At 42.9% G+C, this 65,085-nt stretch overlaps 1 protein-coding gene and 1 long non-coding RNA gene across 5 annotated transcripts; one reads left to right on the plus strand and one right to left on the minus strand.

Moving 5' to 3' along the window:
* The first annotated feature begins 20,795 nt into the window (after positions 1–20,795).
* Positions 20,796–29,320, plus strand: LOC126037784 (uncharacterized). The gene is made up of 3 exons (XR_007505812.1): positions 20,796–20,856; positions 25,442–25,725; positions 28,297–29,320. It is a non-coding gene; the product is annotated as an uncharacterized LOC126037784 (long non-coding RNA).
* Positions 22,704–59,389, minus strand: SNX10 (sorting nexin 10). 4 transcript variants are annotated; one of them, XM_049798545.1, is made up of 8 exons: positions 59,028–59,163; positions 58,233–58,594; positions 42,306–42,361; positions 36,566–36,652; positions 34,440–34,540; positions 33,749–33,847; positions 25,384–25,599; positions 22,704–24,938 (listed from the first exon to the last, which is right to left on the minus strand). In XM_049798545.1, the coding sequence occupies exons 3-8, from the start codon at positions 42,327–42,329 to the stop codon at positions 24,860–24,862; spliced, it is 606 nt and encodes a 201-aa protein (XP_049654502.1). In that variant the 5' UTR covers positions 42,330–42,361; positions 58,233–58,594; positions 59,028–59,163; the 3' UTR covers positions 22,704–24,859. The 4 variants fall into 4 exon arrangements, with proteins under 4 accessions (XP_049654502.1, XP_049654499.1, XP_049654501.1 ...); XM_049798542.1 differs by lacking the exons at positions 58,233–58,594; positions 59,028–59,163 and adding an exon at positions 59,319–59,389; XM_049798544.1 differs by lacking the exons at positions 58,233–58,594; positions 59,028–59,163 and adding an exon at positions 59,326–59,360.
* Positions 59,390–65,085: the final 5,696 nt, after the last annotated feature.

The following is a 65,085-nucleotide window of genomic DNA, read 5'->3' on the forward strand; positions in this document are numbered from 1 at the left end:
TCATCTTAAGTAAAAACCTAAGGAGCATAAAGCACGTGTGTCAGGTCCTCAGCATTGACTGTTTTACCCTGCACATCCACTCCGCTCAGGTAGACATAGCACAGATAACTATCCACAGCTAAAAAAAAAAAATTAAAAATTCAAATGCCTGGGGAAAACAGAGAAATTTAGAACTGTGTCTTCCTGCTACCCACACTCTTCATCTTTCTCAACAGAAAAAGGTACCATTTGTTGTGTTTTACCTCAGCCCCACTGAACTTAACAATAGCGATTCCTTGGATTTCAGTCAGTTTGGGAGAGATTTTTAGTACATTTCTGTGTACACTAGGGACTGGCAAAAATGCTTCAGAGCAAGACATTCAAGAGGCTCATTCTTGTTACCTTATCAAAACAATTATACAATTACTTTTTAAGTAGTAGATACTGTGAGCAGTGTAGGAGTTCCTGTCCCTTTATGTCTTCAAAACAAGGCTAGGTGCCTTTCTGGAGGGTATGTTTTAACCAACTATGACTTAGACTTTAGGATATTTCCCTTCCTTTTACCAGTGGTGAAAGACAGCAAAGCTTTGCTGTGGTTTTTTTTTTTTTTTTTTTGGTATTTCAGTTTCATGATGCATATGTTTATGAGGGAAGGAGTGAAGAGGAAGGTTGGCTAAAAATGGCGATTGGCTAAAAGTGGAGCTAAGATTTGTGGAAGGAAAGTTCTTGAGCAGAAAGTCTTTAAAATTATCAAGATGGGTGAATTCACAGTATATATGCATACAGAGCATGCTATGTTTGCACTAGTAGTAAAGAAATGCACAGTTTGTCTCACCTAGAATCAGGTTCAGTGATTTCTCCCTAAATGCAATAAGGACATCACCCCAGTATTTGGGATCCCTGAAGACCAGCCTAATCATCAATAGCCAGCTGAGATGGGCTGCTTAAATACTTGTGTGGAGGTAGATTGTGAAGCAGCCAAAGATATGTGTTGTGAAGAGCATTTCCAAGGAAGTATTCCTATTTTGGAAGACTACCCATTTCTTCTGTATTCTTCTGTATTCCCAGTGCTTCTTTAGGTAGTGTCCCCTTTACTTCTGCCTTCTGCAAACTGTGTTGAGTGCCAGCCTGCAGCCCAAAACAGGTCACACAATACCCCAGTTTCCTGCTGTGGCTCTACTTTGCTGTCCAAGCAGGAGCTAATGGGGTTGTGACTACCTTAGCACTAAATACCATCTCTCAGTTGACTTTCTGTGGCAGAGAAAGAAGTTGGTTGAACAACTGCTTACAATTTTTTACATTTTTTATTTCTTGAAAAGAATCATTAAAGTGCTGAGTATTTGCCCCAACTTCTGTTTCTCAAAATCTGCACACTTCTCATCAAAATTCCCTCTCCTCTTCTTGGAGAGGCAGCTTCTAGGAATGGGGAGAATGGAGTAGCTCACTCTTGAAAATCAGCTAGTAAAAACCTGGGTAGGGGAAACTCTTACCTCACTCCCTAAGAAATATGGCAATTGATCAGACATTCCTGATCCTTTTGAACACGATTGGAGTAGTAGTATGTGTGCTATAAATAAAGTGATATCTTCCAATAAAATGGCAAATTTCATGAATTTTGTCATTCTAGGAATATAAACAGAAAAGGCTATTTTGGATTTAAGTTCTCAAACATCAGTGATGATCTCTGGACCTTTCTCAGTTTTCTTTGGGTCTCTGTAGCACATATTTTACTTCTGAAGATAAAATGAGGTCAGACTTCACTTTCTATGAAGGTAAAATTATGCAGAAGATGGAAATACTCTGAATATTCTTAATATGCACCTTTTCTCTTGACTGTCAGGAGTCAAGGAATTTAAACATTTCAGAAAATAGTATATTATAATGGAGATTTTTATAATGAACATCAGTGGACCTGAGAAGCCAATATATTGCAACTTTAAGCAGCCTTTCACCAGAGGATCCAGTTGTCAATATAGAATATATTTGTTTAAATTGTAATCACAAAGACTTTCTCTCCCTTTCAATTAAATGTATTCAGAGTATTATGAATTTCTTCTGAGAGAGCTCTGTGGAGGTTGATGGGACTCCAATTTTAATTGTATATTTAAAATTTTATATTTTCTTTTTCAATCATCTCCTGGAACCTTCAATATCATCTTTATTTATTAAAAAAAAATCAAGCTGTCTAACATATTTTCCAACTCTAAAGACAAATGTACCTACAAATGATAAAAATTATCTGGCCCGCTCTAAGTGCATTAACAGGGACAAGTGCACTGCACTTAGCAATTGCTGTTCCAGTGAAACTTTCCATAGGTCCTCCTCTTACAGGAAAAGCAGAGAAAGAAGTGTGAATGACCACAGTCTGAAAAAAGATGGGTTTGCACATATACAGCTAAGTTCCATTGATAGTAGTTGTCTTAGACTCAATTTTAGAAATTTACTGTAGAGCCTAGCATCTTCTAGTGACTTCAGGCAGAGCTGTGGCCAGGCCCACTGAAACATTAAATAGCTTAATCCAAAAGTTATGAGTTTAGATGGATGGATATCCAGTGAATGTTTGTTTGAAGATCCTTCAAGTCTTACTAGAAAGGACAAACATCAGTTGTGCTTAGTTCTCCTTCCCCTCCATAAAACACCCTCATGACATTCTGTGTAAATGGCGCATCAACCTGGTTACTCTAATCCTAGATGCATCTGTCGATGTTTATAATTCTGCCCTGCGTCAACTTCATGCCATTTAATCTTGTACTGTACCCCCCCCCCCCCCCCAATTCTGTCCTACTATAGAAATCAGTTTAACTCTTACCAAAACTCATAGGAAAAGGCAGAGAGATTACATAAACCAGAAATAATGCTCCACTGGGACATAAAAAGTGTCTTTCTTACAATTCGCTAAAGCTACTCCTCCTGCATACTGAAATTGTGCCCATGTTTCTTTCTACAGGAACAGCACACACTGTATCTGTGGCAGCTGCCCTTTTCCAGACTTGCTCCTCTTCCATTTTCTCCTTACGCTCCCATCACATGCAGTGTTTGTCCTGGCCTTTTTCTATCAATCATATGTGTCATTCCTACTTCTGGTGAAGAAAAAGATTCCAAGATTTAAAATGCAAAGCCAACTCAGAAATCTCCTTTGAAATATCTGCTTTAGCAGTTTCAGAAGTGAAATTCCCAACACGAAGTGTGGCTTAGACATCAGACTCATTTCACCTGCATGGCCAGGGGTTCTGCTGTTTAGATGGGACCAGGTAGAACCAGCCACATGGAGTAGATAGATAACTGTGGCCCTGAGACAACCTTTTTTCTATCTTCAGCCTATTGCGTTTTTTCTTTGACTCTGCCTCTCCTGGAGTTGCATGTGCAACCTGATTTTTTGTCATCTTAACTTTTCCTCTTTCCTAGCAATTCTAAAGCTTGAGTAGCTGAAGGTGAGAGTGGTGACCCGGGATGCCGCAAACAACAAATTTCTGAAGGATAAACACTCCCTAACACTCTTTTCTTACCTGCCTCTGAAAGCGTTCCAGTCTTCTTTTCTTGAATCGTCTTCACGGATATGGCACAAGGACTACACAGTCTTATCTTCAACCTGTTAAACCGTTCCTGTTGGTTTGAGACCTATTAGAAAAGACTGTGTTTTGGTCCCAGCTGCACTGTGGTCACAGGTTTACCAAATCATTTAAACTCATTACATCCCAGTTTCCCCATCTGTTCACAGAGAGGTTTACAACTGCTGGAGAGGCATTTTTTGAGATGCAAGTCACAGAATAAATAGGCATTATTATGGTTTGGGTCTTCATTTTCCCTTCCCATCCTTCCCTGTACTAGAGAGAGCTTTGCTCTTTTGCGTAGGAAGTCAGTCTAGAATGACTCTTCCTCAGTGTGAGCCTTGGTACCCCCGATGACAGTGACAAAATTTTATTGTGAGAGGCCTGCTCTATATGAAGAAAGATATATGTATATAAAATGTATAAAAGCGCACTTGTCCACAGCTTTTTATATGAACCTGTATATGCATGTACATACACAAACAGAAGCCACCCAGACTACAGAACTGCACTGGTGAAGATATTCCTCAATTGGTATGAAAGATGAGAACATTGTCCATGTTCCTGTAGCACCCAAAAAGGTCAATATGACTTAAGTGGGACAATTTTGGCTCTTCTATTAGGAACCACAACAACCCTGGTCTCAGTGGATCTGCACAAGACACTGTCATTATCCCCGGATCATTGACACGATAGACCAAAACAGCTCCAGTCTATCGTGTCAATGTGCACTTAGGGAGTCCTTAATCCATGGATCATTGGCATACGATGCTGTAAAATCTCTGTAGGAGATGTTATGGTGTAGCGAGTCAATGCACACTTAGGGACTCCTCCATTTGTGAATCATTTACAGTGCATCATGCCAATTTATACTCAGGGAGCCTTTAATCTGCAGGTCGGTGCATTTAGAGTAGCCTTGTATACTGGAAATACTTGTAGACTAACTGTTGTAATGTAAACATAAAGTTCACTTTCTTAAATAAATTTCAGTTTGCTCAAAAAGGAGCTCCTGAAGGCATATGACTTCCAGTGGCGCAATGATGTATCATGCCATGAAAATTCGTAGCTTGCTGGGGTTCTAGGGAATCTTTCAAAATCTCATTGTAAGAACAAAGGCCAAAAAAAGCTGCTGCTGAAACCTGTGTGGTTTTGACCCTCCTGTAAGTTTTTAAAAAATGCTTGAACCAGTCTTTTTAACATGCTGCTTACAAAATAAATTAATCCCATGGGCCTTCTGTGCTAAAGGATCATTGATCATTTTCATAAGAGCACAGAAAGTATCCTTTCTGCAAATAATGAATGAGTTGCTAGTCCAAAAATGAGACTATTGAGGCAGCTAAATGTTTACCAGGGTGATGAAGTTTTTTTAAGTGGCCTTCAGCTTCCCAATGCACGTTTGACAACCTGCAGATGCCTAGCTACCTAGTGACATCTGCCCATCAAGCCTGAAAGCTATCATTTGCTCCTGCAGGGTTGTAACCACAAGTGGGTCCAGTTACTGAAAGCAGAGAAAAGACAGCCCTCCTTTTAAGTATCCATCCCCCAAGTCTTCATCCTGGTATAAATCACTGTCATTCCATTGACTTCAGTGGGTTTATGCCAATTAACACCAGCTGACAGCCTAGCCCCGTATTTAGTAGAAGCTAGTTTCCAAGGCTAACGGGGTTGATTCAGACCTTTTGCTTACCGGGCAGCTTTGCCACAGGGAATTTTTATTATTTTTTCCCCCAAAATTGACTTAAAAATTACCAAAGGCCAGTTCTGAATGCCTTGTTATTTATGATCCTGTGGTTTCTTCTGTGAGGACAATGTACGTCTGTGATGCCCTTTGCTAGCACCCCCTCAACACTGGCAAACATGAGGGCTGAGCACCACTCGGCCGCTGCCTCCCTCCCAGCCGCACGGACAATTTGCATCACGCTCTGCTGTTCCGCAGCAAAAGGGCACGGTAGGCATGCAAAACACGAACGCGCAATTTTCATCTCCACCTTACTCAGAAAATCTACCTAAATTTGAAGCCTTTCTCTTCCATCTGACTGCAACAAAATGCCCCAGACATTCAACCTGGGATTAACGTGGTGCTTTGGGGGAGCCCTCCTTGCAAATTTGGCAGGACCGCTGCTGCAGCCTCACTGCCGGCAGGGCCGTGGCGTGACCGTCCGGGGCACTCGCCACTCATTAGCAGTCAGCCCGCGACACCCCGTATGCGCAGGCGGCGCGGGTGCGCGTGGGGCAGCCCAGGAGCGCGGGCAGCAGCGCACAGGCAGCCGCAGCTGCCTGGTCCCTGACTTGGAAACAAAAGCGCTTGACAGGGGCAAGAGTGCAAGCACAGTCGGAGCCGGGAAGCCAGCGAAGCAGTAATCCAGGGAGTCAGTAGATCAGCTGTGGGGATGGGGAGAGAGCGGGGGGCGGAGGACGGCGAGGAGGGGGGAGAGCTGGCAGGTCTATTTGAATATCAGGCTCTGCCACACTCGGGGCGCCGCTGACAACTTCATTACCTCCACATATAAAAATGACTGCAGGGTAATGCAAATGGCTTTTGCGTTGTACACTCGCCTGCGTTCTGCGTGCCGGCTGCAGGCCAAGGAGACCTGGCGATGGAGCCTGGAGGCAGACGAGCTTTTGTCCAATTTAATAGGATATCTCTTCAAGGCATAATCCTCCCCTCGCACTCCCCATGCATTACGGAGTCCGGTGACCTGGCTCTTCAGGCACGGGGAAGGAAGGGGGGCTGTCTCCGGCTTGACCTCATCTGTCAATCACAGGAGAAAGAAAGCTGGGGGGAGAAGGAGGGAGGGATGCCTATCTATCTATAAGAAATTTCTAATGAATGTTAAGCAAATTTCCTACAGCCTGACACGGTGATCTAATTAATATTATAGAAATGTCGACGGAATATCATTCCGCAGATAGGATTTATCACCTTGAACTGCTGCATAACTGATGGTGAAGGAATGGGCACCCCCGTCCCCCCTGATGCTGATTAAATTAGACATAAGCATCAATATGTTACTTATTGGAGACTAGAATTTCATGCTATTACTCTTCAGTTAATCAGAGAACTGTATCTTTTTTTAAAAGATATCAGACTCCCAGTTCTGCTTGTCTGATAAAACAGATGAAGGGTTTGACTATACGACACTCGCTGTGTGGGGGAAAAATTCAAAAGGAAATCCTACCTAAAGCAGGCTGAAAGGTCCTGCAACGACCTTGGGAAAGCTCATCCTGAACATACCCGACCCAAAATTCAGGGTGGCATTGATTCAGATGGAAGGAGCAGCAACATAATATTATTGCCCTTTTATTGAGCATAAAAAGACCGGTGAGAAGGAGGTCTGCCATTCATTTGCCCAAGATGCTTGGAGACAAGTCTCTTCCTGCTTTACAAGATGCACCCAGGTCTTATTCCCTGGAGCAAGGGCACCTGAGAGTGCCTAAGAGCCGCTTGGGCTGTAGCACAAGGCTGCTGCCTCTTGCCCGAACCAGCTACGACCCGCTGGGCTCTGGCATACCAAAACCTAGAAGTATAAAGTAAACCTTAAGCTCTTCTTGTGAGGAGTTTCATTCTAATTATTCATTATTAGGGGACTCTCATGTGTGTGTAGTGAATTCCTCTTTCCACGGTAGTACGTAATGCCTCGAGCTGTTTTTTTTCCTCTAGACTTCCCTTTGTTCAGCCTTTATCGTCCTCCCTCAAAGGATGTGTGCAGAAAACAGTTCCTCTTGGAGAAGCTTTGTTTGATGCTGAATGATCAGGGCACCTCAGCACAGGAACACCAATAATGATACCAGTGGTTGAAATAACTGACTTTTCCTTTATGTGTTTAATGCCTAGCAGGAACGATAGAAAAAAAAAAAAGGGGGGGGGGGGGGAGGGGCACCGTGCTAGCTCTCACTATATTTTGCAAAGACGTGGCTATGAAAGAAGGTAGAGCTGTTCAAGAACATGTAACTAGGTAAAATGGGATGAGTCTAAGCATAGGAAAATTGTGACAGAATATCAGGAAACATTTCCTCACAGTGAGGCCTTCAATTGTGTAATGGTCACCCCAGGGAAGTGATAGAAGTCTTGGCACTTGAGTAATTTAAAATTAGAGTGGGTAAAGCACAGGGGAATATCTTGTTGGGAGCAATCCTGTATTGATAGTTGAATAGGCAGAGTCACCTAATTGGTCTTTTCAGGCAGAAGTGGGAGTCTGTGATGACTGATCTGTCCCTTAGGCATTAGGTTGCAGAATGACCATTTTGCATCACTAAATGCCTGTTCCCGATTTTCTGGTTGGGCAGTTTAATGCATTTCTAAGCTTGACTAGCAGAGATGAATATTGTTGCATCCTATATGGGGCATAAAAATGTTAAGCTCGAAAGAAGCTCTTACGGCAGATAAGAGGATTTGTGATTCTGATCCAAAATGCTGTGATTAAAATCTAACAGTGTGATGCAAAATTTAATGAATGGCTTTCAGCATCCTTTTGCTCAGGGTTTGATTTCACAATCCGTTTAATTTTGCACTGCTACCAACTGCAGCAACCCTCCCACCTCACAACGCCGGCAACCTCTGCTTTCCCATCTTCTCCCTTGTGCCAGCACTAGCGACTGTGGGGCTGCACGGTCAGCTAGATTTCTAAAAATGAAAAGTTACCCTGCGACACCCCCCAAAGACTAGCGCTCAGCCAAATCAGCTCTCAAAGCAGCTGCCTGCTGCGCTGCATGGATGCTGAGGCCAGCAGAAGCGAGGGATACAGATACACAGCTTCAGGTTAGGGGCTTTCAGTGACAGCCCACACTTAGGTCAGCTTCTGCTGATCGGCAAATCCAGTCCTCCTTATTTTAACGCTTTGAAAAAATAAGGCACAGCCAGCATAAGCACCTTACTGTGGTCACGTGGTTGGTCTCCAAGAGCTTTAGCTACCTTAGGGTCATGGCGTGATGACCTTCCCTCTAAGCACCCCTCTGGAAGTCAGATCCAGCACAGATGCGTAGCATGGCATTCAGCTCATCTCATTTAGCAGCCAGCCTAAAAGTTAAGCTTCCAGCCTGAGCTTTCTGCAGCCCAAGAAGAGGGCAGGTTTCTCCAGAGGGTGATTCACCTCCTGTATCTTAGGCTTAGCCTCAAGCACCAGTCTCAGGCTGGGATAAATCTCAATGACTGTGGAGGGAGCCCAGATGACTAATTCAGACTAGATATCTAATTTTCGACTGCTGAAGTGAGCTGGGGTGAATGCCTATCCTTGGATATAGCGAATTAGCCCATTAAGTGCTTGTGCTAATGATAAGCTTCAAAATGATATTGAAATATTGTTTTAAATATACATTTAGCAATCAAATCTTCTTTCAGAGAGGGAGCTCTGAAAAATACCTTTTGGGATCGAGAAATGTTCTTTGTGGTCCCACAATAACAGTTGTGTGTCTCAAACAGGTGTTTCATCTCTCTCACACATTTTTCTCAGACCCCAAGAGGCATAAACTCGCAGATTAATTTTGTTTTGTTTTTTATTAACTAGAACCATTTTTTCCTTAATCTGCAAAAAGCAGAAACAACTTGATGCCAAGCTAAGGCGGATGGGTGGGAAGAGTCACATGGGCCATAGCCCTGCTGTTAAAGCCAATTAGTTTGGCTCGTATACTCCTGGGTCCAGGAACAGCCAGAGAGCTCCTCGCTCAGGTCACCCACCCTTGGTGATGCAGTAAGGTTTGCGATTGTGCAGACCAAAACACCCACGGCCCAAGAAATACTCAGATGCACCACTCCACTCAAAATAGGTGGTATCATGATTTTTACACCTGTCTACAAACTTGGACCTCTAAGTGTTGAGCTTTTCTGCTACATATATGTTATAGGAAGACACATGTTGTGTGAAGACTGTGGCTATGTGACCTACTCTGTTGCAGGAGATGGCACACAACACAAGCAAATGCACACTGTGTCACCCACTGTTTTGTACTGGCTGTGTCCTACACCCCCCCCCCCCCCCCGACAAATGTACAGTCACATTTGCTCTTGTGTATAAGCATTCATTCACCACCTTCAGTCCCAAAATACCAGGAGATAAATACAGTGCAGTTCTTCCCTTTTAAATCTACAGGAACTCCTGGGTCCTAAGGAAAGCAAGACTGGGGTATAACATTGACTTTAAACTACACAAATCTGAAGAAACCCTCTGCTTTGATAGCTGTCTGTTTGCAGCATGATGATAAAGTGCACCTTCCCAGCACAACTTAAAGACTGCTTTTATTACAGATTTAAAGCAGAGATGAGGAAAATGTATAGCAATTTACTAACATTCTTAAATGATGAAATACAGTAAGAGAGGAATGATAACTTTCCTTTTCAGCAACTGCTCTAACCTACACTAATGAGTAGACTGTTAGGGATTTTCTTCACTTAGCATTTCTCATTATTAATAAATTTTGCACTGACAACTATAAAGTGAACACTTTGGATTTATGCACCTAACCTAATTACATATGCTGCATGTACGCATTTCATTATTTACTTGACAGATTCATTCCTTGATACCATAAATAATTAAAGAAGGATCAAATATTAACAATCAGATACATGTTAATTCTCCTCAAATCTGAGGAAACAAACAGATTTTATTTTCTGTTCAATAAAAATGGAATAAAATGCTTTCATTAGAAGCACTTAAAAATTAGGTAAAGTTCTTGAGTGTCATTTTTATTTTGCATAGAGTGAAAACTAAAATGTCCAGTTGCTCTCTAGTCCCTTTACAGGAATGAATATAGCAATTTTAATAAGTGTAAAAGGTTAGTAATTCCTTTTTGACAGTTTCTAAATTAAACATTTTGGTTTAGTGTTTGTCAGGCAATCTCAGAGGGAGGTGACTTCAAACGTAAAGTCTGATCCTGTCCCCGTGAATGTCAACAACAAATTCGTACTCACTTCAGGTAGGACAGCATCCATCCCATTATTTCCTATGCATTAGCAGTTAATTTTTTTCCAACTCAAAAACCCAAACTCGCCCCCTCCCACCAGTGCAATCAGCTGAGCAGGGGCCTGATTCTGCTCACTGGTGAGTGCTGGCAGTACCAGTAGCCAAGACACAACACCTCCGGGGTTCAGCCCTGCTGTGAATAAAAGGTGAAATTCTGCTCCTGCCCCTTTCTGCCCCTGTGTTACATCCTCTCTGCAAGCATCCTGCTCTGGCTTTGGTAGGGTTTTTTTGTAGAGGGTGTTGCGCAGCAGGAACCAAGCAATGCAACCCTCTCTGGCCCAGGTCCATGTGGCCCCTCCGCTGGTAGTGGCCGGGGGGTGTGGGGGGGAAGCTGCCCGCCAGCACCGGGAGTCGCTCGGAGCCTCCGGAGTTAGGTCTCTCCTCAGAAGAGCTACTGCTTAAGCTTTGAGTTATAATTAAATCTTCAGGTGAATTATTTGTGACGGAAAGCTGCTCCCAGTCACAAACCCGTACGAACTGTCTTGCCTGCTGTGCAATTTAAATTGATGTTTAAATATTTTTATACACATTATTCAATATCTCCATTTGATCAAAAATATTCTCCAATTTGAACAAATTTACTTTTGGATATCACATCCCACAATTTTATCATTTTAAAGGTGTTAAAAATTCATAGATTGCCACATTATTCATCATGCAAGATTAATGCCAGCCTGACAGGTTTTGCAAAGATCTGGGGTTTTTTTTCTAAGTGCATATACCATATCTGTATGAGATGTACCTTGGTTGTTGAATATTGATTATTCACATCTCCTTTCTTATTTCTGATGCTAAAGAGAGAATATTAGGATGTGATTGTCAGGGTTAGTGTCTCTCTGACCTACACATGTACTATTAATAATTTATGAGTTGATTTGAAGCAGATCTCTGTGAAATGAGCTGGCAGTAAGCAGGGCTGTCTAAGATGACAAAGATTCAGAACAGGCCAACTCATGTACATCAACTTCTTGGTTTCAATCTGAAAACAAAATGAAACAAAAACTCAGTATGCCTTACGTGGTAGTTAGGGATTTATTATTTGAATACACGAAGCGATATCGCTGCTCCACATTAAAAGTTACGTCTGGATGATGCAATTGATATATTACTCAAACTTTCTCAAGTGTTATGCTTACTCAACTATATAAACATATAGTTGATGCATGAATGAGTAATAAAAGGTATGGCAATCTGTTGGTCAACCCTGCAGTCACCTGACGAGCGTCCGCTTACAAATACAGAGCCAGCTCACAGACTCCTAATTCCATTTGGGAGTTGCCTCCCTGAACCCGAAGAAGATAAAAATAACAAAGGTCAAGGTCTGCAAAGGCAGCTGCTGGATTGGCTTGAGGTTGCCTAACATCTAATGGGAGCTCCTCAACAGTTAGCATTATGCGTGATTTTGCTTTAAAAGCCTTCTTCCCTTGCACTTTACCTCTTTATTTAGAAAGAAGCTCTCTTTATGTCCACAGACTTATTGACGATGCCCAGATTGCATTTAAGGGGCATCCTCAGGACCAGACGTGGAAAAGGCGGTCTGCCTGCCGATCGCTGATGCCAGGCACGCCCTGACAAGGTGCCTCCGGCAGGTCTGCTCCCTGCCGGAGCCACACGTGGAGAAGAAGGGTCTCCCCTGGCAAGGGGCGGTGGAAGCACAGAGTGCCCTGCCAGAGCAGGGCAGGGGTGGCCACCCTCCGGGACCACCCGGCGCAGGCTTAGGTGCAATGGCAGTGAGACACAGCTAAGAAAACATGATGGGGCTGCCCACTGCTTTCAAAGGGCACTCCGAGTAATTTCATAGTAACACTGACTCTCCGCCAGCTCGCCCAGGAGAAACACATCTAGTAAACTGTGGGCCTCATCGTCTAGCATTGGAATTCTCTGTATGTACCTTCTTTTCTTGGCTGCTGGGCTAAACGTTTTGTTGCTCACTGACAAGGTGCATTTCTGGTTCCCTTGTCAGATGCACTGGTGTGATCCTGAGCCCTTAACCTGGATGGAAATACGGCACATAAGGAGTGTTTTTTAAATGTGATGCAATACAAAAACAAATGGGGAAAGTAAAAAGTCTAGCTGACTTTACCAGGAAGGACACTGTTCCTTAAACCGCAAACAGCTAACAGTTAGGCACAGGGAAACTAGTTAATACGTTGTTACAAATCTGAAATAAAGATGTTCAACCAAGGAAATTACGCTGAGCAGCACAAGCTAGAGCAGCAGAGAGCAGCGTGTCAGTGTCACAGGGGTGTTACGGTGACACAGAGACAATGAAACGGGACGACACCAGCTCTGCTCACTGGGAAGGTTTTCTCCATCTGTCTCCTGGGAGTTTTGCTGTGCATACTTTGTAGGGAACCTTTCCACCAAAAGTGGCAGCAAGTCCTTTGGAAATCTTATTAATATTCTTCCTCAGTGCTATAAAGTATGCTGTAGACAGTAGATGACAGTTGCCTTACTGTGAGCAAGGGAAGGGCAGGGGGCTAGCACCAGCACTGACATACTCCAGTAAAACTGCATTGCTGGCATCTCGGAACAAGAAATGAATCAGGAGGGAGAATCGACTTGTAATCCCAAGCCCAGCCAGCAGCCGAAGCAGTTATTTATTATTTGCGGTGTGGAGCACCGAACGCATGCTTCCCAGACAAATCAGAGGGCAAGGTCCTTGCCCTGAAGAACATACAATTTATGCAGCTGACCCTGTGAGATGCTGCAGGCCCTCCCGGGAAGAGTGGAGCAATTTCATCCCAGGATCATTTTGGCGCATCTTGGGAGGTCTCGCCTGTCTTGCTAACACAGATGGTTCTTCTGACCCAGGGGATGACTCCTGTAAGTGAAGATGGTTTGGCTGTTAAACTGTGACTCACAAAAAGTAAAATCCTTTATCTGTCTGTAGAGTTTCTGCATGTGCACAGTATTAATACCTGTCTAATCGAGAGGGGAGCTTTGAACTCCTCGGATCTACTGGGGAGTTGCAAAGCATCATGCGTTCAAGTGGCAGAATTCAGCAGACGTCTCTCAGCGGGCCCCAAAGCCCCGTTTCCTGGGGTGAAAGCTGGGCAGGGCAAAACCACATCAAAGTGATGCAAACAGGGGATGAGCAAGAGCAGGTGACCCTCACGCTAGTGACATCCCTGACGCTACCCACAGCCAAAGCAGTCCCCCTCAGCTGTGGCAGGAGAGCTTACGCCAGAGGCTCCTCCTTCTCCTCCCTGTTATGGTAGACAGAGAAATGGAGAACTGCTAGAGGATCAGCATTTCACATTATAAAGCCAAATCTTTGAGGTCTTCTTCCTGAGTTATTCCCACATGGGAATTAAGGCACGGCCTTCAAAGATGTTTCAGGTAGTGGTGCTGAGGGTGATGGTCATGAATGAGTGCAAGCACATCACCACCGCTACCACAAGCTGACTCCCCAAATAATTTTTCACTAACTTTGTCATTCAGGTCTGTACCTCCTTGTGTTTCATACAGGAAAATCCCAGGTCCTCCGTTCCCAGACCAGCAAAATGCTTTGTGGACTCCCAAGCCCTGAAGTAGCCCAGAACACTCTGCTCCTTACAGGATGCAACACATCAGCGCACATCCAGCTCATCAATCTAACGCATCAATGAGTTTGCCATCTTCAGAAGGAAATGTAGGCCTCGTCTTTTTACAATGGCTCCAACATCATCCAGGAACCAGGAGGGACAAACTAAACCAAGGAATTTCCTAATGACTCTCTTCTGTGGGAAAGAGGAAAGATAACATTGTACTTCTGGCTTTTGGAAAGGACAAGAGCTCTCTTATTTACAAGCACTGGCCTGCACTGATAATTGCATTGTAGGAAGCCGTTGTGATTAGCAAGAAACAGGGTGGGAGGGAAGAGCCAGTAAAGCTCCAGGCACAGCACAATGCTCTGTCCTTGGCACAGTCGTAATCTCCTGCTCAGAAGGCGTCGTCACTTTGTACAAACAATGCAGAATCAAGGATAAGCTCGCAGACCCTTCTGGTGAAGTGTCTCAGTCACCGCCCCGAGAAGAAGACCTGGTCAGAAAGCAAAATATGAACCTTAAAAGTTTCTGCTTGGGATGGGTTGTTGCAATCTAGAAAATTGTATTTACCTGTAATACTTGTATTTGAAGTCAATTTTTAAGACTTGTTTTTACCGTAGAAGGCCAGGTCACACATCCCATCAGCAAAATAAATCCATGTGGTGTGAGGAGGTCTGCTGGAATCAGCTGAACAGGCAACACAACTTTGGTACGTGAAGTTTAAAGTCCAGGTTTGCAGTGCTCATTCACATACATTGTCTTTACTCATGCTAGCAGTCCCAAATTATTTTAGTAAGTACTGTCATGGATGGATGAGTAAAGACAGAAAGATCTGGCCAAAATCAATCTTTCCTATAATTCTTAGGCAACATCAGCCCTGTTTCCTTCAGTCCAGTTCCAACGATAATACCATCTGATATCAACAAGAGTGCAGGACTTCTGCAAGTGTCCCTCAGAGAAAATCCTGACAGTGCTGCTTATTTAACCAATCTAAACAAGGTACCCTAATCGTCTCTCTCTTCTCATCTCCTGTTTCTTAATTAGCAAGAGGAGTGAGTAACCCCCTTTTTCCAAAATAGACATAAATCTCTGTTCTGAATGCTGCAACCCGAAGGATAATTAGCCCAAAATTCTCAGATGCAACAGATGCCAGAGGGAGTTTGGTTTCCAAGTGCCAGAGTGCACAGTGCTCGGAAGCAAAAAGCAAATCTCTTTGAGCTGTTTCAAGTCAAACATCAAAAACTGGGGGCCCTCTGCTACCTCTTAGGAACATTTCATGCAGATAGCTGCGGTGAGATTTTCACAAGGAGTGTGGCACTTTGTCCCTTCCAGCAGGTAAAGCAGTGGATCCCAGCAGCGGGAGGATCCTTGTTCCTCCCTTAGCTGCGACAGATGCCCCGTACATCCCTATGCGTTGCCTCCCTGTTCCTCAGTTTCCCCAGATGTAAAATAGTAAATCCTGTTCATTGTAAGGCTGAATTAATCCCTCATCGCAAAAGGCTTTGAGACTCTGGACAGGAAACTTGTATCACAAACACAGATGAATTATTAACTTCCTATATCCAGCCAGTGATGTGCTGACGCTGGTGCCAAGGGGGAGCTTTGACTTCCCAGCAAATTTCAAACCATCCAGGAGCCAAACTTGGTTTAAGACTTCCTTTTTTCTGTGAGCAAATTGGCAGCATTCTGAGAGATAGACAGTCATATCCCACCTCCCCTCCCAGTGACTTAGATCATTAGAAGTAGCAAGAGTTGTAGATCTTTCATAGAGTGGAAAATAGTAATAAAAGAGAAGTTTCATATAAACAGCACTTTAAAAGCATTTCTTGCAATATAATAAGAAGCCATCCTATTGCTCTATACAGGTTACTCTTCCAACAAAGTTATTTCTGGGGGCTAAGTACTACTGTCCCAAGGTGGACATTCACAGGGTTACTTTTCTGTCATAGGACCGGGTCTCCGAAGGCTCTCATGTCAGGGGAGTGATGGGCTTCTTCAGGGGATGAGTCAGAGCAGCTAAATTTGTTTAGGAACCAGCCTCCCTAGGCTAACATTAGCTTTTGAGAAAAACTCTCCCCACACCTTAAGTGCCTAAATCTCACAATTTAACGCACAGAGCCTTCAAATGAACATCAGAGGTAAAAAATGGTGTGCAGACACAAATGGGAACACAGGTACACTGGTCTTCGTGCGTGAACTCCTGTCCCACACTGAGGTCTCTAATTAAAGCCCAATTTCATGGTAAGAGCACTGGGTGCAGACCAAGTTGTATGTTACCAGCTGACGGCCACTGCCTTCAAGGAAAGGAAGAACTGGGTCAGACCAGCGGTCCTTGTGGCTCCGAATCTGCTCCCGGACCAGGGCTAACAGCAAACGCCAAGAGAAGACCGCAGGGGCAAGACAGGCATAGGATGATGACTCCCTCCTGGGATACCTGCCTGGCTCTCAGCCTCACAGTGGCTTCACAGGGACAAAACCACAAGCCCCAAATTTGTCAAAACCCAAGAAATAGTCACGTATCCACAAAAAACACAGCTGAGGGAGTGAGCCTCTAAAATCTCTCTGGGGGCCCAGGCCCAGGTGAGGGATGTTCTGAAGAACTCAGGGCTCTGTTTCCAAGTGTTTAAAACCCTTGCCCGAACCAGGCTTTTAAGAGAGCTTGGCCACCTATGGCTGTTGGCTGCCTTTTCCTTGCAGAAACCCTTTTAAGAACGTATTGCTTATATCGGAAATAAAACAGAATCAAGATTCCTGACGCTCGGCTCAGAGGTGTGACTTCTGAAAAATCACAAGTGCTCCTTTCCTCAAGCACAAGGAGATACTGTTCTTTTAACACTGTTTTAATTACCTGTGTAAATAACGTGAAATAAGAACCTATGAAAGGTCTTAGAAACTGGAAATAGATGGCATTTTGAGAACACAAACATGTGAAAAAGAAAGGATAGACTTTGTAGTCCACTTTACTATCACTGTTATTGTTCATTATCACGCATTGAAGACTCAGGACTTAACATAAACATAAGTACACTGAAAACTTCTAGAATACTAGGAAATATATCCAGAACTTCATCTACTACCGATTGTCTTTCAGAAACAAAAATACATTTCACTGTGTTTGAAAATACTGTTTGAAAATGTTCTCTACTTCAGTGCAGACATTTTTCTGTTTTCAGGAAAAAATTAACTATACACCTCCAAAAAGGCCACCTATTGGTTCAAACATGAATGTAAGTTTTAATCTGAGTGCAATTCAGAAGACAGAATTTTTTCACCTTCAGTATAAGCAGCACAAATTCTTTTCCATCTACTTCAATTGAATCTGTGCTTGATATTTCTTAACCACTTCTACTGTGAAATTTGTATTTAGTATTTGTATGTAAATTAAAACAGGCCTTCTGTATTGGTATAAGTTACAAAATATCTGCAGCAAAGATATTTTTGTTCGGAAGGTTTAACTGTCGGTTATTTCTGTATTTGGTTTTCCAGATTATGTTTTTGCTTTGCTTTCTGATTAGCCATCAAAGAATAAAAATAGTGTAAGAATCTGGCAAAATGGCCATCTCAGCTGATGACCGTTTTCTTACCTACAAGCAAAAATCAACCCCAACTAGTAAATACTAACTTAAAATTTGTGAGCACCCAAAATCATAGGTGCCACAGGAAAGTTCTACCACTCAGGCATATTTTAAATATATCCATGGGAAAGAATCAAAGAAAGTGCAAATACTTAGAATTACAATATCCATTGAAGCTTAAAAATGTTTTGGTTTGTTGTTTGAAATAATTCTAAGCTCAGGCATATGCCAGCACATTTAACATGGAAATTAGCTGTGCCTGATAAACAGTTTAGCAAGAGGAACATGTGAGCAAAACCTATAGCTGCAGTAGTACCTGAGTGGTTTGCTACTCTTGATCATTAAAAAAAGCAAAGATAGACTCAGTGAGACAATGGTTGAGTTGGGTCTGCGAGCCATCGTAAAAAATAAATTATTCCCTACCTTTGGGGAAAATCTGAGCTAGCTGACATGTGTGAAGTTTTTTTAGTTTATCAGGAAACAGTAAGACAAAAGATATTCTTTGAAGGGGCACCATCAAATTGTAATCTCTTGGTTTGGGTTGGGGCTTTTTTTGTTTTAACTCAAGGAGATTAAAGCGAGGGTCCAGATTACTAGCTGATGACTATGAGAGCAATGTAAATACTACAATAGGTCTAGATCTAGCCCCCCAAGAAGACACGATAGCCCTTCTCCAAATAGTTTGCAATTTAGTAAGGGCAGGTCTCCAGCACCACGCACTCAACTCCATGGAGATTCCCAAACCTAGGACTGAACGCTTGAGTTTTGGTACCAAGATTCATACAACCGTCCCGGCACAATGATGGGAGACAAGGCCAGTATGCACATGGACAAGGTTGACCAGAGGATTCGGGCCACATAGGCCTTAATTGCTGCATTTTATTTTTAACCTGCATTTGCCATTACAGTCTTTGCAAACAATTGTGTTTTTACTGTCAATTCCCCTCATTTTTCATCTTTTCCCTTCTTCCAGTTATTAGAAATGACCCACAGGAACAAACAGTGGATCTGAGCGATCAGGGAGGGGAAATGTTCAACTATCGAAAAGCGTAAAGCAAAGAAATGATGAGAAAACAAAAAATACTCCTCCATCTTTGCGTGGCATTTGTCACAAGAGTAGGTAAACACTTTGCAGGGAGAAATACAATGATGTCTCATGGAAACCTTTTAAAGTCATTTCTAACAACTGTATTCACTACCAGGACAGTCATTAACAGGTTGCCTGGAGCGAAAATAAAAGCTCCTAGACTGTTTCCGTACAGTCTGCACTCGATGTTGTGACTATTACATCAATGCCTAGAAATGATGATGGGATGAGGGCCCTCCCCAGCCAGGCACCATGAAAAACCATACTGAGAGGTTGTTGAGAACCAGCAGACAAAGAGAGCTTTCTTACTCTCGTCTTTGTACTTGGGAAGTTGAGGCATACCCTGTGCGGAGTCGCCCTTGCCACAGCTGCATGGAGGCCTGTCCTCATGCCTGGACCTGGTCCTTACCCACCCTGAGCATCCTTTTCCCCACTGGGGAGGACGTCACGGTCTAGGCTGGAAGACGGGTCCTTCTCGGTCCCCACTTCCCCAGGATCACGACCCAAACCCCTCTATCCCTAAATCCCTCCAGCCCTTGGCAGCCCAAAGCCTGCTCCCAGAGCTCTGACGCCGTGGCCCCAAGTGCTCAGTGGCTCCCTGGAGGCTCCATCTGAAGGTCTGGCCAGGAGGCAGTGAGCCCCACGCTGATGCTGCGGACCTGTCCTTTGGGCATTTTCCCTTCCCATCACGCCAGGGCTGCCTTTGCGGCGTTTTAATTGCCACAGGGCTGGGAAAGCCCCGCTCTGGTGCCTCTGCTCTCCAGGATACATCCCTCCTCTCCCTCCCCTGCTCTGCTCCATACATGAATACATTTCTCTCTTTTTTTTTTTTTTTTTTTTCCTTTTGGTATTTTTTTTTTTTTCTCTTTCCCATTACCCCTTTAATGCAGAGCAGGGCTGCTGATTACAAAAGAGGCAGTTTGACTCGAGCAATAGGTCTTCTTCACTAATCCTCACTGTCATGGAAATTCCAGCTGCTACAAGAATAAGAGGCTCAATCCATATTTGCCAGCTCTAATATGAAATCTGTCAGGGCCCAAATTAATGAGTTCCAAATTCCTTACATCACGATAACAGGTTAAGACTGGTCAATTAATTACATAAATCCTTCCCGATTCATTGTGCATTTTCAGGCGAGATTGTGTCTTACATAACGGGGTGACACAAGGCCTTTTGGCTCTTGCTGTTCCGCAGAAAGGCCTCCATTTAAGCTCAGCCTGCCCGCCACGGAGGCTGCTAAGTGTCAAGCCTTGGCTTTACACTGGCACCTAACTGCTTTTGTATGAAAATTAGAAAAAAAAAAAATTTATTTTTTTTTTTTTTTTTTTTAGATTGCGGAGCCCGGCGCTGCCGTGCCGTGGGGGCCGGTGCGTGGGGGGGCGGCAGGGGGGCTTCTCCGTGGGGAGGCAGGTGCAGCCCCCCTGCCCCCCGCCACCCCGGCTGACCGCCAACCCCCGCACGGTGGGCGCCTCCCCGTTTTGCCTGGTTGCGGAGCTGCGCGGCTGCGGGAGCGGCTCTGGGATGGGGGGTGGGCAGCAGTAAAAGCGAGAAATAACCGAAAAATATTTCGCGGTCCCCGCGGAAAGCCGCGGACACGAAGCGCGCTGCCGGCGCGGGGGTCGCCGCCCCGCCCCCCCCCGCGCCCCGCCCGGCTGCGCGCCTCTCGCTGACCCGCAGCGCCCCCTGGCGACGCCGCGGGCGCGGGCGGGAGCGGCGTCTGGGCCGGGGGGGGGGAGGGAGCCCGGTGCGGTGGGGGGGCCGCGCAACAACGGGCTGCCGGGGATGGGGGGGGGGGGCGGGGAGCCGGTGTCCGCGCTGCCCCCGCGGCGAGAGCCGGTCCGGCGCTCTTCCGCGGCCGCGCGTGGGCGCGTGGGCGGGACGCTGCGGGAGCGCTGGCGGCCGGCCCCCCGGCCTCCCCCCGCCCCCGGCCCGCTCCCTCCCGCCGTTGCCATGGACTGCGGTTGCCACGAGTTACCGGACCGAGGCCCGGCGGCCTACGCTCCTCGACGGCCGCCCTCCTCGGCCCTCCGCCCGCGCGGGCACACGCGTGCGCGCACGCACCGCCGGCTGGCGCGCGCACCGCCGCCGCCGCCGCCGCCGCCATCCGAGCCGTGCGCCGGGGGGGGGGGGGGGGAGGCTGGGCGGAGCGGAGCGGGGCGGAGAGGACGGCGGCCCCAGGTAAGGCGCTCGCCCCGCTCCGCACGGCGGCCGGCGGCCCCGGGGCAGGGCCGGGAGGGGACGGGGCGCGGGGAAGGGCCGGGCCGGGGCGCGGCGGCGGCAGGGAACGGCGCTGCTGCCTCCCGGGGAGCGCGACCTGGGATGGTGGCTGCCTTTTCCCTTTTTTGGGTTGTTTTTTGTTTTTGTGGTTTGTTTTTTTTTTTTTTTTTTTTTCCTGCCCCTTTTATTTGAAGTCTTCCTCCGCGCCCGCCCCTTGCACCGGCGGCACGGCGCGGTGCCCCGCGGGAGCAGCCCGGTGGCCGAGCCCCCGGTGGTCGAGCCCCCGGTGGCCGTACCCGTGCCCACAGCCACCCCCACGCGGGGGTCTCGGCCATTAAAAACTCGGGGGGGGGGGGGGTCACGGACGAAGGAGAAAGGCCGGTTTCCGCTTTGAAAGGTCACTTGAATTATTTTCTAAGGGGGCTTTATTCCACGAGGCAAAGCAGCGATTTAAGACGGTAGCGGGTAGGTTTAGCACCGGAGAATAATCGTGTCTTTCCCAAGGCCTCTGGGCCTTTCGTGAGAAGAATCGAGCTGGTAGTGGAAAATAATCATTTACGTTTTTCCAACAACTGTAATAGCTGGTGGAGACACGTAAGCGCCCTGGCCCCGAGAGCGCAGCTCCGAGTCCCGCAGGGGCAGAGGCGACCCAGAACCACACGCCTCTTGCTCTTCGCACCCCTGAACACCTTCTGTTTTACAGCCGAGCAAGCCACAAACACCGCGTACCTATATAATTTAAGTATTGCTCTAGACAAAAATTTCATTATAATCACACGTCCAAAGAAAGACAGGGACACAGAATGCGGCAGGGTTACACAGTGGGACATTTAAGAGTACAGATTTTCTTAACGCTTATAAAACTAGAGTGCTACTTCAATGAAAATTTTCATTCCACGAGACAATCTTTTCTCGAAAGTATAGTTCAATGACGGTGCAAGTAACAGGTTGCTCGATACTAGTTTACAACATTCTGAAGTTACACGTTACAGAATCTGATAGCACATACGACCGGAGTTTTTTCACTTCTCTACCTTTTCTACAAAAACATGACAACAACCCCAAACACAACAGTTTACATATATGTACATATTACAAAAATAGTTGAAGAGTAAATACACATGGTAAGTCATAGAGTGATTAGGATATTGATACTGAAATAAAGGAAACCTTACTGGCAGGTTTACACACAAGACAAAGTAGTAACTTGTTTAATTACTTAAAAGCTTCTAAGAAATCATCATAAAAAGGAGAATATAAAGCTCAAAGCAAAAGCTAAAGTGAAGCTTTTGAGTTAAAATTAGTGCAATTACATATAAACTAGCAATAGTAATTAGATGATATTATGAACTACGTATTAGCCTGTTTAAAAAAAACTAGCAGGAAATACTGGCATTATTCAAAACTATAAAATGAGAACCAAAATACTCATCATCAACTGATCAAAATATATGACAGTGCTGAAAAAAAATCAACAAATCACTGAAGTCATAAAAGACATTAAAAATATTTTTTTTACATTTAAATTTGTAGCAGTTACATTTAAATGTTCCAAATTAAACAAAATGTCTCAAAGCACTTATATGCAGTTACATACAGCTGATACAAAAAGACTACATACTAGAATACTTTTTCTTCCCCTTTAATGAGAAAAATTCCAGTAATACTAGCTATGCAAGCAACATTCAAAAGACAAAATATTTAAACAAATTTGTCAAAGAAATTTCTTCTCAGAAGAAAGTTCTGTTACAGTAGTCTTAGAATTTTTGAACAGGGTGACAAAGAAAATAACAGAACAACAATAGAACTATTAGAAAACAAATATTTATTTCAGAAACATCTTCATTCGGAAAACACTCACTGGCATACAGATAAGCTCCTAGAATTAAAAAAAATAAAAAACCAGCCACAAAAGCTCTCCAAACCTTTTATTTCTGTAATTTTCATCAGATTTTGAGGATGTGTTAGTAGGCCGGAATTGTAAAGTGCTTCAACAGTTTAGCTCATTCTTTTAAAACAAAATAAAAGCCCACTAACCTGACATTGCATTAAATAAAAACACAAGTATCTTTCTCAGACATTATTCCAGTTTTTGGTTTTATATTTTCCCCATCTTTTAAATAAATGCACTAAACAATTTTTCTTGTAATGTGCCATCTTAAAAAAGACAAGAAGAAAAAAAAAGAAAAAAGTCAAGTAATCAAAATCTCTGCCTGGCAGTAACAGCTATTTTTTTAAGCTACTTTTAGTGATAACTTGTTGCTCTAATTAAATGTTACCACTTTTACATTAAAATAATGTTGCTGCTAACTCACAAGCTGAGAAGGTGAATAGATACATTTGTGCAATTCAGTAAGACCCAGCAAAAAGAAACACCAATATTTGTCTTATAAAAGTGCTACCATCAACAAAATACAGTGGCTTAAAGTAGTTACCTAAGAGATGTTATCCTCGGGCTATTAAAACATGTTTCTAAAATTACACACATTCCCAGCTGGATGCTTTAAAAAAGCATGCCCACACATGCCTATGCCACCCTTTATTAGCTGGCCATTTAATAATCTATTGTTTCTGTACTTCACAGGTTTAAAATGCTCCTTCTTTGAAAGCATCCACAGAATTCTTAAAAAAAAAAAAAAAAAAAAACAATCAAACATATCTATCTATATATCTATATCTATATCTCCATTTCTAGGCTGGTAACTACAGCACCGAAGTTAATGGGAGCTTTGCTAGAGTGATCAGACCCCCTAGCTCTTTTTAATAGCAGTTAAATGTCAAATATAAATACAACAGTACAGTGAAACATATTCCTTTGACAGAATCTGGGAGAAGACACTACGCAGCTGCTGTTAACAATAAAGAGCAAAACTGATGTTTAATCAAAATAAGTGTTGGTGGTTACGAAGTTGTGTTCAAGCCTGCCTTTTGTGAAAAAGTCAATATTCCAACTTGTTAACTATAGCCACAATGAAATCAGCAGCTCCTGTTACTCCTAAAGAGTGGAGAGGTCCACATCTGTAAAGCATGTTATTAGCTATGTGATTATCGTCATCTTGGAGAGGGAGATACTCTCTGTTTGAGCTGCTAAACTAAAACATCTCCCCCAGCATCTTCAAATATAGGTGCCTAAAGTTAAACATGCTGGATGAAATCCTGGCCCTAGCGAGGTCAATGCAAAATTCAGCCATTGCTTTCCATGGACCTCATCCAGGATTTTCACTAGGAACAACTATCCATAATTCCCTGGGAACTGAGAATCTCCAGCAAGGCTAGAAATGATGTCATTTTTATTAATATTTCTAACTTCCAAGCAACCATGCTCAAGAATTTTGGCCTTCAGTTCTTATGCATGATAAAACCAAGCTTTCCGTAAACATTACAGAAAGACCAGGGGAAGATATATTTATATCTCAAATTGTCAGCAGCATATAGTTTGTACAAATGTTGTTTTGCTGATGTTGCTGAGCTACTTTAAAAAGTTAATACCTTGCGGGGTATGTAATTTCATCACCAATGTCAAATGACTTCTAAAGATGAAACTTCTCTGATGCAAATTACAAAAAGATGCTTTGAATATATTTGATATGATATACCAACTTTTAAGATGAGGAATTAAGTTATCTTTATTTTCCAGATCTGAGACATGCACTCACTAAGGGAAATATTTTAACTGCCACATATGTCAGCAGAGCATGACTTACCCAATACTGAGATTTTAATAGTCATAAAAACCTAAATGTAATAGGTAGCGTGTAGACCTGAATCAACATATATAATAAATCAACAAAGAAATGGTATCAAGCTCTGTTTTGAAAATTTCATAAGGACATATGGTTGTATTGACGACGTGTCTTTTAGATACATGTTACCAGCCAGCCGTGTTTATGTGGTGCATGTTACCAGTAAACAGAGCGGAAACCACTTTGTACTGTCCTTAAGATAGCAATACAGGAATGATCTTTCATGATTCTTCAGAAGCTGGGCTTGCTTTACATCCACATGAAATGCTGTCATCACTAGGTCTGAGCCCGGAGGATGAACTGCAGAAAAGGGGAGAGAGAGAGGGGAAAAAAAAAAAATATAAAAGGAGGAAATTGGTTTTCACAACACACTCAAAGCCTGAGTAACAGAGGAGAACTTTAATTATCTCCAGTCACAAAGAGAGACAGGAAATTTGGACTTTTAATTAGCCATTTGGAGTGCAGTTGGATATTTTTTTAGCAAGATAATTTAAACGCGAATAATTCAAGTCTGACTAAATGAAATTCACATAATCAGAATGCAGATAATTGAATTTCTACTGCATTCATTAATTCAGTGTGGAGGTGTGTGTGAAGACTTCTATGATGAGCTGTCACAGCTCAATAAAATCTCAGTCAATTAATTTTTTCATTATCTTAGTATTACATCAACAAAAAAAGCGAGGCATGCGCGTGTGTATGTATGTATATATAATCTCAGAAATTAAGGAAATACAGAAATCACCTCTCTGAATCAGAGTCCACATCGTTTTTTCCTTTTTTTTTCTCTTCATCTTCTATAGGAAAACGTCTGTTCAAAGAGGCAAACTTATGAATCGCATCAGCAACAGAGTATTTGGTCTGTCCAGATACACAAGCCTCCATATCTTCTGGGCTTAGCTGAGTCTGTAAGAAGAGGTGAAGCCTACTGTCTGAAAGCAATAATGCGTCTTGTAGGATCCTGGAACAAGAAAAAAAGTTAAATGTTTTTATATAGATGCACATACACACATATTTTCGCCAGAACAAATTCTAAATGATGTCCTGCTTTTAAGTTTTCAGATGAATCCTAAATCAGTAACAGAAGGTAATGAACATATTAAAATGATTAGGTGTGTGTTACTTTCTTATTACATTATTTGGAATTTTAGGTGAGTAAAAACACGAAGCTAATAGTTAGGCACATCTGCTATTAGAATAACATCAAGGACATTTCTTCCATTTAACCATCTGTTATTACCACATGGATCAATTAATGATTTTTAGGCAGTTGGAGGCATATACTCTTATGAAAATTTGGTCGCCATTTGAGAACGCTTTTTTTTTTTTTTTTTTTTTTATTTTTAATAGCTAAGCTTTTCTAAAACTTACAAGGCACCAATTTCTTTGGTGGGGGAAAGAAGTGTGTACCGAGACAGAGGACTTCATACACATGCAGTGTCAGGACTTTGAAATACCTCTGAACACAGCTGATGCTAGCCAAAATCATTTACACTTTTACAAATATGCATACATTTAAGCTAGAATTAAAATGCTAATACTGATTTAAATTTACTTGCAAACAGTTTTTAGGGAATCTTAAATACTATTTCATTCCAGCTATTCTTTTCAAAAGTCCATTTTAATCTTTGGGTTATATGTATTTTAAATTAAGTCTTCAAATAAATTTAGCACTGACTATTTACTTACATCAAGTGAGAGTAAACAAAATACAATACATTCCAGTAACACAGAAAGTTGTAGAGATAGTTTTACAAGGACTGAGAATTGAAGATTATCATCACTATTGGGGGGGGGGGGGGGGGGGGGGAGGTGGCAACTTTGCTGGACCATTTCTCTAAAGAATGAATTCTTTAATACACAAATCTTAGAATGATTAACAAGAGTTATTTTTTTATATGTACATTTAATTTTACTCATGTAATAAAGTCATCAGAGCCTATGACCATGCTAAACAGTGCTCCACAGAAAATTATTAAAGTATCTTTAAACAAATCAAAACTATTAAGAGTCAATATTTACCTATTTCTACTCATTTAGATTACAGTCATTTCCAAAAAAGTCATTGCTATGCAATAGGAAACAAGAGATGATGTTAATGTAAGAACTAGTAAGAGCAGAAAGAAATATTGCGTTCTGTACGTACTCTTGACTAAAATGAAAAGTATAACTGATTAGTTCCTTCTCTCAAATAAGATTAACGGTGTGTTTGGACTGTAATGTTTTAAAACACAAATACATTCTGAAAACTGTTCTCTAAGGTGGCGAACATTACAATAGCTTTTTATAAATACACTAAAGGATTTTTGGCTTCATCTAAGCCTATAAAAATCTGCCAAACCAAAATAAGTAATAAGAGATATCTATCTGAAAACGCAGGATGTTTGTGTACACACACATTTCATTTGCCTAGGTAAACACACACACAGGCTCAACCAAATAACTCAAACTTTGACACGTTCCAATGAGGAAATGTCTGCAATGACCCTAATGATCTACCAGGTGCATTTCAAATTCAGTCTCAGAAGGACCAGATTTCACTGAAGGTCAAAATAAGCACACTTTCATACCTAGAGAAAGCTTTTTTAATCCGATCTAAATTCTCATAATTTTACTTAAAAATAAACATAGCAAATAGACATCTGTAAAATCAATGCACGCAGTGTATTAATATACAAATAAGCTTCTTCGTAGTCTAAAAGAAGCCAGCAAATGCTGTGTAAAAATGATTCAAAATACAAAATTTACAGGTCTACACACCTTGACAGCAACAGCTTCGTGAATACAGTTTGAAAAGCCATCATTCAGCGGCCAGTAAAAGAGGATTTCAGCCTTGACTCTTGATAAACATACATTCCAAACAAAGACAAACATTGCAACGAGAAGTAAAAGAAAAAAGTATCATTCCACACAATAAATCCACATTTATAGTTTATTCAACTGGGGGAGTAAATATTCTCCTTCCTCTTTTCTTCCTCTTAAAAAAAAAAAAGGAAGAAAAAAAAAAAAGAAAGGGAAAAAAAAAAGAAAAATAACATGCTGGAGTTTACTGTGGAGTAACTAGAGTTACTCTTTTTCCCAGGCTTACGAGCACAATGAGGGGATGCACATTTCCGCAATTCTACCATTTGCGTGTCTAATACCAAGTAACCCAGCAAAAAGCCAAGACATTAAATTCTGTGGATGGCATTTAGTTTCACAGATTCGCCTCTTGCTGCACCTTCAAAAGTTTCCTGCCAACCAGCAAAAACACAAGTAACTAACTGTTCATGAGATTACACTACACTTACAGCTCTGTTGCTGTTTGAAATGTATTTTATTTTCTTTATAAAATAATGGGTAATCTTTAAAATTGATTTTAGATGGTTTGAGGCATTACACCAGAGAAGTAATGAGCACTAATGTCAATGATATTGGACACAAATTCATTTTAGCTTTATTTCATGTCCAGTACAATTCTGCTAAGCCTTGAACTGCTAAAGCACTGTTATTAACTCGGCAGTAACCTAACACATGGAACAGCAAACAAAAGTGATAAGAGTACAGACTGATCAGGACCTCAAGGCTACTGTCCTTTTTCTGCAGCTATAATTCAATTTCCAATTTTACTTTACATTGGACTCATTATTTCACAGTAATTTTCTTTTCTGCTTCATAGTGCCATCTGGAGGTGAAAGGAGTGAAGAGAAACCAAGGCGCGAAGAAACAGAAAGATGTTCATAAAGCTAATCACACACATACAGATACATAGATACATGTATATGTGCATATATATGTTCACAAGGGGGGAAGGGACCAAACACTCAATGCATTTTGCAAACCACTTAAACCATCCTGAAAGCAAATACACGAACACCTTTCACCCAGTCATACCCTTGAAGCATTTTTTTCTTTCTTTTAATTAAAAAATAACTTCTGCTTCCCCCTTCCCCCCCATCTGAACCAACAGGTTAGATTGCTTTTTAATTGCATCCTTCAAGCAATCAAAATGAAAAATAAATTCTGTGCTATCCGTAAGCGTTATGCCTTCCTGTTCAAAATACTCCTTCAAGGAAATAACCATACATTTGTCACCAGATGTTACTAGTAGTAGTAAGTGCTGGTATAGCAGTTGCTCTCCAGGGCTTTTGCTGTCCTGGGGACTCACTATATGAAGGGTTGTACATCTAAAAAAATAGATTTGGCTCCAAGGACTTTAAAAATCAGAATTACAAAACACCACCTAACAAATTAAAAACACAAGAGGAAAGGCAGAGTGTCATAATATTAATACTTGGGTGTCTTAGCAGAGGCTGAACGCGTGAGCAGTTTGAACACAACCAGTAGCACTCCCAGTGCTTCTCAAACAGTTTTATTACAGCCAGTGTCAATGCAAAGCTGCGGTTACAGCGATGTAAATCAGCTCGTGCTGCTGTTGCGCTAATGGAAGAGTCACGGCTCATGGTGATAATTCCTATAAACTGACTGAGCATACTTAAGAGAACAACAGACTTTCTATGCACGCCTGGAATAAGAAGGAAAGGCTAAATCCTGCAAGTCTTGATCCCATCAGTAGTCATTACTTGTCAGAGATCTCACTCCTCTCGGCCAGATTGCTCACGTGCATAATGACTACTTATGTGATTAAGGGGGCTGCAGGACAAGGCTCTACATTTGAATTAGAGATAATAAAATCATTTTTTATTCACAGCCATGCGAATCTTTGTTTGTAAGCTTTCAGTAAACTCTCATGATCTCTAGACCTTTAAGAAGCAGGGCCGAAAAACGTCACTTCACAATCAGGAGAAATAATGTCCTTTTTGAAGGAAATGCTGGATACTATACGAGGAGTATTTCTCCTTCCCGTGTCACAGCAAGAACATTTACAAAAGACAAAACATGTGTTTTGTCTTATTTGGACAAGGTCCAAAATCTGGTTTTCTTCAACATGATTTTATTAGGTATATTATACACTGTTCTGCTGGAGGAGAACAACATATGGCTGAACAGTACAACTTAATCCTAACTAAAGATTTCCTGTATCTACTGTAACCTAATACAATGACAGATGCACACTTGCATGTGTGTGGAAGGTTAACACTCTGATTTTGTTTTCGACAAATTTATTCTGCCCATTTACATCATACCACGAGAGCAAGGGAAGGAAAAAAATAAATAAATAAATAAATAAAAGAGAAGTTGAGAGGCGGGGGATGATGACAGCCTGTGCTGTGGTGCCCTCTATTGAGCATCCAGCCCTGAGCCCCAGCCCACAGCAAACAAAGAAAGCCCCAGTTTCCTCTTAAAAAAAGCCGACTGTTTCCTCCTTCATTTTTTATAAGGGAGGAAATGTTACTGATAGCGAGCAACTGTGAAGCAACTGTTGGGCATCTGATAATGCGTACGTTTAGGAAAGGATCAAGTGACACGCACCTGCTAGGCATTATTCACTTCACTCACCAGAAAGGAAATATTAGCAAGGCTCCACTGGAAGGAGGCAGCCGCCACCCACCCGAGGAGATCCCACCTGCCCCACGGCCACCGATGCTCCTGCCTGAGCCCCGGCAAGCTGGCATCCATCGCTTTTGGAGCCAGACTCCCACTTTCCACATCCCTGAGGAAGCGCCTGGCGGAGACACCTCCGGGAGAGTCCTCTGACCCTGCACCAGCTCCTGCTTGTGGGACTGCCGTGGGAAAGGTAAGGAGGTGTGAGGAGGAGGGCAAAACCCCAGCCACCTCTCAGAGAATGGCAGCCAAGTTTTGGGTGGCTTGCTTGCTCCCGCACCAAGTGAGCCCAACGCACAGCCACCTGGAGCAGCAACACTGTGGATGTCCTTCGACTCCTGTGGATCCGAGTGCTGCATTTCTCAGAACTCCTAGTATGTCTTCCACCTCATCATAAACTGCATGTTTGAAAACTAACTGAAGACTAATCCTTTTTCCTAAACCACGTAATTTTGGGGGATCCAACTCTATTCAATCAAAAAAAAAAAAGCCAGTGATTGAACCCAACTTCATTTAAAATGGTTTTGTTAATTAGTTTTCTAATAAGCAAACCCCAATGATCTTCTGTGAAGGTAATCTGAACCCCAAAGTTAAACCTGTGCAGCTGCAAAGGGATGAAAGCAAAGAGGATCTTACAGAACTTTAATACTATAAGACAGTGTTTTAATTCTGAGGTCTAATTTAAGAATAAGCTTTTCCTGTGAATTTACAGACATCCTCAAAGGATGAGGATCCTTACCAGGAAAAACACGTAATTTTCCTTATTCTTACAAAGTAATTCATAATTGAAAAGGGGCTAGCTGACTTCCGTTAATGCAAATGGCCTCTTGAAATATTAAATTATGCCCAGACAAGAAGTGAGCTTTACAGCTCTTCATCACTCAGAGATAATAACCTGTAAGACAAGCAGGTCTTACCCTGAATTTGTGCAGTAAAGCCAAATCAAAATGGACACTCCTTTCCAGATTTCAGCAAACTCTAGTGCTTTGCTTTAGTTTCTAGCCATTGGCCTAATTCTCGTCCTATTGTGCTCAGCACGGAGAGGCTTCACAAGGGCTCCAAGTACGCACCTTGCCCCGTGCTAACTTGTTCTGGAGTGAGACGTGAAGGAGGACAAGAGAATTCCAGAGGCATCTACATATAGGCAATATGGAGGTGCTCCCAGGGCCAGAAGCCAAGTACCAGAGAGCCTCCCGCCGCCCGATCCTTACTCCTCGGGCACGTGGCTCCTGCCCAGGCAGACACTACAGCAACCTGCTCACACAGCAACAGGCACAGGGAATAAACTGAGACTGTGAAAGATCTAAACTCCATTTCAGAGAGAGCTTGGGTCCCGAAAACCTCAGCAGGCACTGAGTGCAGAGAGGAGCTCGGGTTCCTGCGTCGCATGCGGGCATTTGAAAAAGGTTACCTGTGAACCTCGTCCCTTGACAGGTCCACGCAGGCTCCAATCCCACTTCTTCCCACTGCCACAAAGAAACACCAGCAGGGCTGTAAGCTTGAGCATGGCGACTGCCGTCATTGCTGGGGCAAACAGAGCACTCAGCTTTGCAGTTCTGGGTTACACCACTCCATGCAACTACTTTCTGGCTCCTTTCCCACCCCCCTGCTAATATACCAGGGAGGTCCTGCTTCCCCTGGCATTGCCACACTACAGAACATGCAAGCACCCAGCCCTAGAACTTTACTAAAGTCTAGTGTGTGTATATATATTACACACACACGCCTGTTAATGAGTCCCATAAATTCAATTTCAGAGAAAGAAGTCATAACCTTTGGTTCACACTCATTAAAAAAAAAAGGGGAAAAAAACCATCATGGCAGCCTAGCTGAGGCAGTAAAAAGATCCCTTCTGGAAGCAGCAGCAGCACAGAGGCGCCAGCCAGCAGAGGGCAATGGTACAGCACATAAGGTGCCAAGCCAATTCATCACAACACAACTCTATCTGAAAATTCCTTCCAACTGTTCCCCAGGGCTGAGAGAAAGCTGACACCTTTCTAAACAGCATCCAAGTTCAAACATTTAAATCATTACCTTACAACAGAGATGCTTCTCTTCCCTTTCCTGGACTAAGAGCAGCGAAGTAAAATGCTCCACATGCTGTAATTCTCTGCTGTCAGCACCCATTTAAGCTACAGATATCCACAAAATTGGAGAGTGAGAATGTGTTTTAAGAGAATCTACCTCTCTGGTTTGCCTTCTGAAGCACAGACAGTGGTTGTACATATTTTTGATGCTGAAATACTGTACCTCGTTACCAGATTGGCCTCTCTGCCATTTTAAAATAAGAATGATTTTAGAAACGCACTACTCCGTGGGACAGCACAGCTAAGCTAGGACTGCTCAGACCCAGGGACCTGAACTACCATACCCTTTGTATGTCCATTAATATTATCACCTCTAGGAGCACGGTCACTCTATTTCACCACCCTTCTTTCCTGAAGTGCAGAAAAAACCCTCTGATCCTCTTCTGCTTTCCTTTCCCTGTCACACATGCCTTCAACCAGTATTTACTGGGTATCCTTTCGGCCACACATCCTATATAACTGTATACAGGATATTACTCCTACAGCAGTTAGCTCTCCCTGCCTTCAGCTGTTAAGCCTAATACACCTCAGGACCAATGATTTGTTGTCTGTTAGGGAGGCGTATAATTATAATACACTGACTGGAAAAACAATGGGTCCAATATTCCTCTACCCACTCAGCACAAGGCTTAAAGCCTACTTAAACGATATGCTTTTTCCTTTGCTTGTGCAGTTCTGATTCACGGAAACATTGACACTGAAAGAAGGTGAATAGTCTTTTCTCACAGTGTTTTACCATGCCCTTACCCCAAGCAGTGGCTAAAGAGAGGCTGCAAATGCATACCCAATTCCTGCCCCGGCAGCTGTAAGCAGCCTGCTCTCTCACTGGCAGTGCCAGGGTACTATAAGAATGGCAGAGAAAGCAGAAAATTACACCAACAGGGTCTCTGCCACTGCAGAAGGTGAAGTGGTTACAGCAGCAGGGCTGAGGGATGCAGCACTGAAACTCATACAGCACTCCCTTGTAACACAGGTCAAATTCTAGCTAAGCCTGATGAATAATTTTACACAGATTGCAGCTGTACTGAAAATGGTCACAGCTGCTAGAGCTTGTTTATGTTAGTGGGACTAGTAAACAAAGTAATTGGCATTATAGGAAATATCTGTGTTAGGAGATCTCACTACAGATTTTTCCCAGGTTCCCAGGGGTTTAGCCCACAAAGACACTGATTTGCCATGAACATAATGAGAGAAAGAAGTCTGTTTCTTTGTATGAGAATATCTATCTCACTCTTGAAAGATAGAAATAGACATCACAGTGGAAGATCTCCCAACCTCAGTACACAATTGCAAAGTGACATAAATCCAAAACTATTATTTATAACCAATGCAGTGAAACACAATGGAAAAGCCTTATAACCTATAGAGCTGAAGTCACGTGTATGAAATATGACTGTGCAAATAAAAAAATAAAACCAAATGTGTAACATGTACAGATGACCACACGGTGGCTCTCAAGTACCAGAGATGAGCTATTTTAAACCAGAACATTGATGACATCATAAAAATGCCAACATCCCTAGGATGGACTCTACTTACTTTTCCAGGAATTCTTGCAGACCCTGCCGGCGATGGTCCACGTGATGAGGATTGTTCATATTGAAAAAGGGAGTTTTAGATGGCAGTTCAGGTAGCTGTCTTTATAAACAAGAAGCAAATACACAGTTAAAACCAAATCTGAAACAGCGCAGAAAAATACAGTAAGCAAATGCCAACCCCGAGCATATGAAAATCATGGGTCATGTTCCAGAAGCTCATGAAATCGAATTTGGGAACACAAGGTTGAGAAACTGGAGGGCTTCTCATGCACCTCAAAGGGAAAAATAAATGAATGTGACTTTTCTGGTCCAGTCATAAAGCCTGCATGTATGTCTGGCTGGGTCTCTTATGGTCCCCACAGAACCCAAGCACATCCTAAAAGTGCAGAGAGGGGGTACGTACACCTATGCTAGATTGCTATTTCAGCTACCCATGCATAGCAAAAGGAAACGCAGATCGAATCTGTTACAAGTTAGAGGGGGCTTAACTTGCCAAACCAAGGCTATCAGTACAAACCACATTCTTCTACATTTAAAGCAGAGAAAACGCCTTACAGAGAATAAACTTGTGATAGTAAGAAACACAGGACACTTTCCAGCTCTGACTTCTGTAATTCTCAGAATAAAGACGAAACAATCCTCCCCTTCCATGACTGACAGAATATTAAATAGCCAGACATAAAGTTGCTCACATAAGCACTGCATTGCTCTGAAGTCTCTGCCGAAGCCAAACGAACTCTCGAAAGCGTCGTCTAACACAGGATGTTTTCCTTGTGAAGCACATACTGTTTGTCTGTTGGGAAATAAAAAACACTTTGCTTTGTAAATCAGCTTAAGCTAAAGTGCAGGCATGGTATTAAAAACACATCCGAGATGCTAATCCCTGACTCACCAATGGAAAGCTTGGCATTAATTCAGTTTAGGTTAAGGACTGTGCTTTATCTCAGACAGGACTGCTGACAGTTTCTCCTGCTTCTCAGGGAAATATTTTTCATCGCTTTTTTTCTTTTTAAAAGCAAGACATATGGATTATGGTACAACTTGCAGTAACAGGAAAAAAAATCTCAGAAGTTTCAGCAGATATTGCCACTCTTTGCAGGGGGGAAGAATCATGTTTAGCTATTCTAGTTATAAACCTTCAAACAGTTAGCTACATAGAGTTCTTCCAGCATGCAATCCTACTTAAGCAAATCAAAAAAACACCAACGTGACTGCTCTCCGCAAGTGGCAGCATTTGGAAATTTTCCCACAGGAACACTATTAGCCCACCAGAAAAATGCCAATTCATCAAAAGAGAAACAATTCATGGAAATTAAATGCTTTTGCCAAATTTTCCTGTGGACCATACATTTAGATGAAATTCCACCTACCAGACAGGACTCCATTATAAATCTGACTGCAGTCCAACCCACCCCCAACTGCCTGCCAGGAGCCACAGCTCCTAGACAGCCACATGATGCAGATTGTGGAGGGCCCAAAGATGCCAGCTTTCTGGAGTAGGTGAGTATCCAAGATACCTCACAGTTTAAGAAGCCAAATGCTCTAGGAGCTGGGCAGAAGGGGAACCCAGCTGTCTAAGAGCCTGGCAGACCCAAGATTTTGAAGCCATGGAGAAGCCTGGATGGTAGGACCAACCTAGAGACCTGGTCTCTGAAAGCCCTGGCATTGTGCTGGTAGGAAGCTGAGCTGATGCTTATCAGCTTCAGAAATGCCCAGTGCTGAATCATATAACGCTGGGTCTAAATGACATCACGCCAATTTAGCAGCCACTGAGAAAGCCAGTAATATACTTCTATTCAGAAGCACCAATGCCTCTGAAACAGTAATACAGCACCTGCCCTGCCAAATCTCCAGAACTTCTATTTACAGGAAGTCAAAAATATAGTTGCTATGGAATCAGTACTTAAACCATATTGCAAACTGTGAAAGTTTCACAGCTCTGATCACCACACAGGAGAGAAGTACTTGTCATGATGGACATTTAACAAGCCATCATTTGACTGCTTGCTCTCATTACACTGAATGCTTAACTGCCTCACAGGAAGGAAATGCTTTTGGTCTTGTGCCAAGCATTAACCACGTAACTCGGGGCTCTCAAATTCTTCACCTAATATTCGACAAACTTCACAAAAAATTTTTTCACTTTGCAATTAAAATCCCTCAATCTAGATTTGGGAAAGTAGGATAACTCCTTCCATATGTAATCCACCAAAGAAGAATAATCAATAAAATAAGATTATGTATAGGACAGATTTAAGACACAAGAGAACCGTAATTCTAAGTGCACTCCCATTAACGTATAGTAGACTACGATCGTAAACACAAAAGCACCACTGAACTAGCATAATATGAATGTCAAGGTACACTGAAAACAACCACACTGCAGCAAATAACTTGGTAAAAAGAAGAACTCAGGATAATTTGAAGTACAAATAACCAGATAATAACTTGAAAAGAAAGTTGTTTTTCCATGAATACCTGGACAGCAAACTTCTATAACGGTAAGACATCCCTGACTATGACAGTCTTCTAGTTGATAACCAAAGCTAAGAATAGTCTCTGTTGCAAGACACTGTGGAGTGCCCATGTGAATGGAATAGCAGGTTCGCCTCCCAGTCGTCACAGACCTTCTGCACTGCCTTTGGCCAACTTGCCTTACCTCTTCCACTGCATCTCAGCTGTTAAAAGGAGAATAATATCCTCCAGCATCCCAGAAATGGTATAAAGAAATTCCATTAATACCCCAAAGAGAACCTTGGCTTGGACAGAAACAGCAATAAGAACGCAAAGAATCTGCACTGATATATTTTATACTTACGTGAATAAATATCTCATAGTCTATGTAAGAATGCCACGAGTCTTCTTTTTGTGTCCTGGGGTCTCGCACCAAGACAGTTACAAATTCCTGCAAGCGCATAATAAAAATCAAGCAATTAATTTCAGAAGACAAAGGGAGCCTGAAAGACTCTCTTGATTGCTCTGCTGTTCCACAAACTACTGTGCTCAGATTAAAAGCTGAACTGCTGTTTTATTGAATTTTGCAACCCTATAAAAGGGGAAGCAAAAAGCAATGAATCATCTGAGCTACACCACATGTCTGGGAAATTCCTTGCCAAACTGCTAGCTGAAAGGGAGTATTTCAGATTAAGTAATACTGTGAAAAGCCATACATGTTTCATGCATTGGAGATTTGGCTATCTCAGTAGCTACAAACTAAAAACCTAACATTCAAAGTCACACATGTAAGACAGAACTAGTCTTTCCCCACCCTTGTCGTCAATATTCACAAAGATTGCATTACGAACCTGTTCCATGTATCCAATACATAAATATAGCATTTTATTTGCTCCTAAATTTCTTTTGTCATTGTACCTATATTTTTTTAAATCAAGTATTTATACCCATTGATTTCAGGGATCCGAGGTAAGTGCTCAGTACCTCCACAAGCAGCTGAAGAACTGTCTTTTTTCTACACCCCAAATGACTTGCTCCAGCCCAGTGGAAAATGATGTGCCACTATTAATTGCCCCAAACACAAATTCAACACAGGGAATTCAAGGTCTCAAGCCTAGCATCCCAGATACCATGTGGAAGGAGATGAATCATCCTCCTCTGCCATGCCGCATACGCTTCCTGATACACCAGGAACTTAAGGCACAAGAGTACACCCAAGGATGGAGGACCTGGGGACTGTTGTATCCCATTCTGCCCATCCATCTGCCCAAGGAAGCAACACAGCCACACTGTAGAGCCTAACTCCCCATTTTGGGGGGACAATGAAATAGGGTAGTCGTCATAGAAGTTGTCATATATAGTCTGTTTCCTTTTAATTCCTGCATTTATATAATAATTCAGAGGGATCCCGAAGGAGTGTGAGAGGCCTGTGGGCATTACTGTCATGTAACTTGGCATCACTAACAGGAACTGGAAGAGGCTAAAGAATTACATGCTTCCAAGTATCCTTAGCTGATGACCATGTGAAAACTTATATCATGTTTAAACCAAAAAAACCCAAACCCGAAAAAACAGTAATCTGTATATTCATACTGGGATGGAAAAGGTTTCTTTAGGATAGAAAGGTTGAAAATGTGCCCAACTACCTGCTATTTCCAAAAAAAAACGAATAGGCTGGCCTACTTCAGTTGCTTAAATAAGGTATTTACCCAAAGGGTTAAGTCAACCACTTAAACAATGACTCGGCTAAAGAAAAACACATCATTTTAAGCTGTAGATATGGTGCCTCCCCAAGAGGAAGGCACTGCACAAGATCTCCAGGTACAGGAATCAACTGTGGGAGGAATGACAGTGTCTCTGGTAAATAACATGCTTTTTTAGTACGACTTTGCATAAATCAAAAAATATTGAGCTAGAAAGCTCTCAAAATGTGTTTCTCCATGACCAAACCACAGATGTCAGAAAAGAAACATTTACTTTTCAGCCAAGTCTTCTCCCACCACCACACAGACTTCAGCATGCCACCAGCAGCAACCTTCAACAGACCGACAGGAGAACAATGACATCCTTGAATGGAAAAGATTATTTTTTTTCCCCTGAACAGTCATTGCACCTTGTACATGTCAGGGAGGCATTCATGGTCTGGAATAAATCATTTACCATGTTGATTTCCAGGCAGTACTGCTTCAGGGATGGGGAGCCCATGGCCTGATGGTTGGACACAGCCCACAGTTTTACCTCACTTAGCCCAGCTCCTAGTCACAGGGGTGTTTTCTTCATTATTGCTGGATACGCTTTTGGTGTGCGTCACAAGTACCTTGCCAAAGAAATCCCATTTGAAAAGCTCCCACCAGCTTTGCTGCTTCTTTCCTTACTGAAGAGTACCGGAGGCCCGATTCTCCTCTGCAGCTTTTTAACCCCCTGCCAACATGGCACAAGAGGAATAAATGAACAGAACCGTAATCACTTCTACCAGCTGAGTGTTATACCTTTACTTGTATAAAAATGCTGGGGTGGGGCATGAGGAATTTATTACCCTCCTGAGCAGATCCTGATCAACGTGCTGAACAAAGGAGAGGAAACCATTTTTGGTTGAGTTTTTTCCACCTGCCTCACTATGATATTTAGCGAGTTTTTTCCACCTGCCTCACTATGATATTTAGCATACGTATACAGACACATCATAATTTCGGACCCACTGTAACTTCCTTTCATATCGTCTTACATTCTCCCAAGTTTTTGTCTTCCCCAGCCTCCTATTTCCCTGTGTCCCACTCTTCCCCAGAGCTGCAACCACTTCTCCTAAACATACTTTCTCTTCTTTCCTGAGCACTAAATGCATCAGTCCTGCAAGTGGAAGAGGAGGAATTACACCAGGAAGCTTCAAATGGGACACTGCTGTCCTCTTCCCTTCAACTGCTGCCCCCAGGAGTCACAACTGCAGGTAGCTTGCTCATAGCCTAACCTCGGTCCCCTTCCTCTCAACTACTGCTGTACCGGCTTCTCATTGCCTTTTCTTTTGTTCGGGTTCCCCAAATTACTTCATTTCCAAGTAACCTTCTATAACCCTCTCCTTTGTAGAGAATCAAAATAACTTTGAAGTAAAATGCTTCTTTCGACCTTTATTATACCAAAGCATTATGATTAAAAGTTACTACTGGATATGCTGTGGGTTAGCTATAGGTTACCCTGCAAATGATTCCAGACCACATGATTTACACAAAAAAACTCTGTACACTTTTAATTTCTAATTAAATAGCCACTGAGTTTCAATAGTGAGGAACTCAAGCACCCTTCAGACTCTACCTATAGAACAAAGGAGACCTGCTGTGCATACTGTGGCAAGCAGGTGTCTAGGCAGTACATCACTGAGCCAAGAGTAAAAATGATCTGTGGTACAGTATAGCACCTCACCAAACTGCAGCCCTCACACACAGTCAATGTCAGCTCCAATTTGAAACACCAGGATTTCAGAAGACTGGATGTTTGGGGTTTTTTTCCTTTATTTACCAGAGAATACTGATACCAAGTTCAGAATGAAGCAAGATAAACATTAAGCAACTAGAAAACAAAACCAAAAATGCACAGCCTTTCTCAAGATCTATGGTTACTTCCCCTAGAAACATCTTGAATCCAGGAAGTGTTAATCCCAATTCCCATTACAGTTTCTGCTGCTCTGAAACAGTGGCATTGCACGCACAGACTATCCCTCCATTTTTGACCTTTAAGCCTTCTCCAGGATACAAGACCCCACCAGGACAAAAATATTGATTTAATCAAAGCAGCCCTAACTGCCCAGTATAGATGCAGATACACTGCCAGAAAAGGTGCTTATGCCTCCCCATCCCTATAAAAGTAGGCTTGTAAAGGCTAATATTCACGTATAGGCTATGTTAGGGTCCTAGCAATGTTAGGTGGCAGAATACTCTTCTGAGAGATTGCTGTTGTATGGTCAGTCCACAGTCACCAGATTACAGCAGTTTTGGATAATAATTGCCTTTCTGCTTTGCATATACTCCTTTCCCTCTCTGTCTTGCTATAAAAATTAGGATACTCTCAATAGCCATGTTTATCTTCAAGTAATGCACTTTTCACCTAGGGGAGGTGAGGCTGACCTCTTCCTCCCACAGCCCACATGAAGACTAACTTCATCTTTTGTCACAAGACCGCATTGCAGTCCAGCCATACGACGTGGGAAGTAGAGCCTGAAGAGAGCCAAGATTTCAGGGACTTTTTACTTTTGTCAGCTGCAATCCTTTTCAAGGTGTCTTCTTCCCCCGCCCAGTCCTGCTTGGTTTTTCCAGAATTGCAGATCTAGCTATTATGCCACATTATATATACTTTCTGGTTTTTTTGGTTTGTTTGGTTTTGTTGTGTTGGCTTGGTTTTTAATTGAGGGGCACAATACATGCATGCCCGTCACACATTCAAGGACAATATGTGTCCTGTAATGCTTAAGTGCAACAATTCTCAAAACCAGAACTTAGTGCTGACAGTTCAAAATGTCAAAGCTTGGTCGTGGAGGCCTATTGCACTGGGGACAATATAGACTCAACAGAAAGCTACTGGAAAAAGTGGCATCTCCATTTATCCTTTCTCCCCAGAAACTGCTAAATTCATAAGCAAAACATTTCCTATCCAAACTGCTAGTGCTATAGCTTTGATATGGATGCCAGCAGCCATGATGGCCCAAACAACCTCATGAAGAACTTCAAATCTGCCCCCAAAGCAGTCATAACTAGTTAACAAGCAGGAATCAGCAAAGCAGCTCCTCTGGCTGGATCTACCTTTTAATTCCCGGCTAAAACAGCCAGTTTAGGCATGGCACCGGTGGCATTTTGTTACCCTGTCCTCAAGGCCTGGAGCAGTCCAAGTAGTTAGGGTCACACATAAATGACAAAATGGCCAAAATGACCCCTAAGCCTGGTTTATACCTACTCCCTCATGGTTACAGTCTTATGCAAAGAACACGAGTGCTGAGAGCAGAGGAAAAGGACAGCACTGAGGTCATGTAGACACAAGAACTGAAAATGGAAACGTTCGCATTTGGGTTTGCCTCAAAAGGAAGAATAGACCATAAAAGCAGCTGAAGCAAATACAAGAAGTCTTCCTTTCCCCCCCCCCCCCCCCCCCCTTCCCCCTCACCTCCATCTCCTGTTGGAAATATTTCTGCACAATGCAATGGATTGCTCAGAGACATGGATAAGCAAGAAGCTCTACTATATAGAATTTGACCACAAAAACTGTGTTTCTGAGAAGTCTAACATTTTCCTATTAGGAAAATAAGAAATCTGACATGGAAACATCTATTTTTAATACGGGGCAGGGGGGGAGGGAAATCTACCACAAGGATGAGGAATAAAAATAATCTCACACTGGATGATTATTTGCATTAATCATTCCAGCTGCATTTTAATTCAAATCTCTGTGCTCAGGACCATATCAGGTGATAACCTCATGCTCCATGGTGCCACTGTTACACATTTGATTAGTCAATAACCCCCAAAGAGTCATTTTCCACAAAGCTTCCAAGAATAATAGTTTCCCATCAGGTTGCCTATTAGTAAAATGATCAACCACAAAGGACATGGATGTTTTCACGCTGGGAGTGTTGGCATCTTCACTCCACGCATGCCAAGTAGTAAGGCTGATAAGAGCCTAACAGCTGAACAAATTACTCTGTCTGAAACTTTTAAATGTTCATTGGGGCTGAGCAAAAGAGAATGTGCAAGCGTGATTCTTGTGGTCCAAGCATCTGGTAATCAGAGGTCAGGCCCAGCTCCAACCATTATGTCCTACAAAATACCTGAAGACTGATGGAGAGAAGACTGAAATGCAAGTCCTTCTCTTCTGTCTCAGTGTCTGAGCCCCTTATGCACAGAGTCACTTACTCTACTTCCCTCTGATCCAATGAACGTTTGATTCTTCCATCAAGCTTTAACAGAAGGAACTGGCACAGCATCACTCCAGAATATTCTGTAGCTTGGCAATTAAAAGCATGAAGAATACAACCAATCTTTCCTGGTCTATGTGAACCTTAGTGAAATTCAATCCACAATCACCAAACTAGAATCTTTTTTTATTAAAGCTTAGACATGACTTACTTGTTTTTCATGTTTTGGTGTCATCTTCACCGGTTTGTATTAAAATGAAAATCAACCTGAAAAAAACAAAGCAGGTTGCCATTTAGTACATTTAATAGTTATTTGAAGTTCATTATCACTTTTGCTAGACAGTGGAAAGAGCTAGGCTCAGTGCCGTATCTACCAGGAAACATGTTTGCATTAACTCTATCTAAGAATTCATTCATTTAAAAAAAAAAAAAAATTACCCATTTTAGAAGCACTGGGTTAGTCCCCTTCTGGGGATATTTGTCATACATGACAGTCCAGTGATGCCTGTCCATCTCTGGAATTCAGCACTTTTTGTCATTGCTCCCAGAGTTGCCCAGGGGCTCATCCTTGCACCCACCTCCCAAAAGCTCCACGCAGCCAGTATCCCCAGTGCACAAACACAGCCGAGGCAGTGCTGCCCACACCTTGCTCCCAGGCACCCAAGCACAGGTCTGCGTGACTGCAGCTGAGGTCCAGAGATGCTAAAACATCTGAGTCAGTGGAATCAAAAGCCCCTCTCAACAGTTTCTCTGAAACGGAGATATGAGCAGAGATACAAACTGTTTGGATCCTGCAGGCTACCTAAAACTCAGGCTAAAGTGGCTGAGTGGCTTTAAAAACCACTGTGGCTTTAAAACCTCCACGTAGGGAAGTGTATAATGAGACCAATTCCCATCGTTAACTTACGTTTTAAATCTACTCTTTCACTGGAAATCCTGATAAATTTTTAACTACCTCTGCAGTCCCATAAACCAGCCAGTTTGCTCAAGACAGGTACCCACACGGGAAGAGCAGGGCAGCTTTATTCACTTGCTAGCTTACATACACACTGCCTGCCTAAAAAAAACCTCCATGGGAAAAGGATTTGCCTTTCCCCTTTACCTCTCCCACATGCCAGCCAGCCGCTGCCAGCTAACACCGGCACTGACCCCCAGCTACAAAAACATCCCATTGCCGCCTCCGCTGTTAAAAGTCAGCCTCCTCTTTCCAAACCGAGAGGACCCAAGCAGGATCCCTCCTGCACCCCAGGGGTACAACTCCCTCCACTGGTGCCACAGTCAGGATGGATGCCACTCGAGCGGGAGAAGCTAAGCAAAATCCTCCCGTGCATCCCTCTGGGCAGGTACCTTGCACTGAAAAAGGTTAATTTGCAGCTTTCTTTGGCAATCCCCAGCAGCTGTTGTCAGCTGGCTGCAAAATGTTCACACACGACTAGGGAAGGCACATGGCTATGTTTTTGGAGGTGGTTTGCTAAGGTTTAGTGACACAGAGCTTGGAGCCACTCTTGTTATGATACAACGATGTATTCGGGTCAAGCCCAGCTAAGGACTCCTGGACAGCCCAGCCCTGCCCAATGCCTCTTACAAACACACCGAACTTTCAAATTACAACTCTATCTATGCTAATAAAACAGAGCACAAAGATAAGCACACATATATTTCTTCGACCAGGAAATTATTTTGGAACAAACACATCTTTGTCAAGTTTCTATAAGATCAGTTATATCAAAATAGGATGCTCTGTCTCCAAATAGAAATGTCCATACACGGGACTTCAGATATCCTGAATAGTGCCATCAGTACGGTTCCCGTCTCGATAAAGGCCACCATTTCACTTCTGTAGCTAGGATGGCGCCGATAAAAGCACAGAGGAATATTGAAAACACACTTCCCAAACCTTTCTTTTTTTACTCGACGTGTTTATGCCTAACTTGCATATATGCTCTGGGCTGAAGGCGTAGAAGACCACTCGGACACTTGCCGCACAAGCTCAGCAGCGCCAAGCAGCTCTGCAAGGGGTAAGGGGACAAGAATTTGGCTCATCAGTTGTAACTGCTGTTAATACAGAAGTATGTTAGAAACTTTCCTTTTGGTGGAGATAAATGGCTTTTACCTCTCAGGAGAGCACAAGCCACACCACAGAAAACACTCTGCAGGGCTCAGGCTGTTAGAAAGATTCTGTCTGCTATCTCTCCCCATTGGGTGCAGTTGTAAACCTATATAGTTTGGGGGGATTTTTCCCCCCTTTCTGCTCTGGTGGAATGTGTTGTGTTTTTTTTGTTTTGGTTTGGTTTAAAATGTTAATTCAATATTTATTTTTTTTAGTTATATATCTTTATCAGATTCCACAGCCTCTCTCTCTCCTGTCTCTTAACTGATGTAAGTAAGAAATTATGCAAACCCAAAATATCTCATTCCTGACACTATTAGTGAATGACAGGGCTGAAATAACACATTTCATTTTGTCATCTGTTTTCCTAACGTTCGAGTTATGTGCTGGTGCAGGTTAGAAAGAACAGTTTAAACTCCAAACAGCCACTGCAATTTTAAATATTTAATGATGCAAATTAATATTTCAGCACCAAAAACCCTTCCTAAAATATTTAAAATACATCCTTTTCTTCATCAAGTAATTTAAAAAAAAAAAAGGGGGGGGGGGGGGGGAACAAGCCCACCAAAGCTACCTTTTCCACTGACTTAAAGTCCAAGATTGCCCCTGTCACTCTGCAGCCACTTGCAAACATACTGAATGCAGTATTCTGTCTGGTAGAAGACATATTTGGGGACTTCTTTAACACATGTACAAGTCAGTGAAGCAGAACAGTTCAACTGTCTGCTTAAGAAGGTGTCTTTTTATCTTTAGAAAAACCCTACCCAAAATACCGGTGACAGAGAGAAGCTGCCTTCAGAAGACAAACAGAAGGTTGCTGGTCTTTTTACTCACAAAAAAAAATTTCCACTGACAGAGAAACACACCAGTGCTGGGAAAAAGAATCAACAAAGTCAGTGGTAGATCTGTACTTTTGATAAAATGTTTTCTGCTGTGACTGGGGGAAAAAAAAAAAAAAAAAAAAAGAAAAAACAACATTGCTTAGAGTAAGTTTTTGTTCCGCTTCTGATCTATTATCAGACTGAAGACTTTTTTATTATTATTACTTAGTTTCATATACTTAATATAATACCTGCTCCTTGTGGTAAATATTTTTGACAGTTCTTAATTACATAACCAACGAAACTGCCAGGGAACGGCTCCACAACTGCCAACAACAACAACCCAAAAGCAAAAAGATTACATAGGATGACTTGCCATACCTCCCATAGCCAAAAAAAAAAAAAAAAAAAAAAAAAAAATCAGGTTGGGGGGGGAACGGGGACAACGACACCCAAACCCAAGTACTGCAGTGCTTTTCTTAGGGATAATAGATAAACTGCAGTGCTCTTCTTGAGGATAATAGAGAAATACTATTAAATATTATATTTTATTTCATACTTTAGAGTTCATTTTATATTTTAAAAGCTTAATTTAAAAAGATTAATTACTATTACTAGGGGAATACCCTTTTATCATGTAGGAACACTCTTTTTATCTTAAAGGAGGAAGTAACTTCTCCCCTACATTCCCAAACTGAAAGATGAAAACTCGAGCAGTACCACAGACAAAAACCGTGACACTTGCTATAAGAGCACAAACAAATGCGAGCCCCCCCAGCTGCCTCACTAGTAGCTGTGTTTAGTTGCACTAAAGTTTTGTGATTTCACTCATTGCTGGGCAGTGGCCTATGCAATGTTCTTGTCTGCTCTGGGAGTGTTCATAGATTCCATGTGGCCAGTGTCTCCCCTCAAGCAGCAAATGTTGATCTTTGGCTCAAGAATTATCCATCCACACACCTTTGGTTATTTCTAAGCATGTAACTAAATGACTACCTTCAAGCTTTAACAGGGAAGAGTGATTTATTTTCAGACCTCGGTGATGACTGAAAGTCCTATCAAGTCACAAGCAAAGTCCTCAGCTGCACTTTCAAGGTTGTTCCCATCATCAGTATCAAATGAAACTTTTTTTCAAGGCTTCAATGTGACCAAGAGAGAGATCACAATTAAACCTCTAAATACTTAAAGATCTTTCCCACATTTTAGATTTTTTTTTACCTTTACAATAATTTTAACCTACGGCCTGTAGAAAGTTCAGCTGCATCCGTACATGGAGTTCACTACGACACAACACACCTGTGTGCAACCAACCTCACGACGTACCTGAAATGGATCCATATGGATTTGTAAGGAAAATATACATGCTAGCGATGGGGCAGAGGGGAGCCATGCAGAGATATGAAGAATGGAGCTGTGCTAAAAGAAGGTGCTAACTTTGGAGAGTTCAAAAAAGGCTATAATAAACTCAAGTAATCCCATACTAAAACATAAGTACTACTTAGATTCAGGATAGGATAATGAGAATTTATTTGGGGAAGTATGGATTGTATGTGCAGAAGCCTCAGGGCCTGGACTAATTCTGAAAGGTCAGTCACTGGCAGGGAGCATCACTGCTGGGGAAAGAGTGTCTGCTGCAACTCCTATGTGAAGGGGAGGACCTGAGAGATGTCTGTGCCAGCGCTGTCGCAGGAAGGTAGGAAATAAGGGAGCTAAAGCCCCATTTAGTAAATTCACTAAGTCAGAATTATAGATGAAACGTTATTATAGGTTTCAAAAGAAAGGATAACAAGGAGCAGAAACCAATGTTAACTTATTTATGAAACAAAACTCCCTGAAGTCGTAAGAACAGCCGTACTGAATATATCAACAGAAATGTCCATCTAGTCCAGCAGAGACTTGGATGGTGACTCATAGCAGAACCTCAGAGTATAAGAAACAGGCAAAGTTTCAGGAGCTTATTCCCAAGTTTTGAAGAAAATAATGTGAAAACTATATACAGGCAGCATACATTTATACATATTAAATGTACCATTCTGTCATGCCAAGCTGACCACAGCATAACACAGTCTAGCATTTACAGGAATTGGGTACATGGCCATCACAGAACCACTGCGCTTGTTGATGGAAAGAATCTTATTCAAATGCTGTTCCCCAAGCAGGGGCTTCCCCTCAGTCCAGAGTAACTCAGCCTCAGCATAAGCAGATGCCTTCTACTCCACCTGGTCCAGTTTAATACTGGGGTCAACCCAACTGCAGTCATCAGAGGAGTCATGAGTTCCCCTGTGTCCCTTGCTGTCCATGAAAAGGACAGTGAGGACTGACACTAGACTGTGCAGGTCACAGAATAGCTTTCCTTCTTTCATCAACCCTGCCGGTTACCCACCTCACCTTCCCTCAGCAAATCACTGTAAGGGTCGGCTTGTTAGAAGTGAGAAAAATATGAAATAATAAGCATTTTCATCTTAACTCTGCACAACACATGGATGTCTGCAGACAGCTTAGTGACATCAATAAAATAAAGTACCCCTTCAGCAAATCCATCGCACTTTCCAGACTCAAGGTACCTGCTTCATCAGTGTTATATTACAGTAGCAGCAGAATCACTTTGCTGCTGAGCAGGAAACGAGGACACCATCTGAGGTGCTTTTAAAAGAACAAGACCTTCCCAAATCACCGTCAGGATTCATGGACCTTCCCTCCAACGACAATGCTATGTAGAAACACACTGCCAAAAGTCATGCCGGTCTAGCTGCACTTGAAATTCCAATTTCCAGCCGCTGCTGACAAGATACTTAGTTAATTACTCTTTTCCTACAGGATTTCACTCCATTTGGTTGCTAAATGCTTGTTTATGGCCACCAGAATTAAGACAGCTCCTCTTTACATACTATGTTATTGGTTTTCCCCAACCAGCCATTCCTTTTTGCTGCAGTCTTCCTAGCTATTGAGACCTATATTATCAAGACAATGAATTCAATCCATTTTAAAAAAAATTACGAAATTGTCATTCATTTCAGAGGAATGTGAAAATCAAAGCATTAATCAAACATACAAATTTTCCTCTCCCCTCCAGAATATATACATGACATGGATCGCGGTGTCAGGTGTGGGTCCAATTACAGTGGTAATACACCACACTTTGAATTATATCAACTTAATACCATTTTGCTGGACAGCAGCACGACTCGCATGCCAAGCCCCTCTGAAACCTCTAAAAGCCTAAAGATAAACAAGGAAGAAACACTAAGAAATCTGTTCACAGTATGAGACCATTGGATGTTTCTTCACTCTCCTTTCTTTTTTTTTTTCCAGTCTCAAAGTGCAGATGTATGCTCAACCAAAGGACTTTACGTATATTCTGCAGTATCAGTGGGTTGCTGATCTCAGAGCAACTATTACTTTGGGTTTTTTTCCCATTAGAAAATACCAGTAAGGCTAATGCTGGCAGATTGGGCTCTTAGGCAACAGCTAGGGAACGGTAATTGTGGGTCAAGACACTGAAAGAACAGTATATGTCAGCCCTCATCATGGTAATTAGTCATTACTCAGAGCTGATGCTTGCCACAACTTCTGCAGACAACCTGGGGACCACTCAAAATTCCCCTGCAGCTCTGGCTCCTGTGTTCTCCAGGCAGCCTGTCAAGCTGGTCTGCCACGTGAGCCTGCCTTTGCTAACTCTTTGCAAATATTACAGCGCATAATAAGTAGCTTAAACTACACTAAATGATTTTGTAGTGTAAATAATTGCCAGTTTTGTGGCTAGGGCATTTTCAGAAGGCCAACAAAGGGATGAGGCAGTGTTTGAAAGGAAGCACTGGTGACCTCCCAAGTTAAGCCTCAGTAAGCGTGCTTGCTCCAGAGAACTTTTGAGATCCCTTGAGCTAAGAGAAATCCATTTCAGAATCAGCAACAACCTTGGCAATCTGGCAAGTTCAATCATTTCTCAACTATAGCCATACTCGACATGGAAAATACTGGATAAGCACTAGACTTCTTACCAATACTTATATGAATAGGGCATACCACTGGCAGTAAAACTACCTTTGAAAACAAAGGGAAAGAAGCAAGTAATTTCCAGCCTAAAACCACTTGCTCACATAGTACCTGAGTATTTTCCAGGTCAAAGTTCTGTACAGTTACAAAAACGACAACTAAATATGTACATGTTGTGCACATACAAACCATACACACATCTTACTAGACACACCAATGAGAACCAGCAATATAAAAATCACCCACAGAGAGATAAGCCACCCCTAGATATTTTTATATGATGACAGTAAAAAACATCACATTAGCTAGCTATTGCTTTTACAAGCTGGATTACAAATCAAAAAAAATGGGATTTGTAAATAGAGACTAAAGTAATTTCAGAACACTGATTAAAATCCTAAGAAAAATCTTAAATGTTGCTTCTGAAGGAGGGTTTATGTTCAGAGAATGTATGTTTTTCTTTCTTCCAAAACTTCATGTTTCTTACAGGAATTAAATATTTCATTGCATTAAATTGAATTAAGAAGCTGCCCTAAAAATATTATCTTCCCTAAGGTATCTCTCTGTAATAACTAACTTTTACTTATCACGGGGAAAGAAGGGCCGATGGCTGCTATAACTTTCCTGCAGAGTAAGCAAAGCAAAAGTCAGCAAATGCTGTGCAGGCTTATTGCAACATTTCTTTCTCTGTCTCTCAAAAGCAGAGGGTGGCACCACCTGACCCTTTCCTTTCTGACTCACCCCCTGGAATATTTTTAGTCTCGTGTGCCAGAAATGTCTCATTTTTTTCTCATTTCAAATGCTTTTAATTTATGGTAAGCCTTTTCTCTCCTGCTTGAATCGTTGTTACATAGCACTACATGTTTTAGCTTGGCCTTCTTCCTGCTGCAGATTTCCTTATTCTACCAAAACAGCTATTTTTGTGATGCCCTACCTGGTCCCATCTAGGAATTTCTTAGTGCTTGGTCTTTTCCCCAGAGAGGAAAGTGAAGCAAAAGCAATAGTCTCAGTCACAACCACAGACTTAGAAGTCCCAGTCTCATGATATGCGTCTGGGGAGATGGCTGGGAAACACCGAGCACAGATACCATCAAAAATAAAATGAATAGTTAAGTAATAACGTCCTGAGACAGATCGATACTAAACAGCCTCTGTAACTGCAGCTCAAAAACAGTGGGGAAGATGGGAAATATTGCAGTCAATACAGGACGCTCGCCAAGCGTTTTGATCAGCTCTGTTCAAACTGTTGTGTTTCTTGGGCCTTTTAAGTTGACCAAGCCCATGAAGGATCATTACAATGGTCCAGCTGGATCAGCCACCCAGTCCCTCACACAGTGGCACTTCACTCTTCTGGGCTCTCTTCCCCTGAAGAACGCATCAGATGGCCCGTCCTTACGGCAGAAACCTCCTGGCGCTGCATCTGTGTAACTGCTGCAGTAGTTTACAAGCTAGATCTATCAACAGTTAAATTAACCATTTAAGAATGCATCAACGGTGATTTCAATGGGGGCAGCTTGCTTGTTCAACAGGCTTTGTTCTTTTTCTCAGCTAGCCTGTGGCAGTGGCATGAAAACAATATTCTGGAAGCAAGTAGCTTCTAAATAGTGTTATTCATTACTAAAGCAGACAATTCTGAGGAGCAAACAGCTTTTGCCAGGAGAAACTTTTCATGAGACTGACCAATAAGAAAATCAGGCTGAAAATCAGTGATTTATCCATACCCCTGGACTTTCTGCTTCTCATTTCTTTTGTGCCCACTAAATGTTAAGATGTGATTTTGGTTCCTTTCACCCCGGTTACAGACGCCACTGTTGCACCATGACTTTGTAAGACTAGCATCAGCCCTTGGCCAACTCTCAGCACGGGAGGCAGATTTCCAGTATGGAAAACTCTTTTCAGAAGTTGTGAGAGAACAGCAGGAGACACGACAAACACACAAAAATGGGAGGATGAGAAGAAAAGCAGCGCTTGGGTTTGACTGCTCTGCCATCACAGCCGAGTCAAAGGAGTCACTGGCCAGCCTTGGAACAAATGCTGGCTCACAGTCAAGCAGCAACAGGAGCAAAGGTAGAAAACTTCATGCCTGCAGGACAAATGTGGCCCACAGCTTGCTTTCACGGTGCCCAAACCCACATGATATTTTTCTAACAACGAATTCAAGCAGACCACTAAGTAATCTGAAGGACTTTTTCTGCCTTTAGCAGGAGAGAGACTTCCAATGGGAGCAGGTGCTGCCTAACTGAACAGAATGCACAGATTTAAATTCATTTTAAACCTGGTCAGTTCAGACTGTATTACAAGCCTATGGGAAACAACGGACCAAGATGAAACTGGTTTATGTTAGTGTTGTTCACTTAAGTATATGTGCTTCAGGCCAAAAAAAAGCACAATCCAGTCTTAAAACAGAACAAGTGTCAATTTATATAATCACACTTTTAGCTAAACCAGTTGAAACCTACACATTATGTATGGATGTATTTGGAATCCAACTTTGTGGTCCTACAGGCAAATCCGTAATAAACATCCATCATGTGGCTGATGAGACCCGACAACCACCAAAAGATCCTCTGCAGCCCCACCGTTTTGCAGAAACACAATGGTGCTGCGCAGATGATGGCTCTTCAGTCCAGGGCTATGCATGCATCTCAGAACAAAACTGCGATCAAGGCAACTCAGCAAAACGAACAGCCCAGATGAGGTGGGAGCAGAAGGTACCAGTGACCGCACCACACATCCTCTGCAGCTGGAAGCCTGTAGAGGAAACCCCGCTGCAGGTCTCCAGCCTACTCAGGCATTGGTAGTAACTTTTCTGCAGAACTGATGCAGTTGGGTCACTATGGCCAACAGAGATGGAAATAACCATTACTGATGATGCATTCTGCTTTATAGGCGAGTTTCAAATCCTGCAGCACTTTATATGTCGGCAAGTGTTTTACATACTTGGAAAGCACTCTATGAGGATAGTGCTGTCCTTGACAGCGTCCATTTTATTGATCTAGCAGGAGAACAGGAAGGAGAACGGTTGCCATCTAGCCCAAAAACAATGCAACTTTTGCAACTGGAAGAGCCAGCTATTAACTGACTGCTGAAGACCAGAATTTCATGTGCATTAAAGAGAGAATAAGGCTATTCAAGGTTTGAAAGTTATCTAGTTTAGCTAAGCTTGTGCGGAAAAGACAGCGTCCTTAGAATTAAGCTTTGCTAGAAGTCCAGTGAAGGGGTAATCGTATACACTGAACCCAATTATCACTTTTCACACTACCAACAGACTTACGTTTCAGATATCTAGGACAAGTCAATTACCACCCAAAGTTAGAATGATAGAAGCTCTAGTGATTCTCAGGGGGTCAAAATAATTCTGCAGTGTTCAGAAACATGCTAGTGCTTGTTACTGTCATGGTCTAAGAGCATCAGCAAGACAGTGCTGTAGGCAGAGATGGTGCCTTGCATGAGAGATCAGAAGTGCACTTGACAATATTACAGAGGTCGTATATCCCAAAGCTGTATTTTTTCAAGCAGACGTGTTACTCTAATAAAAGATATTTAATGTGCAAAACTCGCCTTGGACAAACTGATCTGTGGCTCTGGAGAGCCTGGAGAATATGGAAGAATCATTTTTGAAAGAGAATCATTGCTTATGCACATATGCTATAGTATAGCATATTAATAATATTATTTTTCAAATCTTGTATTTAAATTCAAATATGTAATGGCAAAAAAGAAGGCAAAATCTGTCTGTGGACTGAAGCCTGAAGACTGCCTTTGTGTTTTCTTAAAAGTAGTGTACCCTACTCCAAATACTGTTTACAGTTGTCTTGCATTAGTTACAATGTTTGGTGCATGTATTGAAGGGTAGTTTTCCTGAGACGGTCAAGATGCTTTCTTTGCAAGCTGACCTGAACTATTAACACCTACATACCAGGGTTCGCATTAAACCCCTGTGATCCAGCTGTGAAAAGCTCACCAAAAAGATCTCAGCTGGGAGAGGATCTTGCACCCCTACTCTAAGATTTAGCCTTGCACTACACACCCAGTGTAGACATCCTTTTCCTGGCTAGCAGGTCAAACAGATCTTCCTTCCAAATCTACCTGTGGTGACGAGTGAAACAGCAGTCGATTAGGAAGGCTTCATTTCTGCAGAAGTATTTACATGTGTCAAACAGTTCTTCACAAAATCCCCAATGGGATATTTTGGTTACAAATCCTCTCCGATTCTTGGATCTTACTGTCCAAACCTAGTTTCATGGTCTGGGAGGTGGAAGGACTGTTTGGGCCAGCCACCTGGCTGCCTTTCCCACCATCTTCACAGCAACCCCTACCTTCATCCACCCGCAGAGGGGGAGACAAGGGGCTTTATCACATCTGGAATGAGTGATTTGCCTTCCTGTCTCCCCAACAGCCCTGTTGATTCAACTCCAAATAGTCATACCACAGCCAATTTTCACCTTGACCAGACAGACATTACGAATGTAACGTAGTCATAAATTCTTGGGGAGCAGACCAACTGGTGTCACAGCCATTAAACACCAGTCTCATCACCTCACATGTCTGTATCTTCGGGCTGTGCTGCTCCACGCCATGAAAGCCAAGGCTATTACATTTAGCTGTCCTCAAAGCAAGCATGATTGCAACGACACTACAGGCCGATGAGACTATTTATACATGCAAATGCCCAGCACATCATAGGCTCTGGCATTATCAAAATGCTCTCCAGCACCCGAGACTCACAGCTATTTCCCCTCTCCATGTAACCGCTCCCCAACACACCCCTTACTACCTCACCTTTTCATGCCTCAATAGTAGAAATTCATTTCTTCTGGGAAGAGGCACGCCACTCTTGGGAAAACAAAGCCTTCCCCCCCCCCCCCCCCCCGGGAAGACGGCTGAAAATCTCATTAAAACCAAAGTTATGACTAATTTAAAACCACACATCACCATTACGCAATTAAAACAACGAGACTATTAGAAGGCACAAAGTTATAACCTGGTGACTGTTGCTGTACGCGTGGAACAAGGTAGGCGAGCAGTTAGGGCTTCCCTGAGGGAAAGGAGGGGCAGGAACTTGAACTTGCAGGATGTGTTGGCAGCACACACACAGAGGCCAGGGTATATTACTCATTGTCAAGTCCATAGTAAAACAGATGCTTTGCTCCAGGAGCAAAACATCCGTTTTGCTTTGAAGTTTACCTATGAGTGAGCGTATCCTCCTAGACAACTCTGGCAGAGAAGAACGGGAAGGAGTAATTTTCTTAAGCCACAAAACCTTTAAATACCAAGAAAAAGGAATTCCTTCTTACCACAAAACCAGGCACGGAAAGTAAATTGCATTCTCTTTCTCTTTTTACTTACCCGTAACAAAATCATTGTTGGTTTCTTTGTTCTTAAACAAATGAAACTCATCAGTATGCAGCCTGCTAAACGACTCTGTGGCAATCTGTAACACCAGTCACCAAAGATGCTGGAGCAAAGAGAAACTCCTTTCAAACCAATCAAGTCCTTCCTTTTGGGCTGGGCCCACAAGGAGAGGCAGAGTCGTAAAGGTTTTTGCAAGGTTCATGTCTATTGATGAATTTGTCTGCCATACTGGTAGACATTTTGAAGTAACATGTGCTGAGGTGCCAGCGAGACAACGTGCAGTGCTGGTGTACGGACATATCCTGAGCAACGCCTGCACAGCACCCATCCCAAGACATACCCTCTTTAACTGCTGGCTTTCAGCAAAACAGAAGAAAACAAGCAAGAATGTAGGATGTATGTTATTTACGCAACTGCCCCCTAAGTACTGAAGGGGCGAGTGTAGTGGGGGAGCGACTACAGGGCCAGCAGAGGGACTGGCAGACAGCGTGGGCTACTGACTCCTTTAGCACACACTCTGTGGACAACCTGCCCAGCAAAGTCTGAAAGGAAACTGGTTTCTGAGACCAGAAGCCCTGAGGATATTTAAGGATTCTGTGAAGGCATATCACTAATTAGACCTGAAGAAGAGAAATACTATTTTGAAGTTCTCCAAGTTGAAAGAGGATCACTGGAGGAACACGGTGGGAAATGCAGGACCATTTGCGATTACATTATTGGATTATGTTCCGTTAAATCTCCCACTGACCCCCCTGCTCTGCAGAGATCTGGACAAGTAGAATTCAGATAGCGGAACATAAACATTCGGTGTCTTTGCGGATGCTCACAAGGTGTCTTTCTTACTCTTCAGCTGCTGCCCAAGAAGGCGGCAGATCAACTTTAGGTCATGTGTCATGATGCCAGCCTCGCACAGATGTCCTGGATCCCCTTGGACAGCCCCCCCTGAAAGGCACAGGTCACCCACATCCAGGCAACCAACCCACGCTCAAGCTGTACTGTGTAGAGATTTAGCAAGGAATGCTACAAATAAACAGATCCAGAGCCAAAATACTATGCACCAGACTTGTGCATGTAGTTCCCTGTAGTCAATGAGCAACTATAGCATGCTTTGCGTCTCTATCCCAAGAGTTACCCTGCCAAGAAATCAGGAAATTCCTGTAGGACACATAGCTGTTTTCTCCTCTTAGTATTTTTAGTATCAGAAGAACAAAAAAGTTGCCGAGTTATTTTTCTGAGATAATAAAAAGATGCAAAATGTTTTACAAGAAAGAAAGAAAAAACACAATATCCTAACTTAACCACATCTCTTTTACTTCTCTGCTTACAAAAGCCAAAAGCTTAGGCATACTACATACCACATGCATGGAAATAAGATCCATGTGATACATTACAGAGATATGATACACTGAATTTGTAACCTGTCCTATCCTACCTACCCGCTCCCAGGAAACAAGGAACACCTCCAGCAGTCCATGCCGCTGAGCAAATGTTCACAACCTTTTTGCTTTGGGATTTATTATAGCATGTTGTTTGTTTTTGTTTGTTGTGTTTTTTTTAAATCACCCTGCCAGAGCAGCGTTTCCTTCTTTCATACAGAGAAATTACAAAATTGTATGATAAAAGCAGAGAAGGTTGCAGTTGCCTGAAATTATAGTTATTAGGAAAAGTACTGAGCAAAAATTGACTAAAATAGAGCTGCAAGATTGATTCAGCCTGTTCCAGTCAGAAGGGCCCAACTTCTGTATCAATATTCTTGACAGCATCTTTCACCCCACAGGACCAGAGCACCAGCAGAAGGGCCAGCAGAGGGGAACACCACACTGCAGCAAGCACATTTGGTACAAGCCGGTGCAGCCCCTCAGGCCAAAGGCAACGCTGCTCTAAATAAGCATCAAGGGGATGGAGGGAAGCATCAAGGGGAGGTGCTCTAGGGTTGCTTAACTAGGAACAGGATGCAGGAAGCTTCAAAATTATGACCGCCACGACCTTCTCTGGGCGGGAGAAGCTATTTTGTAAGAGATTCGTGTGCAGCAGTAGCTTGAGCTCTGCAAAAACTTCTAGGAACGTAGCCTTCACCCTTATTATGTTCTGGTCCTCGTCTGTTCAGCGCTACTACCTTACATCAGCTACACCACCAGTCCTGGCTAGATGGTCACAGTTCACCCAGAGAAGCCACATCCCAACACATTTACCAACTGCTGGCTTGATTTAATGCTCCATCTCCTCTTATGCCTGAGAATTACTCAGTTTGACCCAAATCCCCAGTGGTTTTTGCTCTGTACAGCACCGTGCTTGGGAAGGGAAATCCCAGGACACTCGGAGTCTGCAGCACAGCAGGGCACCGCTGATGTCCGACCCATACACCGAAAGCATCACAGCACCGTGGGTATGCAGCGACCACAGAGGCAGGTAGCTTAAGCAGGTACACCGGGGCTGGTAAAAGGTGCTGCCTTCAGAACGGCTGCTCTTCAGGAGTCAGTGTGGACAAGCATAGCTGAAAACAACTCCTAAGTGTATTAAAAGATGAAAGGGAGAGGCTTTGAAGAGTAAAGGCGATGTTTACCCAGCTCTGCCGGCAAGGCAGGCAACAAGGGAAAACCAGAAAACTGAAAGTCTGTTGAGGTAGGATCTAGGCACTATTTCATGGAACACAGCAACGCAGTATTGTGATGCTACTCCAGCCTTCTACTGGGCTATTCCTAACTGATTGTATCATAAACATACCTTGAAAGAAAAAAAAAAAAAAAAAAAAAGAAAAAAAACACCAAACCTGCACTACTCAAATAAATCACTGTCTTATTCAAATGTAAGAACTATTGCAGCAGATTCTATCACAAACCAGCTAATTTTAGGAAAGAGCGTCTGCAAGCTGGCAACTGCTGTTTTGCAATGGTATAGAAGTACCAATCTTCAATTCCAGTAGCTCCGCTGGTAACAGTTAACTGCAGTTAAACTATAGAGACATAAACAAAAGAGGAACCATGATACCAATATAATTTATAATGGTTTTGCCACTTGTATGAACATTTGGAGGTACTCAGTTAAACATCTATTATGCTCTACGTTCACAAATAGCGTCCTGTTTTCTATTCCACAAGCCCTCTGGGACCAGGGACTGCCTTTTTGCCTATATTTGCACAGCTCCTACCATGGGGCACAAGTAACTGGATGAGGCTTCTAGGTGCTACTGTCTTCTGACTACACTATAGCATTGGAGAGATCATGTTGTTAGTACCTTAGTAGTAATATTTTTCAGAACGTTTTTCTTCTTAAAAAAACCCACTTAATGATTTTGCAAATAAAATCTAAAAACATAATAACCTACAATAAAGCTCACATGTATTATAAGCCCTTAAAAGTCTATGAATACAGGCATGCTGCACCAATGTAAGTTCTTTAAATTGAAATTCATTAAAAGGTAAATACTTCTTAGATTCAATACAAAACATACAAGAGACTTCTGGATTTCAAGTCAAGCATTATAAACATAGCATAACACCCTAGACTGAAGTAGGCAGAAATATTATTTTCTTCTTCTACACAAAGAAAACACTGGTATTTCCATTTTTCTAAAGGAAGTCCTGTTTGTGTCATTCAGGAAAGCTCTGCCTCGCACTAGTTTTAGTTTCAGTTTTCCCCATCCTCTTCACTTGAGCTTTTTCCTGTCAGTGAGAGAAGCAGAGTGGGAAACAAAAACTCAAGCTGCGGTTTTCCTTGGGCAACGGGTGACATGGGCACGTGCCAGGTGGGAGCTTCCAACGCACCCGAGTGGGGCCAGACCCTGATCCTCAGTGGCCTGGCTCCACACCTCCGTCTGCCTTTACCTTTTCACCGCTGCTAGCGGAAATCAGGCAATATTTACCTAAAATTGCCACATCCTCGAAGGGGCTGCGAGAACGCCCGGCCTGTCGCGCCCATCCGACGGCGACCGCATGTCTCTATAGGGCGATCCCAGCGAGCGGGTGGGAGACGACGAGCAAACACGGGTGTTCCACGGAAAAGCGCAGGCAGCTGCCCACGTGCAGCTCCGTGCCCAATTCCAGTGGGCGGCCCAAGGCAAACCGGGCAACTCAATCACTGGAGCCTCCTTTGGTTTATAAATCGGTCGGTTTTAATTGCATCCTGTGCTTTCATCGGGTTTCTTCCTATGTACCTGAAAAGGCTCAGGCCGCTTAACTTCAATAACACGCAGAATTTAAAAACAAGGAGGCGGCAGTCTCCTGACTAACAAAGAGGTACAACAAATACGATGTATTTAGTACAAAATTAGATCACGATATACGTGATAAGATATACGTTACATATTTACGTATTATTATACACAGTAATGTGCATGATTATATAACGTACATACATAAAAATAGTAATATAACATGGATACGTGCAGAGCTTTTGCACAGCCACATGAAGATCACAGTCGCCAAAGGTGGTGGGCTCGCTTCAGCAAAACAAAAAGCCGCCGTTCAAAACAAGATTAAGCGTGACTTAAACCAAATTTCCCGACTGCCTGGAGTTAATCATTACTAGGAGTAGTCACTAACACAGCTGTAAATCACAGGCGGGCGCCTACACCAAAGATCGGGGGAACAAACGTGCTCTAAAAGCCGGGGAGGAGCCGAGCCCCCCCCCACCCCCCCGCCGGGCTCCCCGTTCCTACCTGGGCTTTCCAAGCCGTCGCCTAAACCCCGGGGTGCGCTAACGCGCTCAGGCGGCGCCTCACCGTCACCCGGCGACCGGGGGAGGACGGCTCCACTCCCGCCCCGCCGCCCCGCCGTTCGCGGCTGCCGACACACGCACACAGCCCGAGCGAGCCCTCCCCGGGCGCCCGGCGGGCTCCTCCAGCCGCTGCACCGGCGACCGCTCCGGTGCCGCGGCCGAGGACGGCGCTCCCCCGAGCCCCTCGGGAGGCCGGAGGGAGGGGCTGACACCCGCCCGCCGCCCCGCTCACCGCTCGCCGCCGACCGCGCAGAGCCCCAGCGCCGCCGCTCCCGCCGCCGCCCGTAGGCCGGGAGGAGGCGGTGCGTCGCCAGCAGTGGGCGGGGCCGCGCTGCCCCGCCCCGCCCACCGCCACACCCGGGCGCCGGCGGAGGCGGGCGGTGGGGAGGGGAGGGGGCAGTGAGTGAGGCGGGGGGCGGGGGGGTTACCTCATTTTTAAGCCCTGTGTTCTCCGCCTGTGCTCTGGAAACCCAGGGGTGGAAAGAATGGCTTTGCTCCAGAAAAGGTGGGGTTAGGAGCCTTTCAGATAAGTGGGGAAAAAATATATATATAAATCGTTACATCCAATTAATTTTTTAATTTTATTTTTTTGTTTTTTAGGAGAAATAAAATCTCTTCTGAAGGTTTATTTCCTCAGGAAACTAAAATACCAGTACTTTCGTTCCTTAATGGTTTTGTGTATATTACCCAAGTCACGTCTTTGATTGCTAGTTGTTAAAATTTCGAGAGGGTTTTGAAATACCCGATTAACACTGTGTGCCAGGGCCTGGAGACGGACTTGGAAACAGCACGGTAACTTTATGCCACACCTCTGGAACGTCGGATTCCCGGGTTTTGGAATCCGGTTGCTGAAAAGGAGCTTAACGAGCTCAGGGAAATCACTTACCTGTGAGAATGCTTGTCTCTTGCTGCCAAGGCTGTTGTGTGCTGAAATTGTTCTAAGAGGAATAAATAAAAGCACCTTAGGAAACATCTGCTAATAAGAGCAGAAGGAAAAGAATTAATCTTCTGTAACAACACAAAGTAGCGAGGCTTTCTGCTTCTGAAGAGCTTAAATGATCTTTACTTACCCATGTACTGATGAAGAACCACCAAAGAATCTGAGCAACTTCTCCTATTTTAAAAAGGAGAAATAAATCGTTTTAATGCTATTATACGTATGTACTTCATTTCTAGATATGGCAAAGCCTAGAATCTCTTCTTTTCTTAGCCTTTTTATGTAAATTATGGGCTGATTTTTCCCATAAGGTATTAAAACATGAAGCAAGTTCTAAGATAAACATTCTAAAAGAAAATAATTATTACTAATTTGTCTTGAGTACCTCAAAACTTTCATCTGATAACACCCCTTAAACAAAACACTGCAGGCACAGGTAGAGGTCAGTACTAACGACTATTGATTCATGGTAACAGAGTAGAGAATTCCAGGGCTCTTACGTGAGGTGTCTGCATCAGCCTTTTTCCCAAAATATTTGCCACTTTTGGCAATGGTGGCTCAACATCGCTGGCAGTGGAGACCCAGCGTGAGCGTAGACAAGGCTCCAAGCGGCTGCTGGCATTTGTCCTGTAGAGATGATTTTTGTGGTAGGATGGTGACAGCACCGAGGCTGGCCATCACCTTTTTTGCTGTTGCTGTCAGACGCTGTGCTGAGCAGCGTCTCTGAGCAACCGCCCTGTCCCAAGAAATGATTCACAAAGGAAGGCCGGTATAGGAAAAGGCCAAGTGAAAAGGAAGAATGAGGCTAACTGGCAATTAAATAGCTTCTGTGGGGTTGCTAGTATAAACTTATTTTCAGAAATTGAATTTTTTGTTTTATAATCTAGCATAATAAAACTTACCAATGAGATTTATAAATCTTAGTTATCTCTGCATAAATGTGAAATAGTGCTACCTCTAAGCCATACAATTTTGCCAGAAAAAAAAAAAATCACAGTCAGATATAGTTAAATTTACCAAACAGAGGCTGTACAGGCAAGTGTTCTTAGTGAAAAAGGAAAGTTACTGTATCTATATAAGGTATTTTCTCCATGTTTCAGCCAAAAAAAAGGAGGACTTTATTCCACAACAGGTCTCTTAAAATTTCCCCTGACATAAATTATTATTCTGCTATCTTGACATCAGTTTGACTTATTTCAGATTAAATCTGCCACAGCTATGGCCATCCATTTACTCAGAAAGGCAAACTTCCGCGTGCATTCATCTGCAGTAGCATTTTGTTTCAGATGAGGTACGTATTTTTTGAAGCGAATCCTTGGTTGCCCTCCCTTCCTGATCTTCGGTTCATTTTGTGAAGCAGCCCCAGAAGACACGGGAGAAACGTTTCACCTGAGACGTAACCAAAAGCTGCACTCCACCAACCACTGATGGAGGCAGCAGGGAGCAGACCCTCCAGAGCACACGGAGGGTGAAGGTCGTCGGGGCCTCCGCACAAGCTGGTTTGCACCTGCAGAGCTTTTCGTCTTGCATCCCGCTGCTTGCTAACATAGACATAGCCTAAGCCGCAGAGAGATTAAAATGCTGGTTCTGTTACCGCGTGTTTATAATCCCTCAGCTATTTCATTAGACTGGAATAAAGCTCTGCATCCAGAAAACGCTGCAGGACTATCTGGGTCCTGACTGCTTGATCACATTATGAAAAATTTCAGATGCAAAGGAAGATTCTTAAATTTGCAACGCACGTTTCTTCAAACTAGAGAACTAGAGTTAAAGAACAAACACACGCGGCGTATTATGGACACAAAATAAAAATGTCTTTAAGTCTCTCCTATAATTTCCTTTTTGTAGCTAAAGAGGGGAGGAAATCATGCAGCATCAGGCTACAGTGGGATTCTTATGCATTACTCTTAGGAAGCACTGGTGAATAATGACAGGAGTTGTGTCACTGATTGCAGTTCTAAAAGATGCTCGGTGCTTTTGTGTTGTGGAAGGTGTAAGGATTAAGAAAAGAGTGAGAAGGAGAAAGGAAGGAACTCTGCAAATATTTCCTCTTACTGCTTTGTGTTCTGTGGTGGAAAACAACAGTTGTCCCTCAACCACGTTGTCACGTTGTATTTGGCAAGTAGTGATTTCTTTGTAGCTTGTTTGTAATAAAGCATGAAATCAACACATTTGCCAATGTCCTGCTAATAATTTTTATCTCTTTTCCAAGTATGTATGACAATAAGCAGTTGAGCATATTTAAGTACTCCTACCTGCAAGTAGGACATTCTCTCAAGCAGCTTGGACAGATGTTCTGATACCTAAATTGCTGGAGAAATGAAGCTCTTGGATTTGGTTCGTCCGTTTATGTGCGTGTGGCTAAGGGAGGAGTTTTGGTTAGAACGGGAAAGTTGTCAGTACACTGGACATTTTAGCACTGTGAATGTAGTAGCTTTAAACTTGATTTAGCAAGTGCTGTGCCCTCATATTCAGTAGTATCTGCTAAGTTTGCAGTCTCAAAGGTGCCTGGCTTAGAAAAACAAAGTCTGCCCAAGCAAAATTGGGTCAGACTGTGGGAGGGAAAGGATTATTTGGATTTGCATGTAATATGAAAAAGGACTGCTTATTTTGTTGCAATTTTTTTTCTTTTTTTCCCCCGTAAGTAATTCCAGTTTTCTGTATTATATCTGATCTGAAGACAAGCTAAAATGGAAGGCCTTGGTGTTTCTAGCGTGAAGAAGAAGAAAATTATCAGCTGAGAAGAAAAGAGCTATTAATGAAATCCCTATGCCATCTTTTCAACTCAAGCAGAAATGCAAATGTCCTATTAAAAAATAAAAACCATCAGAAAGAGCTATGATCCATTGCCACACACTCGGTGTTGCAGATAGTTGTCTGGCGAACATGCAAGACTTGCATGATATTCTGCAGTAAAAACAAGCGAGGATGAAACAAACAGGAATATTTTTAAAGGGACTCCTCCTTTGCACATTCGATAGAAGCAAAGAAATACAGACTTTCTTTTCCCTTCTCCCCTTTTACTTTGCTTCTTACAAGGTCTTTGTTGTTTCCTCCCTTTATTTCAAGGCAATTTTTGTTCTGTTTATTTTTGTTCCTCTAAGTCAGGTTTAATAAAATAACATAGAGTCGCTATGTTTATTTGCACGGACCCAGACTGACAAATTACAATCATCATCTGAGGCAAATGCTAGAGTAACAAAATACACAGCCGTCAAATTTGGCTTGATATTTATGACTCTTTCAGAGAAGATAATAACAGTGTAAAGCAGTGGTTGACTGGAAGAGCCTCAGGTTCTGTTTTTCTAGCTGCACTTTCTTACTGGTAATGTGCCGGTTTCTTGCAAAGTATTAGACCAGTACAATATTGTTGTTGAAGGGGATTCCAGCTGAGGGTTTATTTCCGTATCTCCCAGTTTTCTTTCCTGTTTCTGGCCCTTTGTACTGTCACAAAGGCCAAGAACCTGGGTGCCCTATTGTCCGTGCCTACGTCGGGGACTTGCATGTCCCTCAGCTCTCTGTAGTTGAGGCAGATACAAACAGCTCCTTCAGACAATTCAGTTTGACATTGTCCTCTGAAAACACCTGTGCCTCCAACATCCAGAAAGGCAGCCAAGGGCAATTCTGTACCTCAAGTGGGAGGTGTCTGGGTCAGACTGGCCATAAAATGGTAGGTTTTTTCTTTTGGTTTGCAGAGACTTGGCTGTGAGATGACATTTGGATAGCACAGAAATGTGCATGTCATACAAAAGGCAGTGTCTGTGTGGACTGCTGTCTATTTCCCACCATAGTCCTGATACATCCATAAAAGGAGGTGGAATAAGAAGAGGCTTGTGATATCCTCAGTCCAAATACCCTCAGTTAGTAAATACCTTTCCTGTCTTCCTCTTCTGTTTCTTCTTTTGATGCAAAGAAACCCATGATAAATTCTCATGTGCCATTTATTCCATATCGGGGAAAAAAAAACATGAAAAAATTAGCCATTCTTTATAAACTTCAGAGGGAGCCCAGCTTTAAGCAGGTTATACATGTGTATTTCCAAATGAGCATCTGTTCCCTGTGGCAGATTACCCCACAGTTCTCAGCACACTCCTGAAGCCTCGGTTACTTGCCTCTTCTGTCGACGGTACCCAGAACCTGAGGGGCAGGTGGGTCTGACCCCATGAGGTGACTTCTGCAGTTGACTTCTAGACGTCTCTGTGCAATGACTTGCTAAGGTAACTTTTGGTTGCCCCCAGGCAGAAGGATGTTAGGGTACCAGCAATGGGAATTGGGGAGGGGGGCGGGGGGGAGAGGACATGGACGACACATGATAAAGAGGCTGGGAGGAATTAATCATTTTGAAAGGCATTTGGATTGATACTTTTTATTTGAGATGAGCATGGATGGGAGGGGTCAAGTTAGTGATGAATATTTTAAGAGAAGCTGCAATGAAGCTAGAAGATCAAGAACAGCAGAGACATAATTAGGAGAAGTAGGTCTGGAAAGACCAAGATTTACAGGGTCTGGCATTACTGACAAGTGGTTGTGTTACTGGGGAAGGGACCCCTTTTCCTAACAGCTGGAGACCATGTGCTTGTTCTAATGACACACACTGAATGAACATTTCCTATTGGTACTTTGACAGCAAAGGATCAGGGCTTACGCCTGTGACGAAGATGTGGCAGCTGAACAAGTTACCGTGCATCAGCTGAGTTTCACTGACTCTCCTGTTGGTTCATGTAAATGCTGTATCATACAACCTCATTTAGCAGGCATAAGCTTATCTATATACTCTCCTATTGCCAATTTAATGAACTCTTTGTCAAGGCTTTATTATTTTAGACACACCTGTGTAGTTAGAATGGTACTACTTTCATGTGGTGGTATGACTCCCATATGTAGACCTCTAGTACAGGATTTAACGTGTCAATGGCTGTCACTTTTAATTACATCAATACCTCATTGCCGCAAATAAATTTTACAAGTACACGTAGGTGAAATCTACTGAACCAGCTGGCTTGTTAAACAGAGGAGATGGACAAGCAAAGCCACCTGTTGTTCACAATCGCCTCTTGACACT

This window comes from Accipiter gentilis, chromosome 4, assembly GCF_929443795.1.
Source record: "Accipiter gentilis chromosome 4, bAccGen1.1, whole genome shotgun sequence".
NCBI lineage: Eukaryota > Metazoa > Chordata > Aves > Accipitriformes > Accipitridae > Astur > Astur gentilis.

Coding starts and splice junctions, on each gene's coding strand:
- SNX10 (XM_049798542.1), bottom strand. CDS start 42,329: ATGACACCAAAACATGAAAAACAA. Junction 33,848..34,439: donor CAGAGCAATGCAGTGCTTAT/GTGAGCAACTTT, acceptor TTGTTTATAAAG/ACAGCTACCTGAACTGCCAT. Junction 24,939..25,383: donor GTGGACTCTGATTCAGAGAG/GTGATTTCTGTA, acceptor CCTTTTCTGCAG/TTCATCCTCCGGGCTCAGAC.